Raw genomic sequence first — 72,089 nt, forward strand, 5'->3', positions numbered from 1 at the left:
ACCCACCAAATCTCGACTAAATAGTGCCATATCAATCTTTCAATCAAACTCTGTCAGCAACCCCATCATAGGTCTTCCTAGTCACCTTGGGACATGTGGCATCATCTCATGATGTCACAGTCCATAACCTCCTTGCAACTTCCATCACGAGAATACGGGGACCATCAGATCTATTCAAACTTTAGCACTTTGCACAATGCTCGGTAACTCCAAAATTAAAAATCAAGCAACTTTTTCCTCAAGACAAAACATCTTCATTCATTTTGAACACGTGCAAATTGATGGGACTGTTAGTAGACCGACCTTTACCACCTGAAATTGGTAACACAATTCTTGGACCGGTTATACTGCCAACCCTATTGGTTTCCACCGAAAAACATGTGCCACGATCTCGCAATGTCATGGTCCTTATAATCCTCACATATTTGAGCACGGGGAAGTGCGAACCATTGGATTCAATCTGTCTTTAACAACCCATCAAACTACTTAGGACTTTTGGGCTGAGGGAAATCATGGGCGCGGATATTTAAAAGGAAACCAATCATAAGGAAAATTTTGAGACTTAGGAAAAATCATTTTTCATAAACCAGTTAACCATCACTTAACACTTAGGAAATGAAATGGCCCCGCCCTTGGTAAACAACCCTTGGCTTTAAGTGGGAAAAAGGTATAGCAGAATATATCATTGTTAGTGTTGTCTTCACAAAATGTAACGAATCTTGATAAACCTTAAACCCTAGATCTTGGATCGTTTACAGAGGATACAAATAAAACCAGAATATCAATATTCTAAGCTCAAAATTAAAAGTTTCATGCAATCAATTTTTAGAGCTATCACCTTACATACTAGATTAGAAGGCTTAACAGTCTTAGGTAGATCTCTAACAACATATGTATAATAGATCTTAATCCTTAAATCAAAATTTACATGACACATTCTCCTATGCCACAACCAACTCTCATCAATCTGAGCAATCAAACAACGTTTCTCACTAGTCTTAGTTCCAGGTGCAATTTGTATATCAGAGGCATTCAATATCTTACATTTACCATCCTTGAATTGTATATCTTAACCCTTATCAACTATTTGTCCAACACTCAAAATATTATGCTTCAAACCTTCAACATACAAGCCATCATCAATGTTATGCTTACCATCAAAAGAAATAGAACCTCTCCCATGGATTACATAGGCTTTGTCATCTCCAAATATAACTATTCCACCATAATATCTCTCCATACTCACAAATTTCCTTTTATCACCAGTCATATGATGTGAAGAATTGCTATCAATTACACATTCATCTTTCTCTTCAACCTTAGTAGCTAAAGCCTTCTCCTCAATAGTATAGCAAGTGGAATCAATAGATAAGGGTCCATCTTCTTTAATATAAATAAACACAACTTCATCTCGTTCTGATTCTTCATCTGTAACACCTTCATCAGCAGCAAAATAATAGTTCTTCTAATTTCAAAACTTCTAGTTAGACTTGTAAGGCTTATCATACTTCTCATGCTTGTCATGTCTATCATTCCTATCATGCTTATGAAACTTAGCATGCCTTTCATACTTAGCCATTCTCTCTAAGAATCTAGAATCAAAATGTCCTATCTTATTACAAGAGAAACAATTCAAAGGAAACTTTCCATCATACTTACCGACACCCTTAGGCAATCTTCAGGCAATCTTCAGGCAATCAATGCTTCAAGTTCATCTAGCTCCCTTTCTCAATCTTCCATCTCTTTTCTCTCTCTCTCATATCTAGATATTTTTCACTCGTCAGGATCATACTTCTTTTTACTAGATACAGTTGCTCTAAATAATGTCTTTGAATTTTCATGTCTCTCCAAATTCACTCAGCTCAAATGCGGAAATCTTTCCAACTAACACATCTCTTGTAATTGTAGTCACACTCTGGATCTCATTAATAACAACATCTTTATGTTTATAAGTAGGAGGCAAGTATCCCAACACCTTAGAAACAATCTAATACCTAGGACAAGATCATTCACCTCAGCCATAAAAGAGAGTATGTTCTCATCATCTCCCATCTTTAATGTCTCATACTTTCCTTTCCACTCTGCAACTTAGCAACTTTCGCTTGTTTATCACCTTCATACGGGATCTCAAGCTTCTCCCAGATCTCATGTGTGATCTGAAGTCCCATTACATTTGCCATCTTATAATCAGTCAAGGAACTGAGAAATGCTTCCTTTGCTCTAATATTGTGTTCAACTTCCTTGATCTCATCATGAGTACAAGGTCCATTCTGAGGAAAAATATAGGTATTCTTTGTAATCTTCCAATACTCCTAACCAAGACATTTCAAGTGCACTTCCATCTAGTCCTTCCATAAAACATAGTTACTTCCATTGAATCTTGGACTGTCCTTCTTAAAGATTACACCTTGAGCTGCCATCTCAGATCTCCTAAAGCGATTAAGCTTCTATCAGAGGATCTAGCTCTGATACCAATTGTTATCAGTAGTCAAGAGGGAAGACAAAGAGAGGAGGGCTGAGTCAATCTTCACCGAAATAACAAACTTAACCACCAAAAATAAATCTAATAAACTACAATAGTAAGATAGATAGGCAAATTGAAAGCACAACACACAACACCACAATTTTGATGTGGAAAACCCGGTTAAGGGAAAAACTATAGTGGGAACCTACCCACAGTAAGATGATACTCTGCAGTAGTATGTGAAAATATTACAATGGGGAATGCACATGCATTTAGGCACACTGCCTAGAGTTCACTGCTCAACTATAATGGTCTGAAAGGCTACAACCCTCAAGGAAGTCTCACTGACTTACAACAAGATTTAGACTATGATCCGGAAGGAATGAACTGAAAGAATAGCATCTCCAAATACCTGACTACAGTTTTGGTTAAGCACATATGCCTGCCCTACAACACCAGTCTCACCACAAACTTAACATAGAAGAATAAATCACTTGTTCGCACATAAACCTCTCTATAATAATGCAGACACAACATCGACACCTAAACTAAATGACTATATCACCTATTTATACAATTCATCAACCTTGATAATAAGGTCAGCTAAACCCTCAATCCTCAATTCATAAATACAAAATTACATCACATGATACAAAGATCGACCACCAGACCAATATAATGGTTTACATAGCAAAAAATGGTCCTAATTTAAATTTCCAAATGCACAAATCCACTAGAAATCATGCCAAGAACATCTGCAACATGCTACACCACCAAAAATACCGCATAACATGCAAATCAATAGCGGTTGATGAAAGCCACCAAAAATTCTCACAATGATCAATGTGGATCACCAAAGATAATTGGACATGACTACAAAACACTAGCAAGTATGTTAAAATAATCCAAAAAAATTGCACCAACACCACTTTTCAAATCTTCATCAGTCAACATCTAAAAGCTCAAGAACACAACCAATCAACAACTATCATGAAGAAAGATAACATGTGGAGTACCAAAACATGAACCATATAAAATGAAGATACACAAGACCATCCCAAAGTCTCAACACCAAATCTGATCACACCAAAATATATCAGAGGATAAACCAAACTCTGCAAAATAGTGATCAGCAAACCAACACTACAAATCAGATCAGAAAATATTCCCAAACACACTAGAATAAATCATAGGAATATGTTGACATCAATGAAAACAACATATCCTAGCAGCAACAATGTATGATAATATCCAATAATACTCAGCCATGTGCCTCAGTGTCTCCTTGAGATCCTATTTATCCTTTTCATCCTTCCATGTCCTCCTTATTATTCTTTTTGTAGAAGCTTCCAAATGGTGTACATCAACTACCCATGATCCAGTGCCTAAATTAATCTTTTCAATGGTGAAATCCTTTGCTGAAATATTTTCTACCTGTTTATTTGAAACAAGAAGAGCTATTTCAACAATTCAATTTCCAGTATCTTGGTCAAAATCCATTTTTGAAACTGTTTTAAGCTTTTTGGACTTTGGAGTCCTTCCCAAACATTTACTGACCATATCCTTAATGGGAACTAAAGCAGGAACCACATTTCTCTTTTTGTTGTTGAGAGTAGTTTCTAACCAATGAGGAGCACTAGAACATGCATCCTTCTTTGTTTGGGATTGTTCAACACCAACATTTGCTAAGATCAATGAACCTCCAAAATCTAATTCTTCTTGTTCAGGCTTCTCAGTATCACCAACTTCTACGATGGACATCTCAGCGTTTTGCTCTATCATTATATTCCTGGCCTCTGGAGACCCTTCTAAATCCACCACTACTATATTTTTAGGTAGCATTTTGTCCTTGTTTTTGGTTCTTGATCTGGTGATACATGTTGAAAGATGGCTTACAAGAGATTTCTTTGAACCTCTGGTAGTATCTGCCTCAACTTTAACTTTGGTGCCACCTACAACACAAGTTTTAACGGATTTATTAGACAAAATATTTTTAATTGGACCAGGAGAATCTTTGATTACTAGCTTTCCAAGTCTCTGTTTCTATAACCACTGCTCAATTCTATGAATAACATGGAATGTTCTCATTTGAATTTGATCCTCCTCTTTCTTGTCCCATTCTATTTCTAGAATTGGGGAACCCTGTACTTTCTCAGCATATTGCAGATCAATCAAATCCTCAACATTATCTACAACCCTTGTTACATTCATTTTGAGCTGAAAGGTATTGATCTGATCCATTGTGAACCTAGAAAATGTTCTCCTCCTTACTTCAAATGTATCACTGCAATCCTCCTAGAAGTCCTCAAGTTGTGGGATGTGAGAAAAACCTTATTTGAGAGCTAGATGCGCTTGAGCATAACCTTTGCTGTCAAAATTAGGTTGAGCTGTATAATATTGAAGATTAATATTTTTGAAGTCAACCTCTAGGTGCAATGCATCAGAAATAGTTTTGTAAATATAATAACCCAGTTCAACTGGAAAAGAAACACCTAAATCTTGCTTGGCTAGTGTCCTCTTATCAATGTGAGCAAGCTGCCTACAAAGTTCAACCAGCACGAAGTGGTCAAGGGAAAACCTTGATAATTTAAACTCTTCTCCTTCGAACCCTCAAACTTTGATGTAAGTGAACCAAGGATATTGAATAAAATAACTCCCATATGTGCTCACTAGTTGCATAGCTTCATCATATAGTCTTTTGTTTACATTCCCTTGAAGTTCATAGATTAATCTCCCTACAAACACATCATGAACCCTCTGAAAATTCTCGTGGCACTTTTGCAGCTGAAGGTGTGGATGATAATCATAAATCTTCATTCCATCAACCAATTTCTCATGATACAAACCGGACCAAGGCCTGGCACATGCCAAACAATAGAACAAATATGAAGACATATAATTTTTTACTCCTGAGGTAGTTACTTAGTCCTTCATATAACCTTTCAACAATTAGCTCTACCCAATCTATATAGCACTTCTCATCTAATATGACCTAAATGAAAAAGTACATCCATTCTTCCCAATAGAATGCCTGTTGGCTCCCTTTCACCTTGTGAAACAAAATGACAATATCCTTTACCTCCCTGATCAAGTGCTCTCTTATTAAGGGCTTGGGTAACCTACAACCACCTTTTTGAAATTTCAAGAGATAATTCCTGGCTATGACACTCCTATATTGGGACTTCTTTTTTGTGAATAATCTAGAGGACGTGGTTATTGTCCAATCCCCATACGATTCCTTAGCAAGGATTTTCAAAACAACCATAACAATTTCTCTATTTACATTCAATAAAACACCCCCATTTACATTTATAATGCATCTCTGTTATGGGTCATACCTACTCATGCACTCGAGCACTAATTTTGGGCACTGTATAGCAGGAGGAAAAATGGTAGGTTCTATTAACCCACTATCCACAATCTTTTCCATCATGGGTGAACCAGAGGGACTCTTAGCTCTTTCTAAGAATTCATTCAAATCAGCATGAGCTAAGGATGTGTCCCCAAATTCTGGGAGAGAACAACTTAGACTTGATTCTGGCCCTAACTTTGGTGGAACACACCTCATTTTCAAATTTTACTCAAATTCAACACACTAATACATACTGCAATGACACACCCACTACAACTATTACAAAAAAATTAACCAATTTCTTCTTTGAGGTATGAAAATGATAGAGACAATGAAGATTTTTAACTCACCTTTCATGCAATTGAGTGTCTCCTAATTTTGAGAAGTGAGAAAATTACCTCCTACATCGAACTCCCACCTTTCCCTAATTTAGCTTTTCCATGAAGAAACAAATATTTTTGAGGTTGATATAAATGTCTTAAAACTTGGTTTCATGATTACCACATCTCTTTCATTCATGTCGAGTTACTGTTGTAGTGACACTTCTGACACATGCTTTTATTAAAAAATACTTTGTGTGATCTTTTATCAAGAAAATGATTACCTCCTTAAGTGAGAATTCCTTAAAATAAATCGTCGAGGTTCCCAGAATATCCTCCTTCGTGCTGGTCATTTCCCTCCTTTGGCCTCCTACTTTTATGATGTTTCTATTTTGAATGTTGAACTGCTGAACCATTGAACCTTTGAACTCTTGAACCAACGAAGGTTCAAAGGTTCAAGTTCATTCTCTGCATGGACATTTCTACACAAGTTAGACTTGTCGCAACTAAGAAATCATACACACAAAGACTCAATGAACCGAAGAACTGTTGAACTAAACTCCAAGTTTAAACAAAAGGTTCAAAGATGTGAACACTTAGACATAAAGATGCATTGGTCGACATATACTTAAAGAAGAAACATGACAACTTAAGAGAATTAATTATGCTCAATTAAACACACATTATCTTGGCACAAATATAACAATGTAAGAAAAATCAATGAGTACAAAAATAGGGGGTAACAGTGAACAAGAATGCTCCGATAGACAAGAATAAATCAGATGATAGGGGAAAAGCTAAGGTTGAAGAAATTAGAGAGCAATACAAGAAGAAATGGGTCGAAAACGGTGATTCATATGTAGTGAATGAGACCGCACCTGATTCTGGTGTTGGAACCTCATCAGGTAATTAAGACACTTGGCCTTAGGGGGAATATTTTCATGAACATTCTAAAAAAAACCCTGTGTGAGATCTGTAACTGGCTGTGGTAGGTCGTACATGATTTTGAATTATTGTGCAATTGATTCTGAAGGATCTCCAAAAGACTTCATGGAAATTTGAGACTCTGGAAGAATATTTTTGAGATACAATGCATCTAGTAGAGTCAGGGTTGAGCATTTATTATGCCTAAAAGTTAGGTATACAATGGATAAAAAGGAAAATTAATTCTTATTTCTCACATTGTGTTAAGAACAAAAGAGCATGAGAGCTTGGTGAATAATATTGTGCAGTGAACCGAGAGCTTTGAAGAGATTCAACGAATATTTCTTGCATCTGGTTGAATATTAAAAGGTATTTTTCAGAGTTCGATAACCTTCTCTATTCATAATCTAAAATTCGACAATGGAATCATCTGGTGTGGCAATTTTGTTGGTTGTTGAAATAGTTGATAGGGAAAGACCTAGATTTAAGAAACACCCATATAAATTGATGGAAGATGATCCACAAGGGGCATTTTCATCCATTCTGTATGGTGTTTTTTATGCTGAGTACATTAGGGCTTACATCCATTGCAATTTTTAAGAACTTTGGAATGCTGAAAAACTTTACATAGAGCACATGGTAGATGGCATGGGAAACCTTAAACCAGAATTCAAATCTCTCCAGGACAAGGGTTTCATTCAATTCATGAATTTTTGGGTCTTTGACGAACCCAAATGGGTTAGATACATTCTGAGCAGAGTTCATGGCAAGTTCATATTGTTGGCATTCTGATGCAATTTTGTATGACCGGTAAATGGTATGGTTATCATTGTTGGCAACATCATCTCCATAGTCTTCACAATCCATAGACAGTGAGTAGACTGGCAGACAGTAAGTAAACTGATAGGCAGTAAGTAAATCAGCAAGCAGTAGACCGGCAAGCAATGAGAAGAACGACAAGTAGTAAGGAGATTGGGTAGCGGTGAGTAAATTGGCATGGAAGATGCCCACTGACTAAGCAAAGAGCAAACCAATATACAAGATGAAATCAGCTAGATAGGTTTTGATCGGAACACCGGAAGAATAGGTAACTGATCGACTGGTAACATTCATTTAAATCTAGGTAAATCAGGAGTCTTCTTTCAGCCAACCAGCGAACTTATCGGCATGTTCAACTATATTGATAGAGATTCCCGTAGGATTTCAGAAGTGCAATTTAAGGCCTGCGAATGGAATTTTGAAAGGTATGTTTTGGAGGGAAAAGTTGGCAATAGACTAAAGGGTCTATAAATACACATATCTCATTCTTGATATGGTTTTTATCAAGGTGAATTAAGTCAATGTGAAAGTGGACATAGGGGGAGTTTTTTAGAGTTTGCAGAGCTGAGTGACAGAGGACCAGTAGAGAGGGGGTTTCACCGAGTAGTGACTCAGGTGATAGAGGACTGGTAGAGTGGGGACTTCACTCAGCTCACTTAAATTTCTCATCAGCTCCCTTATCTTTCTTTCTATATTCTCTGGCAAAATTTGGGCCTCCTACATTGATTTTACCAACAAATAAGTTGGCTAGAGTGTAGGTGGCCTCTCAACATGATATCTGGAAGCCATAGACATTTTTATAAGCTCATTTTCCCTTTGCAACCACTTTTTGAACAAGGGAACCACCATCTCCTTATCTTTATCAAATTTTTGAATAGCATCAAATAATAAATAATACAAAGAATGAATGCTATTAAGTCTACTATCAAATTTTTCATTTAAAGGAGTTAGCAGTGAGCTAACTATCTCTTTTTCTTGCCAAGATGACTTATCTCTTGATTCCTTCAGCTTATTTTATAATTCAATAATACTCTCCAAGAGCTGCAATTTTGTTGGATCAGTAGATCTAGTGGATTCAGGCTTGTCATCATCATATGGTACCAATGATATATTGGGAATATAAACATTATTGCCAGGTTAAACTGCTTCTTCATGGGTAACAGGCTAATATCTGGATGTTGATGGCATTGATGTCCATGTAAGTGCAAAAGAGGATAATCTTATCTATCCTTGCTCAAGAAGTTACACTTTGGTTTGCAACTCTACACACCTCTGTTGAATTGCATTATAATCATTGAAAAGCTTGTCAAACTTTCTCATTAGCTCTTCTTTTTCCAAGGCTTCCCTCTTTGTAGACTCATGACCAATTTGGGGACATCAATATTCAACTTTGTAACTTCCACACTTGATGTGTCAAATGCTCTTTTATAATAAGGCGTCCTTTTAAGTTTGGATTTATGTCACTAATGTTAGGATTTCTAGGTCCTTCCTCTAATGCCCATACTGCCAAGGTTGCATAATCATCTACAAATTGGATCCTTTTAATGTGAACCTTGCTTCTTCCTCTGAACCTAATTGTTGGTCCTTTGATTTCCTAATTGCATCAAAGGTCACTACATCTTCTATATCCCATTCTGGTAAAATTGAGTCTCCTACCTGATTTACAATCATCCTGCCCTCATCTACAGTAATTTTCATGCTCTTCCATCATCTAATTCTTAATTTCTTCCTGATTTTCATGCTCAGACCTATATGGCCTCTGAGCTTTTCTCTTAGTACTTCTCTTCTTAAATTCTTTCATTTTCATTTTCCATACTAATATCAGAAAGGTCAAGGTTCTCACAAAAGCACCATCCTCAAGAAATTTATCACATACCTCCTTCCTCACATCCCTGAAAGCTCTACCCTGAATATCCAAGGGAGTGAGGTCCAATCCCTAACTAGGAGGCTCAAGAGGAATACCAATTTGCATCTGTGCACTTGTTACTATGAAAGTGTCTTCCTCTACTTGTTCTTTAACCTACCTTGAAGGTGAATAGGGCACGTGTGGTGGTGAAGGACTTATATCTAAATCTTCAAGATGAATGATCTTGACTCCTTTAAAAGGCTTAACTTGCACCTTTGGAGGAGGCTCTGACTTCATTATCTTTTTACTTTTTCTCCTCACCAATTCTTCATTGTCGTTGCTACTCTTTTCTTCACCACTTGTTTCTTCTCTTACCCTCTTTTGAGAGGGCTCGTAAACAAGCCTTTCTTCTACTAGGTCATTTTTTCTTTGAGGTAGAGGAGGTCATGGGCCTGGCTATTGCATCCTCATTTGATGAATCAAGGTTGTTTCCTATAGTGTGATGGGCATTGGATGCTATACATCTCTTCTTTCAACTTGTCAACCATGGACTTCTTCAATTTTGACCCTCTTCTCCTTTAATGCAAGAATCAATTCATCAAAATTGTTCATAAAAAAATCAACTTTAGCACAAAATGGAGTGAAATGTGTTGTTAGATCATAGCTTGGATCCATTTTCTGAACTATAGCCCATATCTTCCTAAAAGCTATCCATTTCTCTTTCCTCCAATCCCGAGTTGTGAAATCAAAACCATTTCTTACTATATCCTCAGGGAAATTGTGCTCATGGGGGAATAGGCCTCATTTTATTCTTGCCCTGAATATGTTATAAAACCCCTCTGGGTCACTATGTCCGGTTGTGCTAACCCCTAAATGATGTGGTGCAAAGAACTTGTCAAAATGTTCATATCCTCCGTTTAAAATCACAAAATATGGAATGATAGTATAATCAGGGAAAATTATTCCTTTGCTTCTTCCCTTTAATTCCTTATCATGGATACACCCTATCTACCACATCAATTCAACAAAACCCATTCTCAAAGGAACATTAAAAGGCAATACATGTGGCTGCCCAAAGAAACCATAAATTCTAATAATAGTGCTAACAAGATAAGGGATGAAATCCCCCCAATTGTGCTCAATCTTTAGAAGTGGAAACCTCTCCTTAGGCCTTAAAAAATCATACAGCTCCATGGGGATTCTTGGTGGGTTCACTATCAATCTTTGCCTTAACCTAGAAGCAAAGTTGTTATCAAACCTCACAAAGCTAGCCTCGTGTCTATCCCAAGACATATCTATGCTTCAAAGCTGCACTAGAATTTTATTATTGTCAATTGTTCTTCTGAGGTTCATAGTGCCTTCAAAGTAATCTGCATTCCGATACAAGAACATGTGCATGAGCAATGAGTATCAGTAGAAATGAGTGTCAGACACTTCATTCTCAACATCATGCAACCCCTCATGAATCTTCTCTTCAAGGTATGGAGCGGAGTGAAAAATTACTGTATAATTTGGACGTTGAATTTGCATAGCCATATACATGAAGTCAGGTGACATAACTATAATTGGATTGAACCCCAAGACCTGACATAGAGAGATAAAGGTATCCTAAAACCATGGAGCAAAAGCACCAATGAGAAAAGGCTCCTTTGAACTAGGGCCAATGTAGTACGTTGTTTGTCCTACTTTTACCAAATGAATTGGAAGAAAGTGAGTTCTAATGAAACCTTTCATTCTATAATACTTTGCCTTTAATTCATTTAAATCTACTTGTACCGAGTTGGCAGATGGTTCATACAAGTCAAAGATCTCCTAGAATTCCTCTCTCTTGATTGTCAGCAGAAACTCTCCTTCATTTCCTCTTATAATCCTCGAGACATGGTCATATCTGTCTGCAATAGCCTTGAGCAGGTCGACATCCATGAACACATTCGGCACCACTAATTTACCCATCATATTTCCACACACTTGAGAATGGGGATTGTAAATTCCTCTATCCATACCATAATTTGAACATATCTATCCCAGTCATTGGTATCCTAGCATCTGCCAAGTGGTGGGCTTTATTAGTCAACCCTTCTCCTAGGGTTTTACCATGAACAAATTTATGCCCTTGGTACTTGTCATTAGTTGAGGGATTTAATTGGTCGAGAAAATCATCAAAATATTTCTCTTCAAATATCTAGTCTTCCCTGAATGTTTTCGCAAGGGAGCCATCTTACCAAACTAGGGTTTCTACCACTTAACCATAAGAGGAAAACAAAACTAGGATTTGACACAGGAACCTCAAAAACAACACAGAATCATGTGAGTTCTTATCAAATTCTGAACCCTAGAACAATTTGTGAGGTTTTCCCTACAATTACTCACACAACTCACACTTCAATCATTTAGTGAACACAGAAGGGGTGTTTAGCAACTTATTTCTTTGCAAATACTAGACAAACCACAATCCTGCACTACAAGAGACCACCTCAATCTTCTTCGGCTCCAAGGATACCTTCTTAATCTCTATGAATCACTTTATGAAATGAAAATAGCTCTGAGAATGCTTGTATTATTGTTCTGGAATGAAATGCAACTATCTCATCCGTCATTACTGCTCGTGCGAGTGAAAAAAAGGCTCAAACTTGCATTTGAAATAAGTTTAAAACTGGATCGTTGATCATCTTCCATAATGGCGCATCGCACAATTATCTTTAGTCAATATGAAATTGACAATCATATGTGGCAAGTGAGTCCACCCCTGACATGGCATAGCCAATAAAGGAGTTGAGAAAATACAACACCACAAGAGCCCAAATAATCTCTGCAAGCTGAAAAACCTGTTACAAGGAGAAGCAATGAAGCAAATCACAGAAGGAAAGAATACACAGGAAAAATATGCTCCAAAAGATGAGAGCTCAATAATCTCCAAAATGTATTGTCAATAATAATCCTTCTTCATACAATGAAAAGAAAGAACTCAACCTTTAATAGGTCAAGAAACCCTAAAAGGGAAAACCTAGGTTTGCACATAATAATTAATTAAAATAATTAATTATATGCACCTAAAGTTAGCTTAAGTGTAAAAGAGATAAAGGGAACTTAAATAATTAAACAAATATTGTTTAATTAATCAAGTAAATACCCGAATACTCTAACACCCCCCCTTAAGATAGACTTAAGGAGAATCTAAAACCTAGAACAATTACTGAAAGCAATAAAGATGGGTCCCGACAACAAGGCCTGATCAGGTACCCAAATACAATGAAATCTCTATGAACTGGAGAAATAGAGAAAACCATGTGGGAACAAAACTCTACTCCAAAAAGAGATGGAAAAGAATATCACTGAAGCATGAAGAACCTGCAAACTTTGTCAAAAAATAACTACTGATCTGAAGAACCTCCACTGAACTAGAACATGACCAGGTAGAGAAGACTGTAATCTGCATGAGTGCCCTCAAATGACACTACTCGAATCAGGAGGCAAACAAGGCAAAAACAACTAAAATCAAAGATATAGATGGCATGAGAAACCAAAGCCTGAAGAGATGATCAATCGAACCACAAAAATAGTAGAACCAACACGATAAACCTCCCCATAATGCGGAAGTGGGAGAGGGACAGGAACACTAAAAAGGACAGCCAAAAAAACTACATGATGAAGAACCAAGAACATCAAAGGTGCTGAGACACATCATCATGAGGCGAATGTCATGGAAGGAACACTCACTGGATAAAGGAAGATGGCAAACAAAAGGCAAACATCAACCCCCTCATGGCACTTGATCAATAGTGCATGTACAACAAGACACAAGATATGGAAGATTCCAAGTAAACAATGCATGATGACACTTTATCTCAGTGCGTTTGCATAAATACAAGCTACGATGATAAGAAGACTGGAAATAGAAACATGAACCAAAATAGAGACACCCTACTCAGAGAAGAGATCCCAGGACCTGAAACAACCACGATATCCACCAGAGTGCTGAAAAGAAAAAAATTGAATAAAATATGCATGAAGTAGAATCTAGAAATAAAAATCATATGGCTGGAAAGTACACAACACACGCTTTCCAAAAATATAAAATTTTTGAAAAACAGAGGTCAGATGCTCATTCTATGGCTCCCGGAGTGCAAAAACTAGACTTCACTTTGACTGAAAAAAAACATAGTCAAATAGCAAAATTGGAAAAAATTACCAAAACCATGAGGTTGGGCTCGGAACCAGCTTTCCGACGCCTATTCATTTTCAAAAAAATGACTTTGTATGCCCAAGATAAGGCCAAAAAACCAAACCCCCCCCTGAAAAAGCCAAAAAAGGGGTCTGGTGGCCAGTGGGTGGTCCAGTGGCCAGGGAGTGGCACTCCAGTGGTGAGGGAGCTAGAGGCTGTCAGAGGTTGCAGCGGCCAACGGGAGCAGCAGGGTCACCGGAGGGGGCTCGGAAGGTGGCCAGGTTGGCGGGGGTCAGGAGCTGGCAGTGTGAGGCCCAAGGCCTGCAGGACTACGGCAGGGGCAGGGGCCCCATGGTACCTTGCATACCATGGGAAACCCCCCCCCAAAAAAAAAATTTTGCAAAACAACAAAATTTTTTAAACCCTCTTTTTCTTTGCCCCTTTTTTTTTTTTTTTTTGAAATTTTTTTAATAAAAAATCAAAATCCGGCTTGCATGCTGTAAAAAGGCAAAAAAAAAAAATTTCAAATTTTTTTCTCGATATGCATGCCATGGTCGTATGACCTAGATCTGAGAAAAAAATTCACCCAGAGGCTCAGGAACCAAAATAGGTCAAATTTTATATGACCATAGGGGTTTTCAGGCCTTTTGAGCACGATGGTGAGGTCCGTTTAGGCCCAAAGTGCTCAGAAAAATAGGTCAAACCCTAAGTACATAAAAAATTCTTGAAACCCCATATCTGCTTCCAAAGAAAAATTCTCAAAACAAGAACAGGTAGCTACAGATCTTCGGCTCTGATACCATAAAGGAGTTGAGAAAATACAACACCACAGGAGCCCAAATAATCTCTACAAGCTAAAAAACCTGTTACAAGGAGAAGCAATGAAGCAAATCATAGAAGGAAAGAGTACACAGGAAAAATATTCTCCAAAGGATGAGAGCTCAATAATCTCCAAAATGTATTGTCAATAATAATCCTTCTTCATACAATGAAAAGAAAGAACTCAACCTTTAATAGGTCAAGAAACCCTAAAAGGGAAAACCTAGGTTTGCACATAATAATTAATTAAAATAATTAATTATATGCACCTAAAGTTAGCTTAAGTGTAAAAGAGATAAAGGGAACTTAAATAATTAAACAAATATTGTTTAATTAATCAAGTAAATACCCGAATACTCTAATAGCCAACTCACCGCTTACTTCACCTCGGTCAGTGACCCCACCATTGGCTTTTCTTGGCCTACCTTGGACATGTGGCATCATCTCATGATGTCGTGGTCCTTAACCCCCTTGCGTCATCCTTCATGGGGTTATGAGGGTCGTTGGATCTATTTGCACTTTACCCGCAGTTATCGTGATCACCTTCTTAAGTCCCTTAACAGTCGAGGAACTTTTTTGCAGAAATTAAAACATCTTCGTTCATTACAAGAACATGCAGATTGATGAACCATTAGTAACTCGGACTTTACCCATTGGGAACTGGTAACATCAAATGTTTGAAAGGTCAAACCATCGGTTCACCCTATCCGCTTAGGACACGTGGCATCATCTCGTGATGCTACGTTCCTTATCTTCCTTGCACCTTTGACTGCGAGGGAGCGCGGACCATCAGATCTACTCGATTGTTAATATAAAGGCCGAAATATTTAAAAGCATTAGACTTAGAAAAATATAAGGCGCTAACATAAATATTAAAGGGGCCCCAACCATAGGGAAATTTTACGTGCAAACTTAGGAAAATATAAAGCGATCAGCTGGAATCAACTTAATGCCTAGGAAAAACAATGGCCCTGCTAACGGTAACCGACCCTTGGCTTAAGTGGAAAAAGGTAACGCCAAATTATAACAGGCTTAGGGTTTTTAACAAAGATTTAATAAAAAATGCATAAAACCCTAAACCCTAAACCCTAAGGGTAGGAACAAAGAAAAAATTTAATTCTGAATGATCAGAAAATTGACTAAGGCATGAAAATATTTTGCATAGTGATTTTTAGGACTATCATGGTGTTGATTCTCGTGCAATATTGGAGATCTGGTATCCGGCATTTCAGGAAGAACAAGGTTATTGTGGTGTAGCATGTTATGCAAAATCTTCGAAATGATTTTGTTGATTGGTGTCATGTTCGAAGTTGTTGTGCCGACTTGATTGAAGTGTATAGTCAATTTTTTTCGGTTCACATGTGTATTTGTAAACTGATTGAGCCGACTTCTTGTTACACGTTTCATGTTTTGTAAATGTTTTTGGAGCTGACATGTTGGAGACCTAATCAAATGATGCGGATTTATGACTGATCTATATGATGATTTTGGTGATCAATGTGAGTGTGTGAAGATTGTATGAGCATCTGTGCGCAGTTTCACGTGCGCAATCCTTGGATTTATGCTCTGGTATATGACAGAGTATAACATAGCAATGTGCTATAATAGTGGAAGAAGACTCTTTGTGCTTAACCGAAACTGCATATTGGCATTTATAAATGTTATCCATCAGTTCAAACAATCACTTATCATTTGTAATCATTTGTAGGATAGTGAGTCCTCCGAGGGTTGTAGCCCTCTATTGTAATTGAGTAGTGAGCTATAGGCAGTGTGCCTGAATGCATGTGCATTCCTCTTGTAATATTTTTCTACTCTTGAAAACAGTATTATAATATTGTGTGTCTCAATCCTGCTGTGATTTTTCCCTTTCCGGGTTTCCACATAAAAATTTCAGTGTTATGGTTTTATGCTTGTGTGTGTTGAGTTTCTACACTTTACTTTTATTCATTTGCATTTTGTGGTTTAAGAATCAATTAAAGAAAGTTATAAATTGCAGAACATTGATTCATCACCCCCCTCTCAGTGTTCATTGATTCCAATAGTTAGGTGTCAACTTAGGTCTAGAGTGTGTGTGGGACCTTGTGTTATCTCCTAGCAGAGGGGGTGGTTTCTTTGGTTCCACATGGTCAGGTGGTTTGATGTGTTCTTCCATTGGAATGTTCTTCATTGGATGCTCTTGTGCGTGGGTGTGGATTCCTTAACTCTTCAGCTTATGGATGGATTCTTGTAGCAGATTGATGCAATATGATTCATTTAGCATTTGTATGAGTAGGACTTATGAGATAGTTGCATTTGTAGGAAGAGAAGTATGTATCTTGATGTAATGAGATCTTGTATTCATATGTAATGGAAAATGAGTATATGCTTCTAATGGGAAAAGATGTTATTCCTTATTGTTTTTAATCTCTTGAAAGGTTGTGTATTTGGTATCATATGGGATGTATGTTTATACTTGAGTGGAAATGGATTAGTTATTTAGTAGTTGTTGTTAGGAATATTTGGAATTGGTGCTCTTAAAATGGACCTAAAGGGGCTAATGGTAGCAGGATAATGATAGGTTTTACTCTTGATAATTTAAGTAAATGAATGATCCTTTATGTATTATAGGAAGTGAAAGATAGAAATTGATTAAATGGACTGTATTATGGCAGTGAATGTGATGTTATGTTCTTAATGTTATAATAAGCAATGGCATTGAGATACCCTAGGGAAAGATATTTGATGAATTGTGTTTATTTTCGCTTGTGTATTATGCTTTGCGATTATGTTCTAAAGATGATGTTGTGCATATCTTGTATTTGGTTGATTAATGCATATGCGAATTTAGTTATATGTGATACATTAGATAATGTTTTTTTTTTTTTTAAATATCTCTATTTGCATATTAGATGGTTAATTTCTCTAGGGTATTTTTGCAGGTATTACATGGATGATCTAGGATTGCTTGATTTCCAAATGATGTGTAAATGCTCTTATACATGTCTTTAAATACCAAGACATGATGAATAGTTGTACAAACTTGAATGAAGATGGATCCCACAGGCTAGTAGAAAAGGTCAAGTGTCAACAACTCAAAATTTGAAGTTTGCACTATGCAAGATCATTCCTACTCATTATGGAGTTGACACATGACAAAGTATGCAACATCGTAAGAGTATGGATCAAATACATGAAGATGTGAGCTAACGATAAGATAAATGTATACAAACAATTTTATATGGAATCAAAACAAGAATCAAATATATAAAAATAGATGTAGGGGAAGGGAACCAATAGTCGTTATAGCTAACTTCATACACACTAAGCTCCTAAATGGTACATCAAATTTTGACAAAAAAAAAATTGTTGCCTTTGTATGTGACTTACGATTTTAAGCTATTGTTTTCAATTTTATATAGTTACGAAGAATTCTATATGATTCATTGTGTGCACAAAGGTCAAAAAGTGGTCATTTAGAGGCATCGCTCGATACACACTTAAAGGTGCCCTAATAACCATGCACTACAGCCACTTCAAAAATTTGCACAACTAATCCAATACATATTCCTTTGAGAACCAATACATTTTCTTTTTTAATAACTATTTTCACCAATACTTATTCACAAATGCTCTATGGGTACTGGTAAAATTGCACAACTCCTTCAATTAAATATTAAAAATTTTAACGATTGAGAGTTATAGTGAGCAATGTTTGGTACATGCGAAACATCTTAATGGGCTTTAACTATCATTCTTTTGGTTTTGTGTAAAGTTAGTAATCGAGGGGTTAGGTAAACAAACAGTGAATGGTAGCTGAAATATAGACGATGACTAGATCCCATCCCTTTAACGAGACCAAATAAATATTAAAAAACTAACAAACTTTTTATATATACATATATGATGTGACATTGAGATATTATGTGAAAATGGGACCAAAACTAGATGGGAATTGGCATTGTATAATCCTATGATTGAGAAATTGTAGAGATATTAAAGGTAGGAAATGGATGGGCGTGGGGTAATTAGTGCCGACTTGAGGGTCTATTTTGTTAGTCATATCAGTTGAGACAAGATGTCAATTCATGTCCCCTTCCCAGATAACTTTAATTTAAAAACAATATAGTGAGTGAGTGGATGGGAATAGTCGGCGGTCAATCCATACGTATGAGCGTGTAAAGTTGAGTGGCAGGCATGACACGCTGACGTACACATATTCTGTCACCCTAAACATTTGATTTTCACGTTGACCTTCTCATATTTATAAATGGTAGCTTTATAACAAATAGACGCCTCTCAATTCAATTCAATTCAATGCCCATATTATTTAAATCCCCATTCAAAAATTGTTGACCTAGGTTTCCTTTTTATGGAGGAATAATCATGTTTGAGTTTGCTTTTAAATCATGTTGACCTCGGTTTGCTTTTTATGGAGGGGATGATTAGAGGATTTGATTTTCCTTCTAAACATGTTGATTTTAAGTGCCTCCAAGAATGGTAATCCACATATGTTGTTGATATCTACCCAGACAAAATAACACTGCAATTGTAGTGGCCAAGCTGTTTGCTGTTTTTTACAACTTTTACCCATAAACAATTAGAATTTTTAGTGATAGTTGTCAAATCAGAGGGCTATATTATTTGAAATGTGTAGATTTTCACTTTCAAAGTCAATTTTGAGGGATTCAATTACTCTTGGAAAGTTGTGGCTTTCAAGCATACAAGTGTTATTATTGTCTTCAGATTTGAAGAAGATTGTGGTGTCTTTATATTTAGATAAAGGATACGTGTATTTAGTTTTAGAATCAATAATTATATAAATGATGTTGATATTGTTTTAGAATAATTTATCATTATTAAAAAGTAGCCATCTTAGTGTGACTGATGTTTTAGAGTCTAAATCAATATGGAAAATTATGTAAATTGATGTCGTTCCTAAGAATATTATTTATTCAAATTATCATGAAATTGATTTAGGATGTGTGAATAATAAGAGAATTAGTGTAAATGAGAGTGGAATGCAAGTCAATAGGTATGAGATTGTGAGTCAAATCTAACATAATATTATGCCACTTGTAAATGTGTTAGGTACAATGTTAGAAATTCTTATTGAGATGACTATAATGATAGATGGGAAATAACATGGGTATTCCAATTTCACTTTTACATTTGCCCCATCTTTGATGTGAATGCAAATCTAACATGATTGAATGCATTTCAAGGTAAGTGGACATTCTCATCTAGCATAAAAAGTTAAATACTCAAAAACTTGAAAAAGAATACAAGTCATTCAAAAAGGATACATTTATTGTTCTTGTGCTCTCCTATGTACATCACTCTATCCAAAGTGGCAAAATAAAGAAAAGTATGCAACATTGAGTAATGTATGTCACACAAGTAAAATAAGCACAAAGTACAAATCACTTTAGCTATCTCCAAAAAATTAGAAGAGACAAAAAGGGGTAGGAAATTCTACCTATTTAAAGGTTGATATAATTTAGACTATGCAGGAACACAATAATGATCCATGTGATGTGTAATAAAAATTCATGTACTATGATAAACTACAAACATGGTAATGTGATGTGATATAACATTACATAATGTAGGCGTGTCTTCAAAAAGTAATATAACTTTATTTGAATATGGTGCTAAATTTCTTTTTGGCACAAGATTCCATCCTAAATATCAATCATGAAAATTCCTAGTGATAATATAGGCCCCACAAGATCATTGCATATTTAGAGGAAATGAGGAAAATACATGAACATGATAAAACGTCTATCATTATAAAAGATATCATCGGGCAAAAATATAAGTTGGTGATAAAACTAGAAGGCATGTTAAAAAAGTTAACCCTTATCATAAACAAAGGACGAGATAAAAATTGCCCAAAAGGAAAAATAAGGAGCAAAACATTAATAAGGTGTTAAAGATGTGGACATGACAAAGGCCACAACATGTACTCATAGGGTGTAGAAAAATAATAAATATAAACAAGATGTCCGAGGATCATAAAATGTGGAATCATAATATGTAGGAATGATAAATAGCATAGAGATCAAAATAAGATAAAGATAATATCATAATAATCATAGCATGAAAATAATATAATAATCATGGAAAATAAAAAAGCATGTAAAAATATGGATTAGAAACATGGATCATAGGAGGACATGAACATGTGGGAAAGCATGGAAATTTAAATATAGAAGCATAGAAAAGAATATGAGCTCATCATGACAACTAATAAATCATACAAGTAATCTACAAAATTATCCCCTAAAGTTGGGAAACAAAGCATAAGTCATAATATAGAAGGTAAAATGAGAATAGAGAATATGAAATAAAATATATATAAGATAACACAATAATTGGAAAAGAACAAAAACCGTAAAATAAATAATATAGAAGATAACATGATAATTAAAAAAAAAAAACATGACATAAAAATTATAGAAGGTGAAAAGAGAATAAGAAAAACATAACAATCATTGAATTAATATATAGAAGGTGAAATGAGGATAGGAAAAATGTAACAATCATAACATAAATATTATAGAAGGTGACATTAGAATAAGAAAAATAGAACAATCATGACATAATGATACAAAGTGAAATGCAAAAATTAAAACAAAAAAAATTGGCATAACAAAAACACAAATAAAAAGTAAAAGATAATAAAAATATATAGATAAATAAAACATAAAAAATTATTAATGTCTCACGACCAACACATGATATGTACGACTTATAAATGGTTCACACATGCAAGACAATGAATTGTAGGTAGAAAACACTCTTTCTTTCATGACAACAATAAGTCTAATGATGGTAGATGAGATGGACCACCCTCTTTACATGGAAGGAGTATCTAGAGGATGACACTTGTTTTTTTGTTGTGTGGTTTCTATGTAGACAATGTCAAGGTTGTTTTGGGTTGATTCAAAGAGAACATCCAAATGCATATTTTCTCATTTTAAAAATGTTAAGATGGATTATCTCAGTCATGTTGGCAACAAAAAGGAAGGAAAACTAAGATGAAGGGGGTGAATAAGTTTTCAACGGATTAGAAAATTTAAGCACAATCTCAGATCTAATCAACTGTAGCAAAAGAATGATAACAACAGTGTGTGTGAAAAGTGGTTTGTAAGCTGCAAGCACAACTTCAATTAAGTCATTATATGCATGGTTAGTAATCAATAATCAATAAGTAATAAACCATAACAAAGCGACTAATTGCCTTCTAAAAGATTCGAGTATAAGATTTCTCTTAGATTGTTATACGCAATACCAGTGACTAGACTACACCAAGATGAAGGATTTAATCTATATGATATTAACTATATGGATGCAAGATGGATGAATAATTCAAGAAAATAATCAATTCAAGCAATAATGGATGTAAAATGGATGCAAATAATCTAAAAAAAGCACAATAATCTTCAATGACTCCAGAGCTAAATTAGCATGATAATAATCTCCAAGCGTGTTCTCAAAAATCTCTGGGGTAAATTGGAATGAGAGCTGAAGACTGAATTTATAGAGAATTACAAAGAGAAAAGCTCAATTTAGGATTAAATGAAAATAATTGAGAAATCAGGTTTAGTTAACCCTGAGATAGATTCCAATTATAGTTTAATTGAAATGCATTCAAATTAGAAGTCCAAGTTGCATTGGAAATAATAATAAATTAATTCCATGCATTTGTAATAAAAATAGATAATTCTTTTATTTATTCAAGAAAAGAGTCTTTTCAATGCAACTGAACTTCTTTTTCTAAAAAGCTTTGAGTTCCAATTTTAGAGAATAATTCAATAATTCAATTTAATTGCTTTTCTGATTTCAAGTTCTAAATTTAGAAAAAGAAATAATATCTCAAGTTTGATTTCTCTCTCAATTCAGTTCTTTTATTTTAATTTCAATTCAGCTCTTGTTTTGTAATTATTTCCTCTTTTGTAATAAATTAATTCCTTTTGCAGCATGATTAAATGGCAATTTTATTAATTAATTAAATATGCAAGGATATTTAATAAATTAAAATAGGATAATTGATCAAAATGATATTCTTGGAAATGATTCAATTAATTAAATGAATATTTAATTAATATTGAGTAATTCATTTTCCATGTGATATTTGATGATTAAAGAATTAATAATGTGCTCAAGATTGATTTAATGCCTTTGGTTAGGACCTTGGTGATGTTGTCAAGATTAGGGGCCCATGGTTTAGATGACCATTTTTAGGGTATTACATTTGCCCCTCTTTGAATTAATGTGCGAGCAGCGCGTTGGTTCAAAGAATGTGTGATGTCTAGGAGATGCCAGTTCTGAACTTGAATGATCATGAACTAGATGAAGAGCAAGGTGTTTAGCTTGACTCGAAGCGACAAAGCTGAATGAAGTCCGATTAAAGCGATACCATTCCCGAACTTGATTGAACTGAGGAACGATAGAAACAAAAGATACCAAACTTGAACTTGATTGATCAAGAAGCGGATCTTACTGATCTAGAACTCGATTGAACTTAGATGCAGTGAGTGATGATAAAAATTAATCTTGAACTTGATTGATCAAGACACGATGAAGATAAATTGTCCAGCTTGATCAAGAAATGAATACTGAACACCTGCTTAGATTGAGTGTGATCAAAGATACTCTTTAAACTTTTGATTGAGTTTAAACAAATAATTAGTTTGATGTGAAGTGAATTGAGGATGTTGAGGAGGATGCCCCTGCACAGGTACAGGGACAGGTCCGAGATAGGACCAGAGACAGGGATAGGGACAGAGAGCCGAGGCTCCGAGGCAGACAGGTGGTGATCTTGGTGCTAGTAGTAGCAGGGTTCCTGCTGAGGGTGGACAGCACAGGGGTGAGGGTGGATCCCTTGGGAGAGTAGGAGTGAGATTGGGTGGAGCTGAGGAGGAGTGAGCAGCTCTGAGATAGGTCTGACAACGGAGGGAGGAGCAGGGTGGTACTGGAGGTGGAGATGGAGGTGGAGAGTCGGCGCAAGAGCAAGGGACATACATAGGATGGTTGATGAGAGCACATCTTGCAGAGCTGTAGTCATAGTTGACAGTGATTTAGACTCAGCTGGCGGAGCGAGACTAGCAGCTTGCAGAGGTGAGGGCCGAGAGAGGTTGGCTGAGCTGAGAGCAGAGCATGATCGTCAGCTTGCAGTGATGAGAGCAGAGCGAGACACCCTCCAGCAGGAGGTTTTGCTTTAGAACAGTAGGGCAACCTACTATGTCGCAGCATATAGCATGGCAGTTCTAGTAGCGCAGTAGGTGATTCCTTATTCTCAGTATATGGCATGCTCTGAGGGAGCTTAGGCATCTCGACAAGATCCCAGTCATCAGGCTCCTCCTCCTCCACCAGGCAATGAGGGAGAGGCTCAGAGCTAGATATTCTTCTTGTAGCTCGGATATATTTTTTGTAGACACACCCATTTTTTTGTAGCCTATACGATTCTTCCTCCGGTGGGAGTTTGTATATGTCATTAGACATCATTTTATACCTTTAGACTTGACATGATATATATATATATATACGAGATCTGATTTGACTTCATCGTACTTGTGTTGATTCGTTTATGAGATGTATTTTATATACTTTAGTCTATATGTATGTATTTCTTTTCAATATGAATGTATGTAATGCAAATGATTATGGATGTCTATTTTTGGTTCTTTTCATATGCAAATAAATGAATGTGTAATGAGTAATATGAGTAATGCAATGTTTTCATTTTTTCTATGCAATAAGATGAATGCAGATGAGTAAATAATGAAATGTATGAAGCTATATTAAATGTTATGTATGCAGCTAACATCTCAAAACACAAGTACTCGATCGAAGAAATGATGATAAATAGACTGCTTAGCGTAATAAATGATGATGCTTTCAGCTCTCATTCAGAAGATAAAGAGATTATTATCATACTGAAATCACTCTAAATTCACAAAAATGCAGAATGATATGCAAAATGATATGCGAAATGATATGCAAAATGCATCCTAAACCTAGTCACTGGATTTAAAATACTTAAGATTCATCACTGAGCATAACGAACACAACAGGCAAGTTAGAGTTCCTTTCTTTTTCAATGTGAAATATTAATTATCTTGTCCGCAATGACCCTTTTTTTGTTCATATCCTTGGATAGATTTCGCAGGGACCCGAATCGCATCATAAAGAAATTCCCTCAAAAGAGACAAAGAAATGATATGGACCTCCCTATAGCATACAAATAAGCGGAGTCGAGGTATGTGAGGTGATTTCACTTTGTTGTGAAGGCTCTTATCATGGACACCCAGCTAATTTATATGTTTCCAGATCATTGGGATCAATCCTACAAGCAGAAAACAAAGAAAATATTATGCCCCCAATCCTTGCTCCTCTTAGTCACAATAGACTTCCTTGAGTCACTTGGATAATAATTGAAAACCAGTATAAAAGACAACACACAAAGAAAATTTTCATTCATAGCTCAAACTGTTTAGTGATTGTTTTCCATTATGTCGTTTTGCTTGTTTACTCAGTGATAAAAACTCTTTGGTACTTAGGAGACAGGTGACTGACTCAGAGTGGACGACCAGGTTTCACTGACGGGAAGATGACTTGGTTGACACTGCTTAGGATATGTAATGTGCTTTGTGAATTAACCTAAGACTAGAACGTTGATCAGTTTCAAGTCATGAGGGTTCCAACAAACCAAGATGTCACGAAAGTGACTGAAAAATATGTACAAGCAAAAGCAAGGATGCATGAAAGCGGGAAATGCCAACGTTGCGTTGATAGATGGAGTGCTTGAGTACAAGAGATGCTTGTTTGCCAGGTTTTCACCTGCTTGGCAGAGATTCAAAATTATTTTTTTACCAAGGTGCCTGTTTACCAGGTTTTCACCAGGGCAATTTCTTTCTTTTATTTTTTTTCTTTTGATGATTTTTCTTTTTTTTTTTTGTATTTTTTTCAGGACTTTTTCCAGTTGTACAAGTTTGTGGCACAGAGAATGCTAAGCGAAGAATTTATTCAATTGGATAGTGTGAATCGGTTCATGGAGTTGTTCTCCTTCCAAGTTTGAGAGTTGATAGGCACCAGAGCCGAATATTGCAGTAACAATGTAGGGACCCAGCCAGTTGGGTTCAAACTTCCCTTTATTGTCACGAAACTATTGATTTTTTGGATTTTCTCTCAGAACTAGGTCACCAACCTGAAATTCTCTTTGCCTAACTTTCTTGTTATATCCTTTGGACATTCTCTTCTGATACACTCTGAGATGATCAAACTCCACTTGCCGACGCTCATCCAACAATTCAAGTTCTTGCGATCTAGATATTCTATGATCTTCATCAGTAACAAGACCTGGCAAAGAAACTCTTAGAGATGGTATTTCTACTTCAATAGGTAGTACTGCTTCAGACCCATACACCAAAGAGAAAGGTGTAGCCCCACTAGGTGTTCTGATACTTGTTCTGTAAGCCCATAGTGCAGGATTGAGCTGCAGATGCCAATCCTTCCTGGATTTGTTCACTGTTCTATGCAAAATAGTCAGTAGGTTTTTGTTAGACGCCTCAGCTTGTCCATTACCTTGAGGGTAATGTACCGATGACCAGTGTTGCTTTATTTTGAATTTCTCACAAAGCTCATCCAAATCTTTATTCTTAAACTATCCTCCATTATCAGTCACGATGGACGAAGGTATCCCATACCTGCAGATGATATAGTTCAGGACGAACAAGGTGACTTGTTTATCGGTTGGTTTAATGAGTGGAACTGCTTCTACCCACTTGGTGAAATACTCAGTGGCAGTTATGATGAATTTATGTCCGTTGGATGAAGTAGGATATATCTGACCAATGAGATCAAAGGCCCATTGCTGAAAAGGCTAGTGTGTTATAAATGGTATGAGGTCCCTTGCTAGGGCATGTATGAGATATTTGTGTAGCTGACATTTCTCACAAGTCTTAGCAAATTGGATGGTGTCTTTTTCTATGTCTAGCCAGTAGTAGCCCGCCCATAGTAGTTTCCAAGATAAAGTAAAGCCATTCGAATGAGATCCACAAATACCTTCATGGACTTCTGATAATGCATGTTTAGATTCTTCAGTTTCTAGACATCTAAGCAATGTACCATCTAAACCTCGTCTAAATAAATCATTCGCTATGATAACATACCATGAAGTGTTTCGAGTTAGGTTTGTTTTCTCATTTTGGGTATGATTTCCAGGGATAATTTGGTCGCATAGATAGGAATAGATGTGGTTGTATTGGGATGAATCATGTTTAATAATAGAACAGACTATTTGGGTCCCAGGAGAATCATAAGCGGGGTAATATAACTCTTCCACCAGGAAATCAAAGTGAAAATTGGACTCCTGTAACTCAGGTATAGATGCCAAGGTAGCCATAGCATCTGTTGCTCTATTTGCGGACCTAGGAATCTATTGGAATGATACAAAAGAAAAATACTTCTTAAGATCATCAACCATTCTCTTGTAAGGCATCTGTTTCTCATCTCGAGTCTGATATGTATTGTTGATTTGATTAACCACCAACTGAGAATCTCCATAGATATACAATTCTACAACCTTCCATTCAATAGCTAGTTTTATCCCATTCACTAAAGCTTCATATTTTGCAATGTTGTTTGTACAAGGGAATAGAATCTTATAAGACTTTGGGATTGAATACTTCTGAGGAGTAATGAATAATATGCCAGCACCTTAACCATTTTGAGTAAATGACTCATCAAAGAACATTTTCCAAGGTTGTTGAGTAAGGTGCATTATAGATTCATCTGGAAACTCTGTGTAGTTGTTGAGTGTCCTCAAGCGGAGCTTCAACAAGTTGATCATCAATTACCTATCCTTTTATGGCTTTGTGTTCCACATATTCAATGTCAAACTCTGTAAGGATCATGACCCATTTCGCCAATCTTCCTATAAGTGTTGCCTTATTGAGAAGATACTTGAGTGGATCAATTTTGGCCACTAGCTTGACTGAATGTGCTAGCATGTAGTGTCTCAATTTTTATGATGCAAAGACTAACGCCAAGCATGATTTTTCTATTATAGTGTAGTTCATTTCATAAGACACCAATGTCTTGCTGATGTAATAAATAGCTCATTCCTTTTTGTTGTCATCCTGTTTTGCCAGAAGTGCCCCCAGTGATGAATCAGTTGCTGATATATATAAGATTAGTGGTTTACCCTGAATCAGTGGCATCAATATCGGTGGATTTGACAGGTACTCTTTTATCTTCTGAATATGTTGTTCACACTGCAGATCCCAATTGTATATTATTCCTTTTCTCAATACCTTTGTGAAAGGTTGAGCTTTGTCTATTAGCTGAGAAATGAATCGTCTAATGGATTGGAGACGTCCCTGTAGACTTCTCATTTGACTGATGTTCTTCGAAGGCGGCATTTCCATTATAGCTTGAACCTTCTCAGGATCAACCTCAATTCCCTTCTTTGAAATGATATATCCAAGTAGTTTACCAGATGTCACTCTGAATGCACACTTCTTTGGATTTAACCGGAGTTTGAACTTTTCCATTATGTCGAGTATAGGACCTGACTCTTGAGTATGCATTGATCTTTTCATAGTCTTCACTAAGGTGTCATCAACATAATCTTCCATATTATTATGCATCATGTCATGAAAGATGGTTGTAACTTCTCTTTGATAGGTTGCTCTTGTGTTATTTAGCCCAAATGGCATGACGTTCCAGCAAAAGGTTCCCCATGCACATGTGAAAGCTATATTTTCTTGATCTCCCGGAGCTATTTTGATTTGATTGTATCTGAGAATCCGTCCATTAGTGAATAAATTTCATACCCAGCAGTCATGTCGACTATCATATAAATATTTGGTAATGGAAAGTCATCCTTCGGACAAGCTTTGTTAAGATCTCTGAAGTCAGTACAAACTTTGATAGACTTGTCTGCCTTTGACACAGGTACTATGTTTGAAATCCATTCAACATAATCCATAGCTCTGATGAATCCAGCTTTGAGCAGTTTTTCTAGTTCAACCTTGACTAATAGTGCTACATGCGGGTGCATCTTATGGAGTTTTTGCTTAACAAGTTTTACTCCCGGCGTAATTGAAAGATGGTGCATAATAAGATCAGGATCCAAGCCTGGCATATCAGAGTATGTCCATGCAAAGTTTATTTTCTTTTCTAAGAATAGCTGAGTGAACTCCTTCAATTCCTCTGCTGATAGTGATTGAGCTACATGAATGATGTGTGGTCTCTCTTGACTCCCAATGTTCACTGGCTGAGTTGGATCGATCAATATGGAGGACCTTTCTTGGAAATGACTTGGTAGTATATCAAGTATCTCACCTTCAGGCGCCTCAAAGAGGTTTTCACCTTTAGGTACGTCCTTTATTTTCTCTTTTTTAGATTCTGACACTGCCATAATGTGGTTTTTGCCATCAGATCTTTTATTTTTATTTTTCTTGTTTTTGTGACTAAGATACTTGATATCCACTTCAGTCATGTTTTCACTCTCTTCACCGGTGGAAGAGTCTATAGGTCTGACTGCATTGAGATAATAGCCTAATGTATAGTCATTGGCAAAAGTAGGTATATTCATGGGCTGGTTTTGTAAAGTACAGTCAATCAATTCGGGTTGTACTAAGGATAAATCTTGGATAGGTTCAAGAGTATTCATAGTATTGTTATCACAGCAGTGGATCGAAAAGTCGAGTTCCAAAAGAATACCTTGCGTAAGTGTCTCGAGACTAGGAAGAGTTCGATCATGATTATTAAAGTTCACGTTAATATTTAGTTGATCTAATCCGATAGACATACTTTTAACATCGTTCACTACGCTAGACTGGACATCATATCATGGTTTAACAGTGATAAGATCAATAGACAGATTTTCATTATTTGTATCAGCTGATTCAAGATTTGAGGTTGAGTAGATATTGTCTTGAATAGGACTATCATTAGAGTCATCAGGTGAAGTTTCCGAGTCTTCTTCAAGTGATTTAATAAGTGTATATATGGTATCAACACCAATATCTTTAATACTACAAGTTCCTTCATGTTGTGGTTCATTTGTCACCTGTATCTGACACAGTTGTTGACATGATATTGATGTTTCTGTGATTTGATGTCGTCTACTCCATTCAACTTCTTCTGGACTGATAACTGGTTCTTGTTCTATAGCTTCCAACTCTTCTTGTGTAGTGCTATACCTGATTTGTTCTGTTTTAGGATAGGGGTACATAGATGAGAAGCTTTCTGGTATTCTTCCTTCTTTCAGTCCTTGTTCATAATTTGTTTGTCTCTTTTGTCTAATCTCTTGTATTTCTTTCTCTAGTTTTATGCGCATAAACTCTTGAGAATCATTGATGACACCACTAGACTCTTTTGGAGTTTCTGTAGTGGATGTTTCTGAGAGGTGGTCAAGACCCCATTCATACTCATTTGAATCAGTCTCCGAATCGTCTACTTGCTGCCTGCTAGTATATGTGACTGGAACTTTTAGTGGTGCAAACAATTCTTTGATTCCTACTACTTCATCTCTTATATCCTCAGGGACCTCAACTTCCTGTATTATTGTAGTTGATACCATCAAAGCTTGAGCACTGACTGTTTCTTCTTTCTTGACTGTTGATTCCTCTTTCTCTTTTCTACACTCTGCTTTTGTTTGTTGAGTGTCTACTTCCTACAATGTTAAAGGTGATATTCTTTTCTGCCACTTAGACTTAGAAATATGTTTTGGGTCTGATGTCTTTTTCAGATCGTAACCCAGTCCAACCTTATCATTTGTGGATTTGGTTTGTAGCTGAATTGGTTTAGTAATACCTTCCTTTTGTTTTCCTACAGGACCAGTACCTAAGTACCCCATGCGTTGAATCATTTTGTAGCCAGGACCATATTGGTTTGAGGAAATCTCACAATGTCGTACCTCCTCATTTTGACTATCTTCCTTAAAGAGCTAGTTAAGAACATCATCCTCTTCTATTTCATTTGCTAAGGAGATAGAAGACTGTACAAAGTGACCATCATATATGATATTCAGAGCTGAAGTTTGTGTTCTCATAGCCTCTGATGGCTTGCCCAACTATTTTGGTGATGGAGGGAGAGAAACTAATGAAAGTACTGGTTCTATCTTGTATCCATCCATGTCGGTATTTGTAATCTTCAATCTATTTTCTAAGTCTTTCATTAGTGCTTCTGGATCTACATTTGGGGAGGCTGCCCTATTATGAGGCACAAAAGTATCTGCACCTTTTGTCAATGCATTACAAATGACATTTGTATCAGCATGAATACTGACTTCAGCTCCATTATAAGGAAACTTTAAGCATTGATGGTATGTTGACGGTGCCGCCTTCATTTCATGAATCCACGGCCTACCCAGTAATATATTATATGACAATGGAATATCAAGAACCTAGAAAAGGACATCTCTCTCTACTGGTCCCACTCTGATTGGTAATGACACCAGACCTTTAGAAGTCCTTTCTTCTTCATCATAGGCTTTTATTGTTATTTTCTTGTCAGGATCAATGACATTTTCAGAGAATCCTAGTTGTGTAAGCAGACTGTAAGTACAGATATTCAACCCCACGCCTCCATCTATCAAAACATGTTTGACTCTATGTTTATGGATCATGGCTTCAATATGCAATGACTAGTTATGTGGATGATTGAGTGAGTTGTCATATTATTCAGAGAAGGTCAGATAGTGAGGTGAAGTCAGATGACCCACCATAGTCTGAAACCGATTAATGTCTAAATCTTTTGGAACGTTGGTGGTGAGCAATGATTTATTTAGGATCTCTTTGTGAGCAGATGAGAGTTTTAGAAATTCAAAGATTGAGATTTGAGCATTTGTCCTTTTCAACTATTCAATGACACTATATCCAGAAGATGATGATGAAGTTAACCTTTTAAATTTGTCCAAGGTTGATTCTTTTTGTTTGTTTGGCAAGGTTGATGGGTTTGATGTTGCTTGAGCCGGGTCGAAAGAATTAGCTCCTTGGAGGGTGACTTTCTTTTGAGAACAGGTGAGAGCTCTTGCATATCATGATTCATTTGGTTTATCTTGGACTATAATCACATTGCAATATTCCGAGTGGGAAGGCTCAATCATGTTGATAATGTTGTCTTGACTGGCATAATTATAATTTACCTTGGTACCTCCTTTGGTCTTTGAAGAATCACCTTGTTCGTAAATAGGCAAAGTGTCTTTAAATGCTTTATGATCTACATTTGTTGGATGATTCCCAACAACAACTTTACCAGCGTCTATGAGATCTTGAATCTCATGTTTTAGCTTCATGCAATTGTTTATGTTATGACCTTTATTTCGATGGAAGTCACAATATTCATTTTCTCTCCACCATCTTGGTTTAACTTCTAGATCATATGGTCTAGAGTTATCTGGTAGTGTTATCAAGTTGTTTGCCAACAAAGTTTTGAAAGCGGATTCATATGATTCTTAGAGAGGAGTAAAATCACGCTTAGGTTTGGAAAGCCAAGGCTTTTCTTTGATCCATTCCTTTGTTTTCTTTGGTGGATTTTTTGCTGCAGCCTTAGCGGCTTTAAGTGCTTGTGTACCGCTAGCCAAGTTGAATATTGTGGATTTTGAGTTGGCTTTGACAGTGTCTACTACTCCATCATTAACAACATTCTTGTTATTATCTTTGCCAAACTTCCAATACTTGTTCTTCTCTTTAGAGCTAGATCCTGGTTGTGTTTCTTTCCAAGGCATGATATCCCCCTTGTTTATGAGCACATCTTCCATTCGAATGGCATTATCTACCATTTTGTTAAATGATGGGTGTACTTGCATTTGTATACTATATTTTAGCTTGGGGACCAAGTTATTGAGAAATATATCCATTTTCTCAGAGTCTGGGATAGGTCGAGAATACCTAGAAAACATCTTTCTCCAGCGTTGGAGAAAAGTAAGAAGAGGCTCTCCTATTTTTTGTTTAGTATTGTAAAGCTCGATCATAGTCACGAGATGTCGAATGTTGTATGAGTACTATTGTAAAAATAGTTGGATTAGTTCTTCAAACATTTTTATTCCTTTGGGTAGACTTAAGAACCATTTCATTTCTTGACCCCCTAAACTCCTTGGAAAAAGGTGCATGAGGTATGTTTGATCATGCATGAACTCCATACAGGCAGCACAAAACTCTCGGACATGATCTTGGGGATCTGAGGTACCATCATACTTATCAAATTTTGGGATCTCCACTCATGAAGGAAATGGAGGCATGTATAGATTCTTGTCAAATGGAAAGGGACATATTGTTTCCAGAGAATATTGTTTTGGGGACTTGTCCTTATTCTTCAGTTCTGTGACCTCCATTCGTAAGGCTAGTAATTGTTTGTGTACCATGAGTATAGGTGAATCTTTCTTTTTAGTAACGAGCATCTGAACATCATATCCAGTAGGAAGTTTAGCACCTTGTTTTGCTAGTTCTAAGAAATAGTATTCCTTCTCTTGGGTCATGATAGCTTTGATCATTTTTCTAGAGTCTTTGTCCTTTTGACAATCAAGGATTTCTTTTTCTGGAGGTTCAGTGTCTTCATCAGCCTCACTTGATGATGAGGAATCATTATCATTTTTGGGAATGTTATTATCATCCTTGTTTCCGTCATTGTGTTCCATCTCATATATAGTGGGAGATTTAGGCTCATCAAAAATTGGTTTGCCTGATGATGATAGTATGTTAGTGAGTGGATCCTTTTCATAAAATGGACTGTCGGTGTATGAAAAGGGTATTCCTTTGCCTTTGACTTCTTTCTTATGAGAACTCCTGGTTTGTGTAGGCATTTTTATGGATTAGTGCGACCTAAACTTGTTTGTGATGCAGAGGTCAAGATCAATTTTAGAGCTAGTTGTTCAGTTAATGTATTGTTTAGGAGAAACAACTGAGATTCAGTTTGGTTTCAAGAAAGATCTATCCTATATAAGACGTTTATCTAAGTTGATTCTAAGCGTAGTGTAAGATTCAGTCTGGTTTCAGGAATGATCTATCCTATATAAGACGTTATCTAAGTGACTAAAATTTGATAGGTAGTTGATTGAACTAGCTGAAAGATGATCGACCAAATCATGCAACGCAAATGGCAGAGGCACACTGTCTTGATCTATTTATGCTCAGGAAAATTGATAACCAGTATTATGTTCACTGTAAGATGTTTTTAGAAAAATTTGACTATTCTATTCTGACAAAACCAGACTTGTACGATAGGATTTTCTGAACCGGATGACAATTTAGCAGTTATAGGATGACAAAAGTTTTGTTTCGTACGAGTTGCTATCTCATACCATATGATAGATGGGTATGTGCAAGATGACAAAAGACTCAGAGCAGTTCTATTTTGTACGACACAGGATATAGAACCAGATGATATATTAAAATGACTCGTATGACACATGATCAGGTCTAGGATGACAAATCAGAAGACTCGTACGACACAAGATCAAGTGTAGCATGATAAATCAGAAGACTCGTACGACACAAGATCAGGTGTAGCATGATAAATTATCAGACTCGTATGACTGTTCATAGGACAAAGCCTAGAAATTCTAAGTTTTTTCGATTGCTGAGTATGACCAATTTTGAGATGGACTGATTTTGGACTAGGTTACCGAATTTTGACTTAAGATGGACAAGTTTCTGACATGAACAGAGTTTCGACTTAGGATTGACTAATTTCTGACACGGACAGAGTTTTGACTTAAGATGGACTAGTTTCTAACACGGACATAGTTTTGACATAGGATGGACTAGTTTCTGATACAGACAGAGTTTCGACTTAGGATGGACTAGTTTATGACACGGACAGAGTTTTGACTTAGGACAGACTAGTTTCTGACACAGATAGAGTTTCGACATAGGATGGACTAGTTTCTGACACAGACAGAGTTTCAACTTAAGATGGACTAGTTTTTGACACGAACAGAGTTTCAAATCACTGAGTTGTTTCTTGTCTTCTCCAATTTTGGTATTTCAATTTTTGTTTCAGGGATGAAAACACAGAAAACAAGTAGTATGTATAGTGACTCCAATCATAGCATGCAAACCCTAAGGAATTCGGTGAGGAAAGAAAACCTTTTCTTGTAGACTTAGGTACACACCCAATAGCTAATCAAAATATAGCTGCTAAGTCTCACGCAATGGATTATCAACGCCGTATTATCCGACTCCAAATGCTAATGGGGGCACGAAATGACAAGTATCTTGGGAGAGTTACTATCTCTCTTGCACAAAGATTATCCCCCTTTCGGAGATGAACTGGGTAGCTTCTAATTTTAATTGGAACTAGTCAAGGATCCGTTTGGCACGTCGAGGTATAAACTCAATTAAGAGGTCTCCCAGCCTTGAAAACCAAGGTTTAATATACCCAAAGGTATGGAGGAGAGTTATTCCTGAGCATTGTCATTGACTTGATTTTCATCAAATCACGTTTATTTTATAGTGGGTTGGAGTACTTGACATCTATTCATTCCCACTTAGGTTGTTCCTCTCACACTGGCTGTAACAACTTTAAGAGTTTTTCAACCCCTCGGGAGGGCAGGCCTGCTAAAGATGTACAAATCTCAAACAAAGAAAAAGCCTCAAGGGTCTAGATTTCTGATTGTCTAGAAAAAGACAAGAGCATACTCTCCTACCTCTCAGAATCTTCTAAAAACACAAAAGATAGATTTGTTCTTTAACCAGATATCAAGTTAGGTTCCTAAAAAATGAATTTAAAGAATACACGATGTTTAGTCGATTCTCCTTAGGCAACCTACAAAGACAATGAATCAGTAGTCATATTGTATTTGTGCAACAAGCATATTATTTGACAAGTGTTCTGCAAAAACTGATTAGGCTATGAATTTTTTTGAAATAGATAGATAAATAGTCAGGGTCAATCGTCAGAATAATCAAAAAATCATGAAAATTTGCCCCTTTTTTTTTTAAAAAAATTTTTCACCAGAAAATACAGAGTCGTACGACAATATGAAAACTCGTACGATACAAGATCCCAACTTGTACGAGATAGGATTCTAGTTTGTACAACACCTGCAGTTTGTCATTTCAGCCTGTGGTAATTGTCATATGAGATGTACTGATGAAAAATCAAAAAATCTAAAATCTGGAAAATAACAAAAAAAACAAGCAGTCAGTCTTAGAGACCAAAAAATGTAGTCTTCTGCCCCATCGTGGGTGCCAGAGATGTGTGTGTGAAAAAGTGGTCTGTAAGCTACAAGCACAACACTTCAATTAAGTCATTACATGCATGGTTAGTAATCAATAATCAATAAGTAATAAACCATAACAAAGCAACTAATTGCCTTCTAAAAGATGCGAGTATAAGTTGCTCTCAGATTGTTATAAGCAATACCAGTGACTAGACTACACCAAGATGAAGGATTTAATCTATATGATATTAACTATATGGATGCAAGATGGATGAATAATTCAAGAAAATAATCAATTCAAGCAATAATGGATGTAAAATGGATGCAAATAATCTAAAAAAAGCACAATAATCTTCAATGACTCCAGAGCAAAATTAGCGTGATAATAATCTCCAAGTGTGTTCTCAAAAATCTCTGAGGTAAATTGGAATGAGAGCTGAAGACTGAATTTATAGAGAATTACCAAGATAAAAGCTCAATTTAGGATTAATTGAAAATAATTGAGAAATCAGGTTTAGTTAACCTTGAGATAGATTCCAATTATAGTTTAATTGAAATGCATTCAAATTAGAAGTCCAAGTTGCATTGGAAATAATAATAAATTAATTCCATGCATTTGTGATAAAAATAGATAATTCTTTTATTTATTCAAGAAAAGAGTCTTTTCAATGCAACTGAACTTCTTTTTTCTGAAAAGCTTTGAGTTCCAATTTTAGAGAATAATTCAATAATTCAATTTAATTGCTTTTCTGATTTCAAGTTCTAAATTTAGAAAAGAAATAATATCTCAAGTTTGATTTCTCTCTCAATTTAATTCTTTTATTTTAATTTCAATTCAACTCTTGTTTTGTAATTAATTTCTCTTTTGTAATAAATTAACTCCTTTTGCATGATTAAATGGCAATTTTATTAATTAATTATACATGCAAGGATATTTAATAAATTAAAATAGGATAAGTGATCAAAATGATATTCTTGGAAATGATTCAATTATTTAAATGAATATTTAATTAATATTGAGTAATTCATTTGCCATGTGATATTTGATGATTAAAGAATTAATAATGTGCTCAAGATTGATTTAATGCCTTTGGTTAGGACCTTGGTGATGTTGTCAAGATTAGGGGCCCATGGTTTAGATGACCATTTTTAGGGTATTACAACAACAATAATAGAAACACACATAACACCAATTTTTTTGACATGGAAAACCTAGTTAAGGGAAAAACAACGATGGGAACCTACCCATAATAAGATGATACTCTATAGTAGTATGTCAAAATATTACAATGAGAAATGCACATGCATTTAGGCACATTGTCTAGAGCTCACTGCTCAAATTATAATGACCCAAAAGGCTCCAATGCTCGGGGAAGGTTCACTATCCTACACTAAGATTCAAACTACAATCCAGTTAAGATGAACTGTGAAGATGACATCTGCTAATGCCTGATGATAGATTTAGTTAAGCACATTTGTCTGCTCTGCAACAATCTCAGATCAATACACCACACTGAAAGATAAATTCACTTGTCCGCACATACACCACTCTCTAATTTAATGTAGACTCAACATTGACACCCAAATTACTTGAATATTTCACCCATTTATATAAATCATCAACCTTGACTACAAGGTCAACCAAACCCTTAACACCTAATTATAAAATTACATTACACGATACATAAATTAACCACCAAACCAATACAATGTCATAGAAAATATAGCTAGGACCTCAATAAACTCCCCAAACATGCACCACCACCAGAAATCTCACCAAGATCAACCGCAACACGCTACACCACCAAAAATACCGCATAACACGAAGAATATCACCGGACCCAGAAGATCTTCAATAACTCACACAAGGATCAATGCATACCACCAAAACAAAGAGGACATGATTAGGAAACACCAACAAGAATGTTAGAACCATCTGCAATAGCTACACCAACACCACTTATTCAAATCTTCATCAATCAACACGCTAACACTCAAGAACACTCAATAGTAGCAACTCGGATAAGAAAGATAGCTTGCAGAGCCCCAAATCATGAACCATTTGAAATCAAGATACACATGAAAATGCAAAACACTTGCCCAAATCTGCAACCAAAGATCCGATCATACCGGAGCACAACTAATCAAACACCAGAACACTGCAATACTGAACACTAAAAACCAATCTCCATACCGAAATCCTAAACTCGATTAGATCATCACATATCATCAAGGAATAAATAAAGAATGAAGTATCTCTAGTTGATTTAGCATCTCAAATAGATAAACCAACCAGATCAACTCACTGCAATCACTAGATCACCAAAACAATTCTCTGCAACATCAAAACACAAGAATATGTTGAACCAATGACAACAACATATCCTAGCAGCAACAATATCCAAAAATATCCCCCTTTGGAATTGATGGCAACATATGAATTTGAAAAACAATCAATGCAAAGGAATAAATCACCATCAACAAACTCCCCCTAAGATCATGCACACAAAGCTCCAAAAATAAGGCAGTTTTTCACATGCGTCTCTCCCCCTTTGACAACAATGCCAAAGACAAAAATATAAATCATGCTTCTCTCCCTCTAAGAAGGACAATCTCTCCCCCTTAGGATAAACTCACAACTGGACAGATGGATCACACACTAACTACTCGGGCTGAGTAGAAGCACCAACTCATCAACCTGAATAAGAAGATAAGACTGTGAAGTCCACCGTATTGATGCATCTCAATGCACCTAGTTCTCATCAAGAGGGGAAAGTACCCCTAACTTGTCTCTCAAATAGACAAATGTATTTGCAGGAAAAGACTTAGTGAAAATATCTATAATATGATCCTTTGTAGATACATACTCTAGTTTTACTTCTTCATCACTGACCTTCTCACTCAAGAAGTGATACTCAATTGATATATGTTGTGTTTTATAATGTAGTACCAGATTCTTGGAAATATTAATAGCACTTGAATTGTCACGATAAATAATTGTAGGCTCATCATACACAACTCTAATATCTTTCAACATTTTCTTCATCCAAACTACCTGGGTATAGTTGCTAGTAGAAACAATGTATTCAGCTTCAACAATAGATAGAGATATAGCATATTGTTTCTTACTTGCCCATGAAACAATTTTTTTCCCCAAAAAGAAAGCTCCATCGGTAGTACTTTTCCGGTCATCTACATCACCTGCCCAATCAACATCTGTATAGGAACATAACATGAAACCATAATTCTTCAGATACCATAAACCATAATCAGCAATCCCCTTCAAGTATTTGAAAATCCTTTTCATAGCAGTAACATGAGTCTCTTTAGGATCAACCTGAAATCTAGCACAAAGACAAAAAGCATGCATAATATTTGTTCTAGTCTGAGTTAAGTACAACAATCCACCAACCATAGATCTATACAAAGTCTGATTAACTTTCTAAGATTCATCATTCTTAGTCAACTTGCATCCTATCACCATAGGAATTCCAACTGGTTTAGAATCATCTAAACCAAATTTCTTCAACAATTCCTTCACATACTTAGATTGAGAAATGAAAATACCTTTACTGGTTTGAGTAATTTGCAATCCTAAGAAGAATTTAATCTCACCTATAATAGACATCTCAAACTCCTTTTGCATATCATCAACAAACTTCATACTCAAATCATCATCACCACCAAAAATAATATCATCAACAAACACTTCAAATATCAAAATATTGTCTTTATCAATCTTAAAGCATAAGTTACTGTCAACAGTACCTTTACAAAATCTCAACTTCATCAAAGTACTTGTCTAATCTAGCATTCCGAGCTCTAGGGGCTTGCTTCAGTCCAGACAATTCTTTCTTCAACTTGCATACCATATCTCCTTCATCTGATAGAGAAAATCCTTCTGGTGGCTCAATGTAGACTTCCACTTCCAAATCTCCATTCAAAAAGGCTGACTTGACATCCATCTGGTACATCTTAAAATTCTTATAAGCAATAGTCTAACAACTTCAATTATAGCTATGGGAGAAAAGGACTCCTCATAATCAATACCTTCCATCTGAGAGATTTCGTTACATACCAACCTTACTTTGCTTCTCACCACTTCACCAGATTCATTCAGTTTATTCTGGAACACCCATTTAGTACCAATCACATTCTTGTCTTTAGGTCTCAGAACAAGCTCCCATGTATTAATCTTCTCAATCTGATTCAGCTCTTCTTCCATTGCTTTTATCCAATTCTCATCCTTACATGCTTCTGCAACATCTTTAGGATCAATCTTTGAAATCAAACATATCTCTTCAGCAACAAGTATTCTCCTAGTCATCACACCCTTATTCTTATCACCAATAATCTAATTTTCTGAATGATTCAATCTTACATACCTCAAAGTTTTTGGAATGTTCTGATTCTCAGGTTCTTGAACTTCTTCACCAGTAACAACAATATCCAGATTAATTGTCTCTACCAGAGCATTTTTCTTTAGGATCTCAGTCTGCACAGGCTTAGGAACAATGTCTTGATCATCAATCTCATATCCACATGCTCTGATCTACTTTCCATGACATTCATCAACTTTCACATTTTCACTTTTCACTATCTTCTTCAATCTTTTATTGTAAGATTGGTAGGCCTTGCTCTTAGTAGAATATCCCAAGAAGATTCCTTCCTCACATCTTGCATCAAACTTTCCTATATCCTCATCTCTTTTGATATAACATTTGCTTCCAAAAACTCTGAAATATCTAACTGTAAGAGCATGACCAAACCATAGCTCATAAGAAGTCTTACTGAAAACACCTTTTATATGCACCTAGTTGAATGTGTAAACAACAATGCTAACAACTTCCTTCCAAAATGTTTGTGCCACATTTCCTTCAATTAGCATAGTCCTAGAGGCATCCAAAATAGTTTTTTTCTTCCTTTCAACAACTCCATTCTGTTGAGGGGTTCTAGGAGCAGATAGCTATCTTCTAATTTCATTCCTTTCACATAATGTATCAAACTCACCAGATGTGAATTCTCCTCCTCTATTAGATCTCAAACACTTTAGATTCAATCTTGTCTCAGTCTCTATCTTAGTTTTGAATATCTTGAATTTCTCCAATGCTTCTGATTTCAACCTTAGAAAGGTAACCCAAATCATTCTAGAGTAGTCATGAATTAACAACATGAAATACCTGTCACCCTGCATGCTTCTCACTCTTGTAGGACCCCACAAGTCAATATGCACAAGATCCAATAATCTATTAGATGTATACAACTTACTCTTAAATGAATTTCTTGTTTTATTTCCCAACTGACATTCTTTACATACTGGATTAGAAGGCTTTATAATTTTAGGCAAATCTCTAATAGCTTGAGTAGAACTTATCCTTATCATGCAATCAAAATTAACATGACACATCCTCCTATGCCACAACCAACTTTCATCAATCTGAGCAATCAAATAACTTTTCTCACTGTCATTCAAGTGAAATATATTACCTTTAGTCTTTGTCCCTGATGCAATCTCTATATTGAAGGCATTTAGAATCTTGCATTTACCATTCTTTAATTGCAAATCATATCCCTTGTCAACCATATATCCAACACTCAAAAGATTATGCTTCAAATCTTTAACATATAAGACATCGTCAATATTATTCTTACCATCAAAGGAAATAAAACCTCTACCATGGATCACACAAGCTTTATCATCTCCAAATCTCATTATACCACCATCATACCTCTCCATACTCATAAATTTTATTTTATCACATGCCATATGATGTGAACAATGTTGCCAATCACCCAGTCATCTCTCTCTTCAATCTTAGCAGCCAAAGCTTTCTCCTCAATAATGTAGCTTGTAGAATTCACTGGTACTAGATCATCATCCTTGATAGAAATAAATACAAATTCCTCTTCTAAATTCCCATTGTTTGATTCTTCATCTGTCACACCTTCATCAACAACATAATATCTCTTCTGATATCTATACTTCCGGTTAGGCTTATAGGACTTATCATATCTATCATTCTTAGAAGATCTATCATGCCTTTCAAACTTATCATGCTTATCATATCTAGACATCCTTTCAGGGCACCTAGACGTAAAATGTCATATCTTATTACAAGAGAAACATTTCAAAGGTAATTTTCCATCATACTTACCGGCTCCTTTAGGAAATCTCCAAGAAATAAGTGCTTCAAGCTCATCCAACTCCCTTTCTCATTCTTCCATCTCTCTCATCTCTCTTTCATATCTAGAAACCCTAGATGAACTCTCTCCTGAATTGTACTTCTGCTTCTTGGATACATAGGATTTAAATGCATTCTCAGACTTACCATGTGATTCTCCAAATTTACTCAACTCAAATGTAGCAAGTTTACCAACCAACATGTCTCTTGTTACAATTGTCACACTTCAGATCTCATCAATAGCACCAACTTTAGCTTTGTAAGTAGAAGGCAAGGATCTCAACACTTTAACAACAATATCATCTTCTTCAAGGGTTCTACCAACACATCTGATATTCATAACAAGTTCATTCACCTTATCTATAAAGGATGTTATATTCTCATCTTCTCCCATCTTCAATGTCTCATATTTCCCTTTCAAACTCTGCAGCTTAGCAACTTTAATTTGTGCATCTCCTTCATACAAGGTCTCTAACTTTTTCTAGATCTCATGTGCAGTCTTCAAACCCATCACATTAGTCATTTCTGAAGCAGTCTAGGCACTCAACAATGCTTCCTTAGCTCTTATATTATGTTCACCTTCCTTGATTTCATTAGCAGTAACTAGTCCATTCGGAGGAACATTGTCGACATTCTTTATAATCTTCCTAATAATCTTCTCCAAGACACTTCAAATAAACTTCCATCTGATGCTTCCAAATAGTATAGTTGTTTCCATAAAATCTAGGACTCTCCTTAAACACATAGGTTAACATCCTAGATCTCCTCAAGCAATTAATCTTCTTCTGGAGGATCTATCTCTAATACCACTTGTTGGCAACAAGAAGGAAAACTGAGAGGGGGGGTGAATCAATTTTCATCGGATTAGAAAATTTAAGCACAATCTCAGATCTGATCAACTGTAGCAAAATGAATGATAACAACAATAATAGAAACACACATAACACTAATATTTTTGACATGGAAAACCCAGTTAAGGTAAAAACCACGACGGGAACCTACCCACAATAAGATGATACTCTGTAGTAGTATGTGAAAATATTACAATGGGGAATGTGTTGGCATATGGACACTCCAATGAGACATTGTATGTGATTGAAGGTTTTGTCATTGATGGAAACCTTGCAATCCTATGGCACCGACAAGACATCATATCGACAAAGCATTACCCAGGCAAGACAGTGCACCGACATCAACAAGATCACTCTACACCGGCACCGGCACAGAAGAAAAGATGTATACCAGCATAGAGGCCGACAAGACTTTTGATATGTAATATTTTGTTTATTATTGTAAGCCAACTTGGCAAATTGTAAAATGACTCTTGTATATAAAGGAGATCATTGTAGACATTTAGAGAGGTAATGTAGCGAGCACAAAGAAAATTATTAGGTAGACCTAATGTGCGAATTATAGGTCAAGGGTATATGTAAAGAACAGAGTTAGAACTGGTACTGAATTTGGCATTGGAGATGCTATTGTAAAGCAATACAAGTCATTGGATTAGTATAATCCTCATTGGTAAGTCAGTGTGACTTCTCATTGAGCAGTGAGCTCAAGGCAGTTGGCCTTCCTGCATGTGTAGGCCCCTATTGTAAGTAATATTCTCTTATTGGCTAGTGAGTGAATATTGTGGGTCACAAATCCCACCGAGGTTTTTACCACACCGAGTTTCCTTGTTAAACATCTTGTGTTATGGTGTTCTTTTCATATGGATGTTTCTGATTCTGCTTATTGCATTAATTCTTGCATACCGGTATACTGCTATTTTATGTTCTGCATGTTTTAACTTGAGAAATTCTTATCACCGGTTAGATACTGATTCATCCCCCCCTCTTAGTATTTGTGGGAATCCTAACAATTGGTATCAGAGCTTGGTCCTCTATTTTCAGAAGCCTAATAGCTTGAGGAAGATCTTGACACTGGTAAAGATGGAAAATCTGATGAAGCAACTTGAAGGAGCTCTTATTGACTATGATGCAGAGAAGTTGAAAAATATCAAATTAGAAGATGATTTAAGAGCAACTCAAGATATCATTCAGGCACTTCAAGAAAATCTTACTGTTACAATAAATAAGAGAAGAGAACTTTGTGAAAAATTGCAAAATGAGAATGATGAAAAGGAATCTCTTAATGATATGATAAGCAAGCTAAAACAAGAGATCATGACAACAAAAAATGAAATGCAGGATATGACTATGAGATTTTGCAAAGAGATTGAGGACAGAAAGAAGAATGAAGAAGAACTGACTAGAAGACTAAGTGATGCAGCAAATGAGAACACAAGACTTAGCTATGAAAATGACATGTTGAAGACAGATCTGATGCATAATTAGAATGACTCAAATGAACTAATGAGACAAAAAGAAATCTTGGAAAGGGAATTGGAAACTGCAAATCAACATAAAGAAAAATTCAAGAAAAGCTCAGAAGAACTTGGTACCTTATTGAAGAATCAAAAACCTAAAGGTGACACTTCCGGAATTGGCTTTGAAGTTGGTGAAAGCTCTGGTACTGCAAATACTCAGGATCACAGCAAACCGGTAAGACCACCTAATGCTTATAAATTCAATGGAAAATGCTTTAACTGTAATAAGTATGGTCATAGGGAAAATGAATGTAGATCTATGAACTATCAGAATATCAATACACCCACTGGTCAATGTTCCAAATGCAACAAAGTTGGTCATAACTCTGAAAACTGCAGAATAAATGTGAGATGTTATGTTTGTGGAAGATTTGGACATTTATCTAATCAATGCAAAACACAAACCGGCATAAGTTATGGGAAAGCTATTCAGAAAAATAATGTAACTTGTTATGCATGTAACAAGATTGGGCATATTGCTAAATTTTGTAGAAGTAAAGGTACACCGGTAGACAACAAAGGTGCTAGCTTGAAAGGAAAAGAAAAGGTTGAAGAGGTTAAGCAAGAATTCTCAAAGCAATGGATTAGAAAAGCTGATCTAAACATTTGGAATACTCCTCCACCAGTAGAACCAACAAATGCTTCACTGATAGGACAGAGTGATGCTTCACCAACAGGACAGAGTGATGCTTCACCAGCAGGACAAAGTGATGCTTCACTGGTACGACAGAGCAGTGCTCCATTGGCAGGAAGTTCTTCATCTAATTGAAGAAAATTTCCTTGAGGGTTTGGCAATCTAATGACACATGTGCTATTATTCCCTCGGTTAGAGATAAGAAGTGGAAAATCACTTATTACCGGCAAACAATTTTAAATGAATACTTAACCGACATGCAATTAATGTGGTAGATAGCGAAAAAGACTTTATAAAATAAGGTTTTGGCTCCATTTCATTTCACCGTGATTTCAAACTTTCAAAAAAGTGCAAAGATTATGAGCAAAGGCATTTCGAGCAAGAAGCAAGAACACTCCAAGCAATCATCCATCCAAGATAGAAAAAGGTATTTAATCATGGAATCCATCTTTGCAATTGAATACATAGAGAACCCTACTATTGTGAAAGTAATTAAAAGACCTAGGCCATTATTTTAGTTAGTCCCCAAAATAGCAAAGAAGGATGATACCTTAGGTGCATTTTCTCAAATCCCTAAAGGTGTTGTATATGCTGAAGACCCTAGAATGTAAATCCATTGCAACATTGAAGAGTTAGGAGATGAGGAAATCAAAACCATGTATAAAACCGAGATATGTGATGATACCAGCAATGTTAAAACTGAACACAACGTTATTGAAACCCTAGGATTCACAGAAATCCTTAGCATTCCTGAATTTCCTAAGGATGTGATTAGGATAGTGTTAAAGTAGAGTTCATGGAGAATTTTTTTGGTTAGATGCAATTCATAAGATCACCAAGGAAGCGGTAAATGTTGTCACAAGGTTACCGGCCACTGGTAAAAGACCAAACAAAAACAAGAAGGTTTCAAATGATTTAGTCATAGACCTAACAGGTGCAACATTTGATAAGAGATCTCTAAGGGTTAATGATGTAAAGGATACAAATGTGAATTCATATGCATGATATTAGGTTACAAAGCCACTCATGCCAATAGACTTAACTTAGTTTCAAGTTTATGCATTAAGAGTATTTATGATATGGTGACAGACAATGCAAAAATTGACATCTGTGAAAGGTTAAAGGATGAACTGATAGACAACCTTGGAAAGATAAAGAAGGATAAGAAAGGAACTTTCAGATTTGGAAATCTGTTAGTGTGCCTAATGCTTCATTTAACAAAATAGGTTCTCGGTATAGGATATAAAGAACTAGGATATGACATACCGGTAGGAAAGCAATTGACAGAACTGTTCAATACCATGGGTGAGAACAAAGAAAACAACATTCATGACTTTTTCCAAGCATTGAAGACAAAAATGAAGAAAAGGATAAGGTTATCTCAGAAAATTGTAGATAAATACAAAGATGACATATGCTTTGTTATTAAAAAGGATGAAATATGGATGGAAGCAGTCATTCCAAGGACAATCTGGGTAACTGAAATGGGCTATGAGATAGATAACCACATAGTTGAAACTTATGCCAAAGCACTTCTGGATGCCCCCAATGAACCTAAGGAAGAAGTATTTGGTAGTGCTGAAACCATAGAAAGCCAAATACAGTCCAAGAAAAGAGTGAAGAAGGTAGAGGCATTTGTGAGGAAAGGATCCAGAGAAGCAAAGGCCATTAAGGAAGATGTATTAAAGAAAACTGGCATAATAGAAGATGAGTTGGCAGCCCCACAACCTGAAGCTCATCTATCACTGATAGGTACTTCTTTGGAAGGTGACATGCCAACAACCTTTAAAAGAGTTTTTAGGAAAAGAGATCCCTCACCGAAAATCACTCCTTCACCTAGAAGGACAAGGTAGAAGCAACAAGCTGTGAGATCTCTGGTCAGAAAGGTCACACCTAAAAAGAAGCTAACTCCTAAGAAAAAGAAAAAGACAAAAACTGACTTGGCACCTCTAGACATTTTGCTAAATGAGATCACAGAGGAAGGAAAATTGAAAAACATAGGGAAAATTTATGACACTCTATCTGTTGATGAGAAAGGGCAAGTTGAGGAGAGTGTAATACTACATATGGACATGTTCAAAAAGTTTTTGATGGAAGTAATCAATGAAATTCCTAATGATTTATACAAAAGACTTGAGGCCAGAAGGTAAGGAGTAATTGAATTAGACAAGAAAATAGAAATAGAAAAACTACTTGCTGTATATCCGGTAAACTCTCCATAGGAAATTGATGATTTGATTGCTCAGGCAAACCAGACTATTTTCTCCACTGTACATCGGCATATTTCACTAATGCCAGGAAGAGTTATAGAGGAAACAGAAGATGAATGGGACATATTCCTAGTTGAAAAGGAAAACCAAGAAGAATATAGGAATCCCAAGCCTATTAAGGTATATCAGAAGGATAAGGACAAAGGGAAAGGCAAAGTTGGTGGACCTCCAAGCATAAAGGTTAAAGACAACCTACCTCCACCTATAAAAATTACAACCCCTGAAAACCAACCGACAGCAGAAAGCATGGATGTAGTGGATAGCAATCCAAATCCTGAAGTCCTATACACTGTAAATGTTGATACCCAAAAGATCAACATAACAGTTGATAAAGATACAACTAAAAAGACAGATATGGCTAAAGAGCCTCCAGTAACAGGAGATACAAAGCAACCGGCAGAGGATACAAGGAAAAAGGTGGAATCTGAGGCACAAACAGAGAAACCAATAGAGCTAAAATCTCCAGAATAGGCTCACAAGGAAACAATGCCACCGGTAAGCAATGAAGCAGGAAAACTAGTGCTAAAAGAAATACAAACACAAATTGACCTGCCAGAGGTCAATACAAGCATGGTTATTTCCACCGGCACTCAGACTCTTGGATCATCATCAACATTCAAGTCAACTAATGTGACTAAGGTATTACTTGAATCCATTAAGAAAATAACTGACTGCAGTTCACAGGCTTATAAAGCAATAGATGATTCAATACAAATTTTGAAGATAATTTCTCCTGATTGTAATATAGATAATAAAGATTCTTTAGGATAGTTGGATACATTATGTAAATACATTTCTAGAAATATTGAGAAAATAAAGGAAGAATCAGTAAAGGACATGGTAGAAAAGGAGAAACAAAAATTCTTTGATGAAGAAATAAAGAAGTGTAACAGAGACTTTGACACACTTCTACTAGAACTATGTAGTTTTTTGAAAGAGTATAAAAATCTGTATAAAGACACATGCAAAACAAACTTTTTGACTGTAGATATTGACAAGAAAATAAGCAAGACACAGGATGAGATAAATAAGCTTGCAGACAATTTTGTCAACTCACCAGATTCACTATTTGTTTTTGAAGATAAGTTAGAAAATTTTGAGGAAGAATTGCTTAAATAGGAAAGAGAGAAAGAGAGAATAATAAACAAGGCAAAACACTTGAGATATAAACTGAGTCCAAGATTGGACTATCTAGCATCTCTACGGAAGGAAATCTCAGAGGCATTAGCATAGGGAAATAAAACACCGACAGAGCAATTGCAACATCTCATCAGTACTGTGAAGAGGACTGAAACATCAATAAAAGATAGCAAAAAGTTTATGGATAGTATAAACTTAATTTTGGGCGATCTTTTTCAGATAATAACTACCCAACTACAAGGTTGAGGATATGGACAGATGTAACTACAAACTCTACTAGCATCTTGACAACCTTTATCATTGATGCCAAAGGGGGAGTATTAGGATGAGAAAGTTCAAAGACAGGAATCATATGCTCAGGGGGAGCCCTTCATATTTTTTGGTAAACATTCTTTTTGGTAAATTTTTTTTTGGACTACACATTTTGGACACTTTTTGAAATTTCTCATGAGTGTTGCCATCAATGCCAAAGGGGGAGATTTTTGGCATATGGACACTCCAATGAGACATTGTATGTGATTGAAGGTTTTGTCATTGATGGCAACCTTGCAATCCTATGGCACCGGCAAGACATCATACCGACAAAGCATTACATAGGCAAGACAGTGCACTGGCATCAACAAGATCACTCTACACCGGCACCGGCACCGACACCGACACAGAAGAAAAGATGTATACCGACATAGAGGCCAATAGGACTTTTGATATGTAACATATTGTTTATTATTGTAAGCCGACTTGGAAAATTGTAAAATGACTCTTGTATATAAAGGAGATCATTGTAGACATTTAGAGAGGTAATGTAGCAAGCATAAAGAAAATTATTAGGCAGACCTAATGTGTGAATTATAGGTCAAGGGTATATGCAAAGAACAAATTTAGAACCGATACTAAATTTGGCATTGGAGATGCTATTGTAAAGCAGTACAAGTCATTGGATTAGTATAATCCTCATTGTAAGTCAGCGTGACTTCTTATTGAGCAGTGAGCTCTAGGCAGTTGGCCTTCCTATATGTGCAGGCCCCTATTGTAAGTAATATTCTCTTATTGGCTAGTGAGTGAATATTGTGGGTCACAAATCCCACCGAGGCTTTTCCCACACCGGGTTTCCTCATTAAACATCTTGTGTTATGGTGTTCTTTTCATATGGATGTTTCTGATTCTGTTTATTGCATTGATTCTTGCATATCGGTATACTGCTATTTTATGTTCTACATGTTTTAACTTAAGAAATTCTTATCACTGGTTAGATACTGATTCACCCCCCCCTCTCAGTATCTATGGGAATCCTAACAGAATGCACATGCATTCATACATACTTCCTAGAGCTCACTGCTCAAATTACAATGACCCAGAAGGCTCCAACCCTCAGGGAAGGTTCACTACCTTACAATAAGATTCAGACTACAATCTGGTTAAGATGAACTACAAAGATAGCATCTACTAATGTATGATGATAGTTTTGGTTAAGCACATTTGTTTGCCCTGCAACAATCTCTGCTCAATACACCAAACTGAAAGATAAATTCACTTGTTCGCACATACACCACTCTCTGATAATGCAAACTCAACATCGATACCCAAATTACTTGAATATTTCACCCATTTATAAATCATCAACCTTGACTAGAAGGTCGTCCAAACCCTTAACACCTAATTACAAAATTGCATTACACAATACATAAATTAAACATCGGACCAATACAATGCCATAGACAATATAGCATGGACCTAATTCAACTCTCGAAACATGCACCACCACCAGAAATCTCACCAAGGTCAACGGCAACATGCTACACCACCAAAAATACCACATAACATGAAGAATATCACCGACCCAAAAGATCTTCAATAACTCACACAAGGATCAATGCAGACCATCAAAATAAATAGGACATGATTAGGAAACACCAAAAAGCAAGCTAGAACCATCCTTAATAGCTACACCAACACCACTTATTCAAATCTTCATCGATCAACATGCTAACACTCAAGAACACTTAACAACAACAACTCAGATAAGAAAGATAGTTTGCAGAGCATCAAATCATGAACCATATGAAATAAAGATATACACGAACATCCAAAAAACTCTCCCAAATCCACAACCAAAGATCAAATCATATCAGAGCACAACTGATCAAACACTAGAACACTGAAAACTAATCTCCATACTGGAATCCTCAACTCGATCAGATCATCACAAAGCATCATGGAATCAATAAATAATGAAGTATCTCTAGTTGATTCAACATCCCAAATAGATAAACAAACTAGATCAACTCACTGCAATCATTAGATCACCAAAATAATTCTATGCAACACCAAAACACAGGAATATGTTGACATCAATGACAACAACATATCCTAGCAGCAAGGATTTTGAGAAGGAAATGGAGAAGAGCAGAGAGGAGAAGGGGAACGGTCGGGCCAAAAATTCAATATTTTTGGGTGGGAGAACTGGTTCAGCAGTAGGACAACATGCAGTAGGAGATTCAGGGAGCCCTTTGGAAGGGGAGAGTTTAGATGGTAAGGAACCCGATGCTCATTTGGATTCAGAGGACCTAGTGGGGGTCCCAGATCATGAGAGGAGCAAATAGTAGCAGACAAGGTGAATAGTTAGGTTCAAAATTCAAATTTGGGAGGTGGCAAACCTGAAGTAGTTTCAGGAGAGCAGGCGGCAAGTGGTTTAGGGGATCCTGTGAAGGGAAAATAATCTAATGGGAAGGATCTCGATAACCCTTTGAACTTGGGAGACCTAGAGGGGGGCCCCAGATCAATTGGACACATTGGTAAATGGTCCTCTTTGTTGGTATCAAACCCAAAGGTAATTCGTCTTTGCCTCCGGTTAAAAATACTTCAAATTCTTCTCAGGGAAAGTTGGCCATTTCCATTCCAGATCAAATTATAGATCAAAATTTTGCTCGAATGGAAAGTACACTGATAGGCAAATTCTTTGGGACGAGACCAAACATTGAGGTTTTTTTGTGGATTTGTAAAGAGAAAATGGAATTTGAAAGGTCAGGTTGATGTGGTCGCTATGAACAAAGGATGTCTTTCCTTTTCTTTCTCTTGCGAGGAGGATTGTAGAAATATCCTCTGCAACGATACCTGGGTGATAGGTAAATATTTAATGTATATCTAGAAATGGTATCCTAATGTGGGAAGAGATGATAAGTTTGTGGTCCAAGTTTGAGTCTAGATAAAGTTACCTAGGCTTCCTATGGAATATTGGGAGGAAGATGTGTTTGCTAGGATAGCCAATGCTTTTGGGGAGCTTATCACCCTCGATCCAGTTACAACATCCAGAAGAAGACTTATTTATGCTAGAATTTGTGTAGGGGTTGGGCCCGAAACAGATATGCTAGAGGAAATAGAGATAGAATCAAAACTAGGCAAATGGATGTAGAGTATTGTTTATGAATCAATCCCTTTTGCTTGCTTTCACTATAAGAAAGTTGGGCACTAGGCTAAAAAATTCCCAAGCAATGTGGTCAAATCTCAATCCCAAGCTAAAGTATGGAAAAAGGTGGACAACTCTTTGAAAGTTTCTCCTTTTTATTGTTTGGATTAGGAGAAATAGTCCCTGGTAGGAAGGACAAAGGAGGTGTTAGTCAGAGAATCAAAAAATGAAATGAAGAAAGGAGAGCATGAGAAGATCTCCCATCAAGAAAAGGAGTAGGAGAACAGTGGAAAGGATTCAAATGATGGAGAAAGAAACTCACAAGTCAACAGTCAAAACAAGAAAAAGGATAAGACAGAACAAAATTTAGCTCAGAGTGAGAAAAGGAATAGTAGTCAGATGGATAAGGGAGTTAGTCAATCCAAAGATAATAAGGAAGATGGAGACAATTTTAACTCAGTAACAAAATTATCCGAGTCAAAAAATGGAGCAAGCTGGATCTAAGATGCACAACCTGCCAATATCTTTGAGCAAGGGCTATTAGAGATATCATTAGCATCCCTAGCTCAGGTCAAATTGACTTTCCTAGAGGAAAATGAACCAAGATGGGGAGATGAGGAAGATATAAAAAAGGCTTTGGGAAAGAGTGGGACAAAGCAGGAGGAAGAATAAGTAATGAAGGACAAAAGAAAGAACAAGAACAAAAAAAAGAACAATAACATCAACAACAATAACACATCCACTAGAAATACCAGAAGCAAACTAGGGGATGTGGGAGCTTAGCATACTTCACCTGGAAGACATTCAAATGCAAAGCAGAGGACCATGGAAACAAGCAAGAATCTAGCAGACGGGACTCAAAGAACCATCTTTGAGGCCGATATTTCTAAAAAGCTATGAAGATTATCTCTTGGAACATTCAAGGATTGAATAATCCTCACAAACATGATTTAATTAAAAGTATGATTAGAGACAAAAACCTGAATATTTTTTTGATTCAGGAAACCAAAATGCCTAAGGATAAGGTTGAATGTTTGAAAATGTTTAGAAATGGAGGAGTTAGTGGTGGTAGTTCAAAAGGAGCATCGGGAGGTATTGCTACTTTCTGGAATAAAAATAATGTAAAAGGTGAAGTGTTGATTCAAGACAACAATCTGGCTTGCATTAGATTTAAGCATTTGAAAGAGGGTACCTCATGGGTCTTAACTAATGTGTATGCCCCAAACACCAAGACTAGTAGAAGTGATTTCTAGAAAAGCTTATCCTTGTTTAGAAGTAATTTTGCTGAAGATAGGTAGATTTATATGGGGGTTTTCAATACCCCTTTGAAGGAAAATGAGAAAAAGGGAGGGAGCCAAACCAATCTGGACAATAGATTAGATTTGATGGAATTCATCAATAATATTGCTCTCTATGACCTAGATTTGCAATGAGTTAAATATACCTAGACCAATAGAAGGAGTGGTGAAGACTTAATTTAGGTCAGGCTTGATAGAGCTTTAATTTCTCTGGATTGGTTTAATTCATACTTTTGTTCTTTATCAGCTCATGTAAGGGCAAGATTAGATCATTAACCTATATCTTTTATGGCTGATGCCAAGAAGGGAAGAAGACACTCCCCTTATAGATTTGAGAGAATGTGGACAAAACACCTAGATATGGAAAGAAAAATTAAGGAATGGTGGAAGGTTAGAATTGAAGGAAATGCTATGTATAAGGTGGTCAAAAAGTTGAAGGTTGTGAAAGATAATGTTAAAAGATGGAACAAGGAGTCCTTTGGGAACATATTTGCTTCTAAAGACACCATTCTCTTAGATCTAAAAGATATCCAGGATGAGATTCAAAATAATAGCTATACAAAGGTCTCAAAAGATGTTGAAGATGAGATTCTTATGAAATATCAAGACATAATAGAAAAAGAAGAAACTTTCTGGAAATAGAGGTCAAGAAATATTTGGTTGAAGGAAGGGGATCGAAATACCAAATACTTTCATATCTCCACTCTGAAACACAAGGCAATCAATGGGATATCCCAACTTAAAGTTAATGGTAGAACTGTTGAAGATGAAGAGTCTATGAGGAAGGCAGTCCTGGAGTTTTTCTCCAACCTCCTGACTAAAGAACATAATTTGGACTTGCAAGCTCAAAAGGACCTTTTGGACTGTATTCCCTCTATCTTGGACGTGGATAAGAATTCATATCTCACTACTATTCCATCCAACGATGAGATTCTAAAAGCTATCAATTCCTTTGAAGGTAACAAGGCCCCGGGCTCAGATGGTTTTCCCATGTTCTTTTTTCAAATGTATTGGCATATTGTTGGAGGTGATGTTTCCTATGCTGTGAAAGAATTATTTGGTGCAAGAAGAATTTTGAAAGAATTGAATGGCACTTTCGTTACCCTTATTCCCAAAAAGATGGGTGCTGATTCCATGGATCTTTCTAGACCTAGCAGCCTTTGCAACTCTTTTTACAAGATCATCTCTAAGGTTTTGACTTCTAGAATCTTGAGTCTGCTCCCCTCTATCATTTCTCCCTAGAAAAGTGGCTTTGTCCTTGGGAGACAAATCTTGGATTCTATAATATCTGTCCATGAAAATATTCACTCACTCTCTAGTGCTAGAGAAGAAGGCTTTCTTTTGAAGCTTGACCTATCTAAAGCCTATGATAGAGTGGACTGGGGATTTATGATGGATGTTCTCTCTGCTTTTGGTTTTTGCTCTAGAAGTATCTGTCTTATTCTGTAATTGGTTTCTTCTGCCTCTTTTTCTATCTTAATCAATGGGTCTCCTTCCCCCTTCTTCAAATCCTCAAGGGGTCTCAGACAGGGGGATCCTCTATCCCCGATTCTTTTCATTATCATGGCGAAATGTCTGGGAAGATTCATTGGAAATCTTTTTGAGAAGGGAGAGTTTTGTGGGTTGAAATCTTCTTTAGCGGATCAAGTTTTCTCCCATTAGCAATTTGTGGATGATTATTATTATGGGGAATGCTTCAGTGAAAGACTCTAGGAGTTTAAAGAAAGCATTGGATAGTTATGGGATAGCTACTGGTCAATTGATAAATTGGTCTAAAAGTTTTGTTTATTTCATCAACACTCTGGAAAGAAGACAGATAAAAATAAGTAATATTTTGGGGTGTCAATTGGGGAATCTTCAGGCTTCCTATCTTGGGCTCCCTTTATGTCAAGTCCCTCCTGATACTTTCTAGGGTGCTCTTGTGGATAAATTTCATAGCAAGTTAGCTAGTTGGAAATTCTCTCTTCTCAACCAAGCTGGTAAGGTCTAGCTTTTGAAATCTACTCTTCAAAGTATTCCACTTTATGCCATCAGCCTTTTCAAAATTCTTGCCATGTTTGTAGAGGCTATTGAAAAAATTCAAAGAACTTTTCTGTGGACAGGGGTTGAGGAGAAGAAGAGAATGAATCTAAGTGCATGGGATAAGGTTTGTAAACCTATAAGAAAGCGAGGTCTTGGCCTTAGAAGAATAAGAGACATGAATGGGTTTCTTATGGATAAGCAAATATGGAGAGGTTATAACACCCAAGGAGAATGAAAAATGATATGGGACAACAAGTATAAAAGACAATATCCTACCCTTCTAAGTTTCCTCAATGCTAAAGATATGCCAATTGGCTCTAATATTTGTAAAAATGTTTAGAAAACAAGAGATCTTATTGCCAAAGGTGTGAAATGGAAGGTGGGGAAAGGAAACTTTATTAAATACTGGGAAGATTCTTGGTTGCTTGATTCCCCATTGAGTGAAAGTCCTAATTGGGGTAAATTTTAAAATCAGTGTAAGGAAAAATATGGCACTATGGTGGGTGACTACTGGAATGATGGACACTGGAAGAAATTATCCCAAGTTGATCCCTCCCTTGGTAATCTGAACAAAATTATGAACTCCATGGTGGTGGTGGATGATGATGATCAACTGATCTGGAAACTTACAGAAAATGGTAAATTTTTTGTTGCCTCTCTCTATAATCAACAGTTTTCTAAGTTGGAGAGTCCTTGCTGGGCTAAGGCTTGGGTAAAAGGCCTAATTCCTAAAATTAATATTTTTTTTTGGACTGTCCTTCAAGACAAAATTTTGACTATTAATAACCTCAGAATAAGAGGTATATGTATGCCTAGTGTTTATTTTCTTTGTATGCAGAATGAGGAAACCATTAACCACTTGTTCTTCCACTATCCCTTCTCTGCTGATATCTAGGCTAGATGTTTGGATTACTTCAATATTAGTTGGGTTTTTCCGGAATCAGTCTAAGAGGTTTCTAATTCTTGGCATCATCCTTCAAGGGATAAGACTGTAATTTTGTTATGGAGTTTGGCTTTACCCCATATTTGGTGGGGAATATGGAAAGAGAGAAATGAAAGAGTGTTAAGAGAGAAGGCATCTAAGGCTGAAATAATTTTTGACAAAATCAAATGAAATATAGTGGAGAATATTAACATCATAGGTGGAATAACCAATCCCCAAGATCAGGATGATCATATTAGCTTCAAGAACTAGAGATTAAAGGGAAGAGACATCTTTTAGGCTAATCCTAGAGAATGTGTGAAATGGGAAAGTCCTCCCCATGGCTGGATGAAAATCAACTTTGATGGTGCTTCAAAGGGTAACCCTGGCAATGTGGGTTGTGGAGTGGTTTTAAGGGATGAATGGGGAAAATGCAAAATCAGTAAATGTATCCCTATTGGAAGTCAAAATAATCATGTTGTTGAGGCTATGGTGGCTTATAATGGGATGGTGCTAGCAAAGGAAGCCAAGTGTACCAGACTATGGTGTGAAGGTGATTGTATGAATATCATAAATTGTTTGAATAAGGTGTTCCCGCCCTCTTGGTCAATAAAAACTATTATTAAAGCAATGAAGAAAATAAGTGAAACCTTTGATATGTGTGTTTTCACACATGTGTACAGGGAAGCTAACTCGTGTGCTGACTGGGTAGCCAACCTGGCCTGTCGAGCTGAGGAAATCATTACTATTAATGGGGAGAGTAAACTTGCATGTGAGGCGAGATCCTTGTTTGATCTGGATAGTATCCAGATGAGGCAACGTGACATCATCAATCATAATTCCTAATGCTTTTCCCACTTTTTTTGATGAAGGCTTACAGCGGCGATGATGAGCATTTATTTAATAGTCTTATCATATTAACAAGACACAGATTCTAGGTTATTTTTCATAGCAATAACAAAAACAAGAGAAGAAAAATCAGAGAAGAGATTAGGAATTTGAGTGATTGTGAAGGAAAAATGGGAGGGAACAAAAAAAGGTTTGAACCAACCTCATGTTCAGATTGGAAGAAGAACAGAGAGGTTTGGGAGATTCTACAGGAGGGGGGCTTAAGTGTGTTCATGGAGAGGCTCTATGGTAAAGACCCAACAATCACCAGGTACTTTATAAAGAATTGGAAGAATGGAAAAGTTTTGGTGGGCACCTAGATGATGACGGTGGATGAAGATATTATTGCAGAAGCCACAAGGATGGTGACAGAGGGTATTAAGTTCTATAGAGATCGTAGCATCTTTGATAAGGTAGCGGACAAATTTCATGTCACGAATGACAAAAAGAAGAAAATGGTGAAGGTGGTTAACTCCTATCACTCCCCAAAACACATCTATAGGCCATGGAGGTTCATGTTGTTTGCTACCATAACCTACATTACACTAGACGGGAGATTTACGAGAGCTTACAGCCACCATTTTGTGTTGCTCAACCACTTTCGCCATGATGAAAAGGTAAGCTTGCTTGCCCTATTATCTAGCTTGTTCCATGGATCACACAATTAAAGAAATGCAGAAGGACCCTTAGGGCAACTATGCTCTTCATCAGGGTCTTATGGTTTTAGTATACAAATTGCTAAAAGGGAAATGCATAGAGAAACCAATTAGAGGTAAAAATACTAGGGATAATGAAACGGAAAGTGAGTATAGTGGCTTCAACTTTGACTTGGAAACTAAAGGTGAGTTGGAGGAGCTTAGCAAAAAGGGGAGGAATAAGGGGAAAAGAAAGAGGATTGTGGTTGATTCTGATATCTCGGACTCTGAGGATGAGTCCTTAGAGGAAAATATCATCAAAAGCAAGAAAGGTAAGGGAATGGGAAAAAAAACCCAGAGGAACAAGAACATTAGCAGGGGAGTTAACAAAGATAAAAAATAGATTTTGATAGCTTCTGATGAGGATGCAGAGGGGGAAAAAAATGACAATGTGAAGGGTAAGGAGGGGGATGAGATTCCGGATGTGGGTCATGATGAGGATTTGAGTACTCAAGGTTTGCAAAATGATGGCCAAGAGAATAAAAGGGGAAATCCTAGTGATTGCCATGGGGATAATGATAGTATTAAGGGATTTTGTGATACTATCAGCAGAATTGTGAAAGATATCAGCAACCTGAAGAATAATATGAATGTTATAAAAAATGCCACGATAGGCAACAAGCCTCTTTCCAAAAATGTTAAAGAATTGGTAGTGGCAATCAACAATACTGAAGCTATTGAAAACATGGTTGGTAAAATTATTGAAACTGAAAAGAAGGTTAAGGAAATGGAAGGGAATAGAGAGGCGAATGGGATGGAAATAACCATGAATAATCTGGGCAATAGATTTGACAAGATGGAACTAACCATGAAGAAGATAGCTGAACGAAATTTCTAGATTCTTAAAGCCTTCGTGGACAATATGAATATTCTGATTAATAGATTTGATAACATTAAAGACAAAGAGGGCAACAAGGACCAGATGGAGAAAAAAGGTCATGAGAAGAGAACTAGAGCCAACACTAGGAATCAGGGTAACGTCAAGGGATGAGAGCTAGATGATTTGAAGACCTCTATGGACAACATGAAGCAGATGGTGGTTCATGCAGAAGATATTATGAAAAATATCTAGCTATCTTGGTCTCTATCTTTGTCTTTGTGCTATCCTTTTGCTATCTTTTTGTTGTCTTCGTGCGGCTCTATGTGTTTTGAGATCCCTTTTTGTTTTGGATGGGATCTATTTTTTTTTGGGGTGATCAGGCACAGTTCTTTTCTTCTTTAATGCTTTATCTATTTCCTGATATGTAAAAGGTTCGGGTTCCTTTCAAAAATTTGTTTTTACTTTATCAAAACATATCCTAGCAACAACAATATCCAACAAGTCACCTCCAATCAAGTTTTTTATTTCACTAGATTCTTTGAGGAGTAATCATTTTATTTACAACCTTCGGTGTTATAAGAGTGGGTAAGCTCTCCTTTAGCTCCTTTAAAGTCATATCTACTTAGTCTTGCCTCTCTTAGGCACAAAGGTGTGAAATGCCAAATATGAATAAAGGGGCTAAAGAGGATGATTCAAGACATCTTTGATGCATTTGTTTTAAATGTGCTTGCCTCTCTTAGACACAAAGGTGTGAAAATGTCAAATATAATTGAAGGGGCTAAAGAGGATAATTCAAGATATCTTCGATGCATTTATATTAAATGTGTTAAATTGTTTAATAGTGTTTGGAACGATTTGATTTTGTTTAAATATTGATTGATAAAAATCTGTCTATCATTTTGTTTATTTGAAATGTTGAATGTTCTACTAACTTTGAAGTAATATTTGAACTCAAATAAATTGATCTAAGTAATTCTTTTGTGATATTTTTTTCTAGTATTTTGATATTTTCATAATATTTGAACACACATAAAATAAATAAATTAATAAATGCTAGTACATACAAAAACTAATATAAAGGAATGTTGTTTCTATCTTTTTTTAGTCTTTCAAATGTATGCACTTAATCTTATAATTGAAACTACTACTAAAATGAATATTTTCACCAAATATATATAATAACTAGTAAATGTGAGCTGATTTTCTCTATATAACTAAAATTTAGGTAATGAAGAAATAAAATGTCAAAAAAATAATTATTGTAGTCTCTATTATTTCTAATAATTGGTTTCACATTTTTTTAACTTTTGTGTGTGTGTGTGTGTGTGTTTGGGTTTCATTCTTTATTGATTTTTAAGGTAAAATGTGATATTTAATCAGTGTTCTTGATGTGAAAAGAGTGGATACATTGATTCTTTTTTGTTATTTTTGAAATTACAAATTTGAAAGAAATTGATAACAATTGATCCACAATACAAATTTTAAAAAAAGTAAATATATCGTATCACAATAAAAACTAATATAATTTAATTAAATTATATAAAAGGGTGGAAATTTTATTGGATATATAGTATATTGAGAGCCTACAATGCATCCAAAATATATAAAAGATTATTTTATGAGAATAAAATTACTCTAATTAAATTTAATTCAATGTAAACCCTATAGACATGGTCAACAATATACAGGTCTTAGAGAAATGTTAAGATGGGAAATTATCCTCATGAGCCTGATTGATTTTGTTGGTTAACACATTTTGTTCCCTTAAAAAATTTAACAATATGACTCCATGCCCACACAAGAGAACAAACTATCAATCAATAGTTGGATAAGTTATAATTATCTCTGCAACTTTCCTCTGAATTTTAGAGGTACAACTCCCTCTTATGATATAATTTTAGAGTTTTTGGGGGTATGATTTTAACCCGAAAGTAGGAAAGGTAAACTTTCACAAAAATGAAGTAAAACGGGAAGAATTAAGCATTCATGACTTCCATAACAAAGTATGAAAACCAATCACTATATAACTCAAATCTAAATCATTCAACAATATCCATACAAAGATTTCCACTCAAGAATGAGACCCACGTATAAGATCATTAACAACAACTCATACAATATCTTATTTGAATTCACAAAAACATATGGAATGACTTTTCATCACAACACAAAGTCTGAAACAAGAAACCCATTCAACACATCTAATGAACCATTCAGATATAGATAAGATGATAGCATCTCATAAAATAGAATTCTAATTGAAAAATAGCACCAAGTCTTTTTCAAACAAAAATTCTTTCTTCTCTTCCAAAAAACATGCAAAATTACTATTAATTCAATGTATCCCCCTTTTCAAAAATTTTGAACCCCTTATTATTATTTCAGTCATCAATATATAGTTTAACTTAACTAATAAAGAATAATAGTTTCTTGGAGACAACCGTTCAAAAAAAGTTCAAACTTAACCATAAAATAAATAGTCCACCAAGACCAATAGTTCAAGAGCTAGATCAAAAAAAAATTTAACTAAGCAAGAAATTAAATGGCAATCCCCCCATCCACCTCTTCATCTTCTAACTCCTCATCTTCATCATTTGCCTCCTGTCCTGCTACTGTTGTGTCTATTGCATCTACATGTGGTTGTTGCGCCACCTATGGATTCAAAATGACTTTTTCATTAATTATCTCATTAACTACCCATTACAAAAATTCATTCGACTAACATCATCATGCAGATCACCAACTCAAAAGATATTGATATCGAAACATTGAGTGATCACGTCCTTCAAGAAAAACAAAAAGGAAAAGAGTGTGTACGAAAAAGACCCTATCGTGCGAATGGCTAATAAATGACTCATGAGGGACCCAATGACATTGTACTATTAGGAGTCAGATTATTGGATGAAAAGAGATCGATGATTGTGAAAAATGAAAGGAATGATTTCCATTAAGGGGCGATAAACTGATAAAGTATGGTGGGGTCCCTTTTGGACATAAATAAGACTTGACATATAAAGGCTTATATTGTTTGATCAAAGGTTTTAAAAACTACGAAAGGCAAAAGAATTGGGTGATAAAAATGGTATTCGTGACATAAGGCATTATCAATGGGTTAATTGCTAAGGCAGGTAACAAATTCATTGTTCTCTTCTTTAACCATAGATAAGTTCTTTATCGGTGGAATCAATAAAAAAACTATACCAAAACAATGGATATGTTGTAATTATATGTGCTACTATTCAAAAGAATCTGGGAAATCATAATATAGAGAAATTGAATGAATACAATGTTTTAGGCTCAAGGCCAAGGAGCACACTACATTTGATTGGACTTTCAAAACTAAGGCACGTGACCTTAGGGCGAGATACAAATGACTTAAAATATTGAGATGCACAATCTCAGGACAAGATACAAAGAATTGCATAGGCTACCAAAGGACTCAATATATTTTGAGAAGTATAGGAAATAATGAATTGTAATGAACAAGGTATATTGATCATGAAACCATCCTTGAACCACTGTATCAAGTGAACAATATCACGGAAAATATAACTAATTTCATTCATTGTCTCAACACATTGTCATACTAAAGATATGATCATCAAGGGTCGTCACTAATTTAAATTCACACTTCTTGTGCTTGCACATAATTCACATCCAATTCACAACACAAATCACACATCCATACTTTTTTTTATATAAGGTTATTCATTGAAACCCTCAACTAGGTTAGCATAGGCAAAATAAATAAGAATTACATAAAGTTGGCCACTTGCACCAAAAATACACAATGCAGTCCACTCTAGGAGTTAAAGAGGACCCAAACACATCACAACACATACTCTAAAGTCAATTCCAACAAACCACACATGCTAGAACATCCACCAAAGGTGATAGAAAATGTAGTGTAAAGAACAATAATGAAACAAGTTAACCAGTCAATCCAAACACATCACCCAATGTAAGATACTTAGTGTAGATCTACACATATCATGTTGAGACTCATATCAATAGTATAACTCAACCTCTAAAGCATATTCCAACCAAAAAGTATGATCCAAATAAGATAGGTCATCTTGTTGGCATTTTGAGTTTATTGGCTTTTTACATAGAGATTGAATTAATGATATGTTGTCATTGATGTCAATTGAACTGGTAAATGGTATTCATGTTATTGCTGATATTCTTGTTTTTTGATATTGGCTAGTAACTGGTAAGAAGTGAGTTGTAGAAGATGTTGTAACCAGTATGTAAAGTTTGTGAGTTGAACCAGTGAACCGGTATAAAAGGTCAAACCTTTCTATGTAATGTAACCGGTAAACCCTATCAGCTGTTAAACTCTAACCGATCAAGTTTGTTGGTTTATTATCTGATGAGCGATAATGATGGAGACATGCGTGATCATTGTATGAGGACAAATTCAAATTGGTTTGGCATGTTTTCTTATTGTCTAGGGAAGGAGCAAAGTGGATTGTATTTAATGCACAGCGTGTGATGAGTTACAAAGTCCAATAGAGTGATGATGATGGAGTGGTTGGAATTCTCTTGAAGAATGTGAAGAGATTGTTATGTTTTCTAATGGTCAAGATTGAATTGACTTGTTTGTAATCTGAATGATGAGAATTAGGTTTTTGTTGTTTTACCGACCTAATGAAAAAAGTATTTAAGGTTGATGAAGTTGTTTGTAAAGGTTGTTGGCAAGATTGGTAGAAAACCTATTGAGTGTTTGGTTTCCCAACCAGTGAATGGATTTTCACTTTGAGTGAAGACAGATTGAAGCTTAGAAGGATCTGATCAAGCAAATGTAGTACTACTTAGACAGATCAAGAAAACTTATTATTTTCTAACAATTGCAACATAAGTAAAATCCCTTAATCGGGTAAGCTCTAACAAGCTTGGTTACTCATTAAATCTTATAACAAGGTGGTCCATTAGCTTGGATTCTTAAATCCTCCAGCGAGGTTACTCCTAATAGGGTATTGTTCTTCTAACAAGGCATATTTGTAAATCCCTTAATTGGGTGATTCCTAACCGGAATTAGTTCTTAACAAGACTTATTGTAAAGCTCTAATAGACTTTGGCTCCTAACATGGCAAACTTAGAAATAGTTCAAATAGCTATCCTTGTGAGTCCCATCTCACCATGGTTTTTACCTGTTTGGTTTTTCCATGTATACACATTTGTGTCAAGTGGTGAATGCTTTTGTGGCTGTGATCTTATTTGTTGATCTGGTTAAATTCTGATAAGGCATGTTAAGTAGAAGCATTGAGAGATGAATATGTTGAGTTAAGATTAAGAATTGTTGATGTTTACAAGATTGAAGGTGTTTACTGTTAAAAGTTGTCATAACAGTTAAAACGGTTAATGTCAAGTATTCCTAAGAATATTGATCTTGACTGAGATATGTTTACTTTGTTTGACTGAGTTTGATCTTGGGAACTTTGTATCAATTTTTCAATATAACGATTCATCCCCCACTCTTAGTATTCTATCAGATACTTATTCTTTCATCATACTATCACACATGAGTCAACCAGTGACCAACCTAGATGGAAACACTAAACATAGAACAACATAACTTAACTTTCCAAACAAACCAACATTAGAAAACTAAATTTGAACACTACATGAACCATATAAACATGTCCTCCACGACAAAACACTTGAATGACCATAGTGGAGCAATGCAGAGCATTCTTTGGACCAATCATGATAGCCAAACTCACTGTCAACAAACCACCATGACCACTTACATCAACTGAGAAAATGAGAACCTAAAAACATTATAGTGCAACATCCGCATAACATAGACATTATATCCCAAACCACATGACATGAACATCAAGAACTAGAGGAATACAGAGCACTCTCTTATGAAGATATTTAAATACTATTTCTTTCATATTGAAACTTCCATTACACCAGCCTTCCAAAAAACCTCATGCTTACTCAACATCACAAACAAACTACTTAACAACATCTCAACACTCATTTGTGGACCAACTGTAACATTTGAACAACTAAACAACATCAAAGACAAACAAACAAGTTTGACATCAGTGACAACACAACACAACTTTCCAACACAATTTTACTCATGTAGGAGAGATAAGAACTATGATTGATTGTTCCCTTTTGAATATTGATGATTGGATCATAATTTAGATATGAAAATTCAAGAACTAGGTAAAATATAAATGAGATTTGTAATAATCATCATAAATAGAGAGATACAAAATTGAAAGTCAACTTAGAAGGGTAAATTTGAAATTAAGACATAAAAAAGAGCTTGTCACTAAAATATGGGCCTAAAAGTGGTGGACTAGTATGCTAGGTGCCTTAGTCATGATAGGTGTCTTACAACTTGAGACTTTGAAACCCAGATCAAAATGCTCTCCAAAGTTCAATCAAAAAGTGTTAGATAAGTGAGTGAATTGACATCATCTAGGGGTTTTGACCTATTCAAAATCTAGAATGATAGGTCTCAATTTTCAGATTGTAACTCTATAATACTCCATTGTCACATCTTTAATGCATACACAAAAAAGAGATAAAATGTTGTGTTGTATAGGAGTTTGCCCAAGTCAAATCTAAGGTAGGAATTAACCTCCACTACAAATATAATTGACTAGAAAAAAGAGCTTACCCTTGGTAGGGTAGACACTAAATTTGAATAAAATGCTAAATTAATAAGATTATACCTCAATATTGATAATGGTGGTGATGAAATGCTCTTTGGATAAGTCCTCCAAGTGTTTATGCAATAATGTGATGAATCATAACAAAATGCATCATGAAAACATACTCAAGGATAACTTTGTGTAGCTTGATGGTCCTTGTACTCATATCTGCTCTTGAACAAAATAATTGAGTGCTTGAATGAGACTTATGAATTGTGAAAAGATGATCAAATTAATTAAAGATGATAAATTTATATAGGGTTCTCAAGGTATTTTAATATTTAGGTTAACTTCTAATGGTCATATCAATTTATCAAGATCGAATCACAAATGGTGGGATCTAGCACACCAACACACTTGATTTTGGGTGCTTTTGGGAGGGAATATGGTGCTAGGCACCCTAAGGATAACTAAAGGTGGTTTTAGAGTGCATAGGCCTAGGACGTTGGATCAAGTCACCTCATGAGAATATGAGGATAGTTTGGGTGAGATAAGGCCAAAATAGATCGAAAATGACCTAGAAGAAGGCACTATAAGGCAAGGCCCCAAAAATGAGTGTGAAGTTATAAGGGGTTACTATTTATGATACTCCATGTGCTACAAAAAGGATTGTATGGGCGTTTTAACACACTCACCAAATAGTAAGTAGAACATGAAGTATATACCACCTCTCCTTAAATGTAACCAATCTCAAAATATTGATAAATCCAAGGTCAATGTAGTTGGGTCAAAACAATGTTGGGTAAATTAGTGGTTGATGTAGTGGTGCCTATATAAAGGGCTTGTTGGTTGGATCTTTCAGTTTATTTGTACAAGATGAAAAACTAAAACTAAAACTAAACTAACTAGAGGGAAAGAAATAACAAAAGAAAAAGGGAATGCAAGGAGATGATGAACATTCAATATCCATTTGTATCCAACAATATCAACTAAATCCAGAGCATTTAGAGAATTCATACATTAATATGCAAATAAAAAATTTAACATACTCATGAAGCTAAACTCAGAGGTGGAAATTATGAACAACGTCTAACCCAAACATAAATCACCATATTAAATGCAAAAATATAAGTGAATAAAACATGACTCTTGTAGATTCAAAAAGTAAAATTAAAGAAAATTAATACCGAACATCACATCATATGAAGGAAAATAACTGAAACAAATAAGAAATCACATTAAAACATGTGAATTGCCTTTGAAAGAGGCACCCATTTGGTAGATTTGTGACACAAAACTTCTAATTTTTGTTCAAATCCAAGTATTCTCAGCTACACTAATAATGGAAATGCAAACGAAAACTTAAAACAGAGTGGCTTGTAGCCACACTTTCTAAGTTTTTGAAAACTAACTCATAAATCTATTTCTAAACTCTAGAATGCTAAGATAGAATTTTTTAATCTTTTGGGATTGAACCCATACAATGAGCATTATGCTATAATTTATAGCTTTCCCAAACATAATTCTCTACAAAGCCAAAATATCCCCTTTTGGAAACATACAAATCATTCCCTATTTTAGTGCATGCAAGCACCCTAGAAAAGAAATATTGCTTTTCAAACTACAGTTTTGACTCCTACTTGACTATTTATTCAAACTCTCTAAATGATAACTTTCCAATTTGTTCTACTTTGTGTCGAATAGGCGAGTAAGTCTTCTACATGTGTGTCTTTCTAATTCAACCATAGCTAGCTCTAGTTTGACTTGAGTTCTATCCTTGATCCACAATTTATCTCCACCCAACTATACATTTAAAATAGAAATAAATTAATTAACTTTAATTTTCTTCAAAATAATTTAAATCTCTTAATTTGAACATTATCGTGCATTGAGATTTAAATTATTCAATAACTTTATGATTTATTAAATTTTACAATAAAATGAAATTGAATAAATACTTCCCCTTCTCTAATTTTTCTAATTTATTTTATCCCTATAAATCCATCTCATTTGCATAATAATAATCAGTTTATTTATAAATTAACCATATTAAAATTAAAATAAAATTAAACTCTTCAAAAAATTTAAATTCATTAAATGAAATTTTGATTTGCTGACAATTCTTAAATGTTTTATAAAGACAACTATTATAATTTGAATTTTTAAATTATAATAATTAAAACCATAAAATACATAAAAAATTTAGAACACTTTTTCTCAAACTTGGAAAAAAATGTCAAATGTAAATTTATTACTTCATTTATGCTTCTATTGCTTCATGGTATGTGCCTTCCTATGCTAACTCATTCTAAAAAATTTGGAACTTTGAATGATTTTGGATTTTGGGGATCATGGAATTCTAGAACTTCAGGCATCCAAATTCTAGGATTCCAGAGTGGGATTTTGACGCAGCCATGGTCCAGAGGGCCCTCAAAGAGAACAATCTGGACCATGTATCAAGAGTAACACAATGGAAGAAACAATACAGGATGAAGAAAATACAAGATTAGACGTCCGCAATATCAGAGATTCATTATAAACTAGTCAACAACATGTGGGCAAACATGCAGACTTATAGGCCTACTTACAATATACATTCCATAATATAATCCATCCAGACCTCCAAGAGGTTTTTTGATTACAAATCATGAATTGAAATCATCATTACTCTATGCTCCCTGCAAAGAATCAAATACAACAATATATATAGCATATGGAACACATCCTAGTCGACCACAAAAGATTACATCCTCCAAGATAGGAAAATGAAATGTGTAAAATAGGTCAGACCCAAAGCGTGAATATCTCCTCCACCAAGGATGTAAGTGAAGTGCAGACCACAAAGGAAGGTCGCTCAGGGACCCAGGAACATCGAGTGTGGTGCAAATTAGATCCACAAGCCAATAAAACACTATGCAAGAGAAGAAATCTCCAACTAGCCGTTAAGCTCAAAATTTCTTTGGAAACCAAGAAATAAACAATCTGGAAGCAATAAATTGCCATAAAAGAATCCAAATGAATTGAAAATATGGAATAAGGAATGAGAACAAGTTTGGAAGCCAAATATTTGATCCACAAAAAAAAATGAACAACTTCTAGAGAATATCGGAAGAAACACAGAACTGCAACACATAACTAAACATAAAAAAAACTAGAAACAAATATTATTATTATTATTTTTGGGTTGATGCAAGATTGCACATTGACCAGGGATGCTCTTGCATTAGACACCTCAAGTAGAAAATATGTTCCATGAGAGGAATCTCATGAACATAAAAAATGATTCGGGATATAGACCCCATGCTCATTTCTAATCCAAATGTCTTCTTTGTCTACAAATTTCTTCCTCCTTACCTCTTCTGGTACTTCTGCTAGATTCTTCAACTTCTTCTCTTCTCCTCTCTTTCCTTGCTTCATACTTGCACTTTGTCTCTTACCACTACTCCCCTTCTTTTGCAAATCTTATTTAGTTCTTCCATCAAAATTCATCTTATTTGCCACCATAACTCTAACTTTACTGTCATCTGGTACCACCTTGCTATTTGACCTTTCCACAAGGTCCTTCAAATCTATGCTATCCTCTACATCTTGCTTCTTAGCACAACAACTCTTCACAAGACTCAAGTTCTTCACTTCCTTCTCCTTTCCTTGAAAGAAGCCATAGTAAAGTTCTACCCATCCTTCTCAATAGTGATCAGATTCCTTCTATAATCATAGATAGCTCCTCTATCAAACTACCAAGGTCCACCCAATAAAAACATGACAAGCACTCATAAACATGACAAGCACTCATAGACACAACATCACACAAGACTTCATCTTTGTAAGGTCCAATATTGAAATTCACCCAAAATTGCTCTCTCACCTCTTTCGTATGATCATCTTTCAACCAACTCACCTTATAAGGACAAGGATTGTCAAGCTTCTTCAAACCAAGATTCTCTACCATCTCCTTAGATACCAGATTATTAGTACTTCCACTATCCACAATAACATTTGCATATAGTCCAAAAAAGATTCTTCCTTTGTGTAGGTTTGGTCTCTTCTCTACTCTGCAAGACTCTTCTAAACTTAAGGGATTCTCCATGCTCCAGTTCCACCATACTCACATCTACGACTTCAATTTCCTGGTCCTAATTTGCTAAGAAATTCCTTGCCATTCCTTTGTTACCAGTTCCCTGAGAACACTCATAGGATCTATGTCCAGTTTCTCAACACTTGAAGCATTTACCCAAGAACTCCCTGTTGTTACTTCCATTTCCTTTTCTTTATGTCTTTTGATCCATTTATTTACTCCATTTAGATTTTGATTCTTTAGTAGTTTGCTTCTCCATATTGCCACTCATTTTACCTCTATCTGTTGTATGCCTCTCTCTTCCCCTAGGGTTATTCTGTTGTCTTCTCTTTACTTTATCTTTTGCCTTTAGAGCATAGTGGCAAGCCTCCTCAACTGTAGAAATATTTAGCATACTCATCTCATCTTGAATGTTAAATCAAAGTCCATTTATGTATCTAGCCACCTTCTCCCTATCCATCTCTCAATGTCTAGACCTAAGCATCACCTTGTATAACTCCTCAGTATACTCTTTCTCACTCATGTCCTTCTGCTTCCAATTTTGCAAATTCTTGAACAACTCCAACTCATAGTCTCCCAGAATGAATTTAACCTTCAATCTTGCAACCATATGCCTCCATCGGGTGATTTTCATCTCACCATTCCCCACTCTATCTCTCTGCAAATCTTTCCACCATAAAGAAACATTTCCTTTCAACTTAGTTTGTGCTAATTGAACCTTATATGGGTATTTAATATCTTCAAACTCAAAGTATTCATCCAACTCTCCGATCCAATCTATCAAGTCTTCTGGATTCAATGTACCTAAAAAGTTAGAAACATCATCTTGATTAATTTTACTTACTTGCACCACCGCTCTAAGAAATCCTTCATCTCCTTCATCTATCGATCCTTCAACCTCTTTGAACTCTAGCTCTTCCCATGCCTCTTCATACTCATCCTATGATTCTGGATTCCTCTGCAAACTAGCTAACACATTTTGGATCTCATTCATCATCTCATTTCTAAAATCCTCCATCATTTGCTCTACCCTTCTAGGGTTCATCCTTCTTGGAAGCATCTCCTCCTTTGATCTAGTGCAACTTCCTAAACTTGGTGATGTTATTAAAAATTTCCAATGGCCTCTTCATTGGCAATCTATTGAACACACTTGTGTCCTACCTCATTTTGGCACTCTGTTCACCCCAAGTAATGCCTCAAGGTTCGCAACCAACTTTGATACCATTTGATGCAAACATGGTCCAGAGGGCCCTCAAAGAGAACAATATGGATCATGCAACAAGAGAAACACAATGGAAGAAACAATACAGAATGAAGAAAATACAAGATTAGAATTTCACAATATCATAGATTTATTTTAAACTAGTTGGCAACATGTGGGAAAATATGCAGGATTACATGCCTAGTTACTAAATACATTCCAGAATACAATCCATCCAGACCTCCAAGAGGTGTTCTAATTACAAATAATGAATTGAAATAATCATATCTCTATACTCCCTCCAAAGGAACAAATACAACAATATATATAGTATCTGGAACACATCTAAGTCAGCCTAAAAAGATAACATTCTCCAAGAGAGGAAAATGAAACGTGTAAAATAGGTTAGACCCAAAGCATGAAGATCTCCTCTACCAAGGACATAAATGAAGTGTGGACCACAAAGGAAAGTTGGCCAAGGACCCAGGAACATCGAGTGTGATTCCAATTAGATCCACAAACCAAGAAAACACTCTGCAAGAGAAGAAATCTCCAACTAGTTGTTAAGCTCAAACTGCTCTAGGAACCAAGAAATAGACAATCCAGAAGCAATAACTTGCTGGAAAAAGATCCAAATGAACTGAAAAATCTAGAATAAGGAACCAGAACAAGTCTAGAAGCCAAAGATTGATCCACAACAAAAAATGAACAACTTTCAGAGAATACCAGAAGAAACACAAAACTGCAACATAGAACTAAACAGAAACAAAACTAGAAACAATTTTTTTTTTGGTTGATGCAAAATATCTCATTTATCGGGGATGCTCATGCATGAGATTTTGAAGTCCAAGATTCTAGAGTCTAGGATTTAAGAGTTTGGGATTATTTTTTTTAATGGTTAATTGATTCCCCGGGGTCTATATTTATGAAAAATCAAGAATTTAACTCATTTTGATTTTATCACCTCTCTGAGACTCGAGGTTTTGAAATATATATTTCAAAACCTTTCAAGGATTTTGGGATTTAGGAGTTCTGAGATTATAGGGTTCTAGGGTTTCATATTCTTTTTTACTCGGAGTCCAATATTATGAGATTCTTGGATTCCAAGATTTCAGGGTTTTGAGGTTCTGGGGTTTCATCTTCTTGTTTACCTAGAGTTTGAGATTTTGGGATTATTTCTAGTTCAAAGGTTTTGAGGTTTCATCTTCTTGGTCACTTCAAGTTATTGGCATTCTACACTCTAATGAGAATAGTTTATGTTTTTATTGATGGCAACCAACTGGCAACCAATCGGCAATAGGTTTCTACATACTCAACATCACATATATCATACACTGGCAGACAACGGCACTGGAAGATGCTTACACCGGCATTCAGATTACATCAGAAACAAAGCATACCAACAATCCAGCTGACATGGTATGAAAGTTTTCTTATTGTAATATAATTATCTTTTGTAAGCCGACATGGTAAATTGTAAAGACTCATATATGTATGAGATCTTATAGATCATTTTGAAATGATGTATAGATATGTATGGTAGAAGATAGTTGTTTAGTAGCAGTGAAGGTTTTTGGTTATGGTATCTATCTGAGCTTAAATCAGTAATGAACCTGGCATTAGAGATGTTGATTTGAGCAGTACATTGTATTAGATTTAATTATCCATTTTATAGTCAGTGAGACTCT

Source organism: Cryptomeria japonica, chromosome 11, assembly GCF_030272615.1.
Source record: "Cryptomeria japonica chromosome 11, Sugi_1.0, whole genome shotgun sequence".
Classification (NCBI taxonomy): Eukaryota; Viridiplantae; Streptophyta; class Pinopsida; order Cupressales; family Cupressaceae; genus Cryptomeria; species Cryptomeria japonica.